At 38.4% G+C, this 71,556-nt stretch overlaps 4 protein-coding genes across 8 annotated transcripts in view; 1 reads left to right on the forward strand and 3 right to left on the reverse strand.

Moving 5' to 3' along the window:
- Positions 1–16,485: 16,485 nt before the first annotated feature.
- LOC136219795 (protein trichome birefringence-like 11) lies at positions 16,486–19,699 on the reverse strand. 2 transcript variants are annotated; one of them, XR_010684278.1, is made up of 5 exons: positions 18,919–19,699; positions 18,217–18,606; positions 17,592–17,750; positions 16,676–17,283; positions 16,486–16,581 (listed from the first exon to the last, which is right to left on the reverse strand). XR_010684278.1 is itself a non-coding variant. In XM_066007337.1 (4 exons), exons 1-4 carry the CDS (start codon positions 19,362–19,364, stop codon positions 16,920–16,922), a joined length of 1,359 nt encoding a protein of 452 aa, XP_065863409.1. In that variant the 5' UTR covers positions 19,365–19,699; the 3' UTR covers positions 16,516–16,919. The 2 variants fall into 2 exon arrangements, 1 of the variants encoding a protein (XP_065863409.1); XM_066007337.1 differs by having other exon boundaries at positions 16,516–17,283.
- A 10,522-nt stretch (positions 19,700–30,221) lies between these two features.
- LOC136219796 (ATP-dependent (S)-NAD(P)H-hydrate dehydratase) lies at positions 30,222–34,396 on the forward strand. 2 transcript variants are annotated; one of them, XM_066007338.1, is made up of 12 exons: positions 30,222–30,428; positions 30,526–30,790; positions 30,903–30,979; positions 31,078–31,187; positions 31,303–31,417; positions 32,043–32,105; positions 32,208–32,371; positions 32,611–32,672; positions 33,191–33,257; positions 33,831–33,890; positions 34,004–34,132; positions 34,222–34,396. In XM_066007338.1, the coding sequence occupies exons 2-12, from the start codon at positions 30,544–30,546 to the stop codon at positions 34,247–34,249; spliced, it is 1,122 nt and encodes a 373-aa protein (XP_065863410.1). In that variant the 5' UTR covers positions 30,222–30,428; positions 30,526–30,543; the 3' UTR covers positions 34,250–34,396. The 2 variants fall into 2 exon arrangements, with proteins under 2 accessions (XP_065863410.1, XP_065863411.1); XM_066007339.1 differs by having other exon boundaries at positions 30,234–30,428; positions 30,571–30,790.
- Positions 34,397–34,780: 384 nt separating this feature from the next.
- On the reverse strand, positions 34,781–36,610 carry LOC136219797 (nuclear transcription factor Y subunit C-9-like). Of its 3 annotated transcripts, none has more exons than XM_066007340.1 (3): positions 36,372–36,610; positions 35,901–35,955; positions 34,781–35,791 (listed from the first exon to the last, which is right to left on the reverse strand). In XM_066007340.1, the coding sequence occupies exon 3, from the start codon at positions 35,787–35,789 to the stop codon at positions 35,055–35,057; it is 735 nt and encodes a 244-aa protein (XP_065863412.1). In that variant the 5' UTR covers positions 35,790–35,791; positions 35,901–35,955; positions 36,372–36,610; the 3' UTR covers positions 34,781–35,054. The 3 variants fall into 3 exon arrangements, with proteins under 3 accessions (XP_065863412.1, XP_065863413.1, XP_065863414.1); XM_066007341.1 differs by having other exon boundaries at positions 34,781–35,807; XM_066007342.1 differs by lacking the exon at positions 35,901–35,955.
- Positions 36,611–71,339: 34,729 nt separating this feature from the next.
- The window catches only part of LOC136219799 (stem-specific protein TSJT1), a 4,051-nt gene continuing 3,834 nt past the window's right edge, over positions 71,340–71,556 (reverse strand). The window contains exon 5 of the mRNA XM_066007343.1: positions 71,340–71,556. This exon is cut by the window's right edge and continues 77 nt beyond it. The gene's annotated coding sequence lies outside the window, so the exon portion shown is untranslated.

Raw genomic sequence — 71,556 nt, forward strand, 5'->3', positions numbered from 1 at the left:
AACGAAGAAAGCCATTACCGATGTGTTGATCCAGTGCGAGTCGGCATTCGCCGCTCCAAATGAAGTGCTGAAGGGGATAAGCCCAGAAATAGCGACACATCATTTGAATGTGGACAAAAGTGCAACCCCAGTGCGACAGAAAAAGAGAGGACATTCTCCAGAGAGGCAGAAGGCGATTGAAAAAGCAGTGGCGGATTTGCTAAAATCAGATGCAATTCGAGAAGTCACCTATCCGGAGTGGCTAGCCAATGTGGTGCTAGTCAAAAAGCCAAATGGAACGTACAGAATGTGCGTAGACTTCAAAGATCTGAATAAAGCTTGTCCGAAGGATATGTATCCGCTACCTAACATTGATATATTGGTAGATGGGACTGCGGGATTTGAAGCTTTATCGTTCACCGATGTGAAATCCAGTTACCACCAGATACCAATGGAGAAGGCGGATGAGATCAAGACGTCATTCATAACTCATCAGGCAACTTATTGCTTCAAGGTGATTCCCTTTGGACTGAAAAATGCTGGAGCAACCTATCAACGGATGATGAACAAAATATTTTCAGACAAATCAGGCGAGAACTTCTCGATCTATGTAGATGACATGATCATTAAAAGCAAGAAGATGCAAGACCACCCGCAGGATATTAAAGAAATCCTGGAAGTGCTGATCAAATATGGCCTCAAATTGAACCCAGAGAAATGCACGTTTGGAGCAAGAGCAGGAAAGTTCCTGGGTTTCATTGTTAGTGGCAAGGGAGTTGAGGCGAATCCTGAGAAGGTTAAAGCAGTGATGGAGATGAAGACACCGAGGAATATAAGAGAAGTACAGCGACTCAATGGGCGGTTGGTGGCATTAGGGCGGTTCATATCATGCTCGGCTAGAAGATGTCTACCTTTCTACAATGCCATCAAAAAATCTAAGTCATTTGAATGGACACCAGATTGTCAAGAAGCATTCGAGGGGATAAAACGACTACTATGTTATCCGCCCTTAATGAGCAGGCCAGAGGATTGATGCGGCTTCTCGCGAAACCTCACTAAGGGATAAGTGTACCCCGTCGTTATCAAGTAATAAATTTCTGGTTTAAGTCCAGGTTATCGTCCACAGGATTTATTTCTGCAAGTATCAAGCTACTAAGTCTCGGATGTTATCTAGGCTTAGGGGGTTTTGAGTTTGGTTTTGTTAAATTAATCTACTCCTAGGTTGAATTGTGCTAATCCTAGCTAAATTATCTAATTCTAACTAAGTTATCTAATTCTAGCTAAGTTATTCTAAGCCTAACTAAATTACTCTACCCCTAATTGATCTTTCATTAATGAAACTATTCGAAGGAACATGGAATGATCGATAATAATTAAGATAGATTATCAAGTCTATTGAGTAAAACCTAATCCAAGTCACTTGTATTCAAGGCGATTAACCCTACTTACCCTCCTGAGGTTCCTAGCGCGTGATTCCCTAAGGCCGAAACTAGGTCTAAGGCTCAGTAAATTGGCGCTTAATCAACTAAGAGGTCGTCAATCTCCTAGGCTCTGACTAGGTCAGATTCAGCTCGCAATATGTGCCTACTAGATTTTGGGGCTTTTGAATGAGCTAAACCAATTGAATAAAGCGTAAGACAAGAATTAGACAATAAACATAGAACAAAACAAGAGCTAAATTATTATTAAAGGCGAGATGATTGTCACAAGATACAATAAGACAAGTTCGGCAACTGTATCAAAGAGTACAAACATAGAAAGATGAAAGAAGATACAAAAATCCCTTTCAGGGAACCTGTTTACTCTGCAGCCGGCGACTTGATCTTAAGGACGGACCTTGATAATTCCTCGGTAGAAAGCTTTGAAGGAGCTTCAATGGAGTTTGAGGAAGATGGAGAAGATGGAGAGGAATTACAAGGGGAAAGCTTAAATAATTTACAAAAACGAAAGATCTCTAATTTACAATTGGAAATTCCTATTTATAGACGCGTCTCGGGCCTCGTTTTGACCTAATTTCGTGTCCTTGTTGGTGTAGGAAGACGTGGGGCCGAACGTGGCTTTGTGGGGGCAGAATTGGTCTTTTTGACCAATTCCCGCAGGTCTGCTCGCCGAGCAGGAAAGGCTGCTCGCCGAGCAGAATTGCGACGAGCAGCCCCTGCTCGCCGAGCAGGCGCCTGGTGGCCTGCTCGGCGAGCAGAAATGGCCCGGGGGGCCCTGCTCACCGAGCGTTTTCGCCCGAAGCGCGCTCGATCCGTGCCGGATGACTTCCAAACCCTTTTTTGTCCGAACTTACACCTGCACACGCATAAAAACTCCAGAAAACATTAGTCCAAAAGCCGAATTGATCCGTCAATCGCTTATTTTGAGCAAAACGCTTCGTTTGGTGCGACTTTTGACGGACCAATTAGCTTCAAAAGATAACGGAATTCTAATATGCGTGTTATTTCGGCCGTATTTGCCTAAATTGATCACAAAACGAGCCTAAACGACGAAAAGTAAATAGAATGCTTCCAATTTCTAACTAACTCACACAAAAGCATTTAAATGCGAGAATTGCTCGCTTATTAGCCAAATAAACCTAAAAACCGTCCTAAAACCGTACCCAAAGATAGGGGTTTTTGACCCCTATCAAACCTCCTCGCACTTAAAACTTTACTTGTCCCCAAGTAAACTAAAAAACTAAACCCGCCATCACAAGCAAGCTAGAAAACTTCCCAGTTTGACTAGGTGCTTGACACAATTTCGAGCATCTGTAATTACATGCATTCGGAAATACAAAGTAGAGACACGATATCCAAAAGCCGCATTTCAATTACAATAGGTCATAGTTTTAAGTAAAAGGACACATGTTCAATTGAACGAGCTTGAGGGGATCGCTAAGTAAAACACCTCACCATAGGTAGTTCACTCATTCACACAATTTTGGTGGCTAAAGTGTTTACTCTCGGCTTATATTCTTGCTTAGGATTACGTTGATTTTGAACGTTCATCCGAGTTCCTCTACTATGCTATATGACTCCGATGATATCAAAAACAGCCTCTAATTGGGGTTGTAATGTGGTTAGAGGGTTAAAGGTACAACAAAGGTTAAGTGTTCTAGCGCTACAACAACAAAGTTTAAATGGCTTTAGCAAATATGAAGTGATTGAGCTTTTTATTCGTCCCTTATTGTTTTCTTTTTGGGATGTTTTCTTTGAGACGTTTTTGATTTTTCTAAGAACTGGGGAATGGAGTTCTTCCCTTTTGTTCGTCTCTTTTCTTTTCTTTTTCTTTTTCTGTTTTTCTTCTTCTCTTTTTTTTTCTTTTGGAATAGTGATGCTCATTCACTTCTTAGCCTTTTGGCTTGCTACTATAATGCCATAAACAACGATAAAGCGCTAGAGAAAAACAAAGGCTCAATTTGAGCTTTGCAAAAACAAAGGTTAAGTAGCGAACCAAGTTGTGGTTCGCAAAAACGGGTTAGAACGAAAGAAAAATCTACAAACTACAAAAATGTCGCCTCAAAGGGGCTTCTTAGAGTGGATGAAAAAGAAAAACAAGGTAAAGAAAAGGTTAATTCTAATGAGGCTGATTCATCATTTATCATCTCAAATCATTGCATGTAGGTTCAACACAGTATTAGGTGCAAAATCTGTAATCGTCCACAAGTCAAAGCATTCACACAAAAATGTCAAGAAAAAGAGCTTTTTGATGTTCGCTCTTAGGCTCAAATTCAGCTCACAATTCTTTGGGTTTCAATTTGTGTTTACTAGTTTTCCCCAAACTCAAGTTTAATATCACATGCCTTCAATTCTTAAGTTATCTACTTAAGTAATGATTTTAGCATTTCTTCAAAAGTAGGGTCTAAATGCAAACTGTAACTCATGCTTTTACAGATACAAGAGTTGTGTCCTACGCCTAAACTAGTTGTCATGCAATTTTAGATTCGGTTTTCATCCCTTAAAGACAAATAACGAAGTTTAGATTCGAAGGAGGTTCACGGTTTTAGGTCCTAAACATGCAAAAACATAATAAAACGCCAAAACGCAAACCTAAACTAGACACGACGCAACAAAAATTTAAAAATTTATACAATTTTTTTGTAAGTTTGTCTACCCCTCCTCCTCACACTTAAAATATGCAATAAGTTCCAACATTGCATTATAGATCATGAAATACGAGTGTAAAAAGTTAGGGTGGAGAAGACAACTTACTGATCGGCCGGGGGGTAAGGCCAAGGCATGTTGTAGCGCTCGCAGTAATCAGCCGCTACGTATTCAAGACCCGAAAGCCTTCGGTCCATATTCTGCTCAAAGTTGGTGAACCGTTGGTCCATCTGTTGAACAGTGTTAAAAGTCCGAAGGTTAAGATCCCGCATTTCTGCCATCATGGTGTTGATGGCTTGGAACTGGGCCTCCGTCCCCGACGCTTGGTGTTCCCTTTGGTCTCCTGCCGTTGCAGGTTCTTCTTCCTCAGGTTCTTTATCCCTTCTCTGTTGTGGAACTCGTGCTCTTTTTCTTCCTCCTCCGCTGGAGCTCGCTCCTCCAGTTGGGTTCCTGTTTAAAACTTCTTGAAAAGTAGATTTTCCCAAAAACTTGGAGTTTAGCAGAGTAGGATAAATAGCAATTTCGGGATTATCTAAGTTCTTGAATTGGCTCTCAAGCAGGTTGGTCACTAGATGCCCAAGGCCTAGGGAACCACGTTTTCTACTTGTTTGGCTCGAGAAGCCTTCAAATACGGCCTTGACAGTGTCCACGGGTTTGTGGTTGGCCACACACCATAATATGAGCAATTCCGTCTTTGAGACTTTATTGCTCTCGTTTTTGCCCAACAAGTTATGGGCCACAAACTTGTGGACGAGATTGAGAAGCGGTCTCTGATAGCGCCCGGGCTAGCAGTCTGGGAGTTAAAGCTTGATATGCCTGTGAGTTGCTCCCAAGCTATATCTTTTGTTAGAGGCAATTCAAAGTCTGAGATTGCCTCTGGGTGATTATAAACCCCCATTAAGGCTGCTAGTGTGGTAGCATCAATGCGGTAAGGTTTACCGTTTAACCTAAAGGAATGCTTCCCACCGCCCAAGGGTAGCTCCTTTTTCCAAGTTGTCAAGAATTCTATGGTGAAATTGTGATAAACCGGAGTCTGGGTTGTGGCTAGTCTATACCAGCCGTGGAATTTGAGGAGTTCATTGAAATCCTTCTTTAGACCTAGACTCGATAAATAGTTTTGATCGACAATTATATGTGTAGCAAGGTCTTGCTTGGAAAACCTATCATACAAAAGACCCTCACGCTCATCAATAAGGCCAAAGGGTGGATCATACTTAGCTTGGAGGCTTTCATCGAACTCGACCTCCGATTCGGCTTCATTCTCGACGACGATCTTAGCTTTTCCTTTCCGACACATATTTCCTGAGGAATAGACCAAAAATGGGAGAGTTAGAAAATATTCTCAAGCTTCAACATAAACCCCCAATAAATCATTCATAGGCATAATCATAGCTTTAGGCACTTAGGGACTAAATCATAAGCATTTGGTCTTCTAAGTGTTTTACCCGAAATTCACAAAATTCATGCAAAATTGGAGATACCCAATGACTAAAACACAAAAAGAATGCAATTCCCAACCTTTTTGACAAGTTTCTAACTATAAATTGAATAGTTGAACTTTGAGCTTAAATGGGGATTTTGCCCAAATTGAGCAATTTCTCCAAATATTCACAAATTAGGAATAAAAATCACACCCAAACTATAGATTAATCATTATGTTAACATAAATTGCAAGGAAATCAAGAATTTAGAAGCAAACAAGACATTAATTTGAGAAAAGGGGAAAGAACCCAAAACTTAGGTTTTCCTTAAATCTCAAAAATTATCACCCTAAGCTAAAATCTAGGCCTACAAACATGTTAGAAATCAAAAATAGGTAAAGATTCATACCTTATATCTTGAATTCGGGTTAGAATGAAGGATTTGGGGGGTTAGGTTTTGAAGAAGCAAAAGAGAAGGAGAAGAGAAGAATGAAAAGAAAAAAATTGTGATAAAAAGAAAAGAAAGAAGAGAGAAGGGAAGAAGAAGGTGGGGAAGGGGATGATGAGTCATCCCCCCCTTTTTTTGTTTTTGTTTTTTTTTTTCTTATTCTTTTTCTTTTCCTTCTTTCATATTTTTTTTTGGCTCGGGATTTTTAAAATCCCGAACAGCCCTTGTCGGCTGAGCCGGCTGGCTCGGCCGACCAACCCGGTGAGTTGGGCAGTGCCCAATTCGCCTAGGCTGGGCGAATTTTTTTTTTTTTTTTTTTGTTTTTATAGAGTGCGGGGGAACAAAGTTTGACAGTAAACACAAACGAGATCAAAATTTAATTAACCAAAAATAATAAAAGGAAATAAGAGCAAAAGATAAAAACGAGAAAAGAAAATGCAGAATCAAATTGTTCAAACTTTGGATTAAAACCGAGGGGAACCCGATTTCTCCCCCTTACTCAATCCTTTCTCAGGATCTTTGGATTCTTCTCCGTTATGCTCGGGAGAGAACCCTGTGGCCTTTCCTGCCTGTCCCTATTAATCTGAGCCACCTGATTGCTCAAGTCCTTGCAGAAGGCTTCGTTGTTGGCAAGCCTAGCTGAGATCTCCTTCAGAAGAGTGATCACTTCGTCAGATTCCTTAGGGTGTTGCATTGGCCCTTGATTTTACTGTTGGTATGGGGGCATGCCAAGCCCTTGCTCTCTATGCTCTTGAACAAATCCGTTAGGAGGTCGGAGCACATTCTGATTTGAATTCCCGTAAGAGAGGTTCGGGTGCTGAGGCCTCCTGTAGTTGCCATTGTTGTTGTAGGAGTTGTAGTTGTTGGGGTTACCGTTGTTGTAATTCTGATTGTATCTTGGTTGCCCCCCAACATAATTTACCATTTCCACCCCATCTCCAGCGAAAGGGCTACCTGCTTGACAATCCTTACCATTATGGTCACCGCCACAGTGCACACAGGTGGGAGGTCGGCTAAGCGTAGCCAACAGTACATCCATCTTCCTACTCAAATCTGCAACAACTGGATTTTGCTCCTGTTCTTCCACAGCAAATACCCGCTGCCTAGTGGGGCCGGCGAGCTTCTGTTCTTGCCACTGCACACTCTTTCTGGCCAGCTCATTGATCATGTCATATGCCTCTGTTGCTGTCTTTCTAAACAAATCTCCACCCGCTGCGGAGTCAACAATGGCTCTGTTGGTGGGTGTCAGTCCGTGATAGAAGACGCTCACTAATTGATGCTTGGGTATGTCATGATGAGGGCACATGCGTAGCATTTTCCTGAATCGAGTCCAAGATGTGTGGAGCGCCTCATGTTCAGGTTGGTGGAAGGATGTGATCTCACCCCTGAGCATTGCTGTTTTTGAGGGAGGGAAGTAGTAGGACAAGAATTCCTTCTCCAACCCTGACCATGTTGTGATTGAACCAGGCTCCAGTGTTCTCAGCCATTCCAAAGCTTGCCCCGTCAGAGAGAATGGAAAAAGTTTCAGTCTAGCAGCATCTTGGGGGACCCCGTTGGTCCTTGCAGTGTCTGCGCACATTAGGAAGCGATCCAGATGATCATTCGGGCTTTCATGTGCTTCTCCTCCAAACAATCCAGTCTGTTGGATCAAGTGAATTATACCAGACTTGATTTCGTATGTGTTTGCCGGAATGTTTGGAGCAGCAATGCCTGACAGATGCTGATGTCGGTGGGGTGCCAGGATCTCACTCATCAGACGAGTGTCGCTCTCTGGTCCGGTGTTCTCATTGTTCCGTTCATTGTCAGTCATCTTGACGGGCTCGATAGGCTCGATGATCTCATCTTGCTTCAGCTTTCCGATCTGTTTGCTCCTGCGAAGAGTACGTTCAAGTTCAGGGTTAAGAGGGACAACCGGTATTTTTGCTGATCTCGTAGGCATACGCTGAGAAAAGATAAATACAGAAATAAATGAAAGCTGAAAGAAAATCATACAAATCATACAGTTTTGTACAAGTATAAGAATGGTACAGATAAACATATACAGACACGTATAGGTGAAGTTGATAGCTACATATTCGTACAAACGAATATACACAAGCGTAAGTATAAATAAGGATGGCTATCATAAATGAGTATATATAAATAAGTGTATGCAAACAAATATAATCGGTATAGGTATGTAGTACAAAGAATCATGATTATAAACAAGTATATATGATATTAACAAGGAAAGTATTCACAAAGAGTGCCTAAACTAACAAGTTGGCCTTTGGTTCGATATTGCAGAAGAAATAAATCCCCGGCAACGGCGCCAAAAACTTGATGCGGCTTCTCACGAAACCTCACTAAGGGATAAGTGTACCCCGTCGTTATCAAGTAATAAATTTCTGGTTTAAGTCCAGGTTATCATCCACAGGATTTATTTCTGCAAGTATCAAGCTACTAAGTCTCGGATGTTATCTAGGCTTAGGGGGTTTTGAGTTTGGTTTTGTTAAATTAATCTACTCCTAGGTTGAATTGTGCTAATCCTAGCTAAATTATCTAATTCTAACTAAGTTATCTAATTCTAGCTAAGTTATTCTAAGCCTAACTAAATTACTCTACCCCTAATTGATCTTTCATTAATGAAACTATTCGAAGGAACATGGAATGATCGATAATAATTAAGATAGATTATCAAGTCTATTGAGTAAAACCTAATCCAAGTCACTTGTATTCAAGGCGATTAACCCTACTTACCCTCCTGAGGTTCCTAGCACGTGATTCCCTAAGGCCGAAACTAGGTCTAAGGCTCAGTAAATTGGCGCTTAATCAACTAAGAGGTCGTCAATCTCCTAGGCTCTGACTAGGTCAGATTCAGCTCGCAATATGTGCCTACTAGAGTTTGGGGCTTTTGAATGAGCTAAACCAATTGAATAAAGCGTAAGACAAGAATTAGACAATAAACATAGAACAAAACAAGAGCTAAATTATTATTAAAGGCGAGATGATTGTCACAAGATACAATAAGACAAGTTCGGCAACTGTATCAAAGAGTACAAACATAGAAAGATGAAAGAAGATACAAAAATCCCTTTCAGGGAACCTGTTTACTCTGCAGCCGGCGACTTGATCTTAAGGACGGACCTTGATAATTCCTCGGTAGAAAGCTTTGAAGGAGCTTCAATGGAGTTTGAGGAAGATGGAGAAGATGGAGAGGAATTACAAGGGGAAAGCTTAAATAATTTACAAAAACGAAAGATCTCTAATTTACAATTGGAAATTCCTATTTATAGACGCGTCTCGGGACTCGTTTTGACCTAATTTCGTGTCCTTGTTGGTGTAGGAAGACGTGGGGCCGAACGTGGCTTTGTGGGGGCAGAATTGGTCTTTTTGACCAATTCCCGCAGGTCTGCTCGCCGAGCAGGAAAGGCTGCTCGCCGAGCAGAATTGCGACGAGCAGCCCCTGCTCGCCGAGCAGGCGCCTGGTGGCCTGCTCGGCGAGCAGGCCTCTGGCGGCCTGCTCGGTGAGCAGGCCACCAGGGGCCTACTCGGCGAGCAGGCATAGCCTGCTCGGTGAGCAGAAATGGCCCGGGGGGCCCTGTTCGCCGAGCGTTTTCACCCGAAGCGCGCTCGATCCGTGCCGGATGACTTCCAAACCCTTTTTCGTCCGAACTTACACCTGCACACTCATAAAAACTCCAGAAAACATTAGTCCAAAAGCCGAATTGATCCGTCAATCGCTTATTTTGAGCAAAACGCTTCGTTTGGTGCGACTTTTGACGGACCAATTAGCTTCAAAAGATAACGGAATTCTAATATGCGTGTTATTTCGGCCGTATTTGCCTAAATTGATCACAAAACGAGCCTAAACGATGAAAAGTAAATAGAATGCTTCCAATTTCTAACTAACTCACACAAAAGCATTTAAATGCGAGAATTGCTCGCTTATTAGCCAAATAAACCTAAAAACCGTACCCAAAGATAGGGGTTTTTGACCCCTATCAAGGATGGAGAAGATTTATTTCTTTATGTATCCGTCACCAGCACGACGATATGCACCGTAATGGTACGGGAAGAGGAAGGGCAACAATATCCGGTGTACTACGTGAGTAAAGTCTTGAAGGACGCAGAACTTTGATATTCGAGGTTAGACAAAATGGCCCTCGCGTTGATAACCACGGCGGCTAGGTTAAAGCCATACTTTCAGGCGCATACTATCATTGTGAGAACTGGAATTCCAATGCGAAAGGTACTACAGAAACCTGACACATCCGGCCGATTAATGGAGTGGTCAATTCGCTTGGGAGAGTTCGATATTCGCTACGAAGGAAGACCAGCTCTAAAAAGTCAAGTACTTGCCGATTTCGTGAATGAGTTCACATGGGATGAAAACGAATGTCCAAAGGCACAAAAAGAAGAGTGGAGTATGTTCACAGATGGGGCATTATCCACAGATGGAGCTGGACTAGGAGTCGTCATCAAGGGTCCGGATGTTATTCACCTGTACTATGCGGCACGGTTAACATTCAAAACTACCAACAATGCCGCGGAGTATGAAGCAATGATATGCGGATTGAAGTTGCTTAATAAACTTATGCCGGAAAGAGTGGTAATCTACAACGACTCTAAACTTATGATAAATCAGATCACAAAAAATTATCTGGTGAAACAGGAGGATCTGGTCAAGTACCATCAGGTTGTCGGCAGATTGACGCAGGAGTTAACACATAAAGGAGTCGTCTGGGAGATGGTGCATGTTCCAAGAGGCCAGAACACAAAGGCTGATGAGTTGGCAAAGGCAGCAGCGAGTAGAGACCCATGGAGTCAGAAGGCATGTAATTTGGAAATAAGATCGTCACCAGCATTCGAAGCCGATCAGATTATGGTCATCGAAGAGCTAGAAGACGATGAAGATTGGCGGATGCCCATCCGCCACTATCTAGAACATGGAGATTTGCCGGTTGATAAAAGTTTAGCTAGAAAGCTACTCGGGCAGTCAGCAAGATACTCAATTCGGGATGGAACTTTATACCGAAAATCATATACATGTCCATGGTTGAAATGTATTAGCCGCAATGAAGGAGACTACGTGCTGTGAGAACTCCATGAAGGAATTTGTGGCGCACATGAAGCATCCGCGGCGTTGGCAAGAAAAGTCAAGTTGATGGGTTATTATTGGCCAAAGGTGGTGGAGGATTCCCAGAAGATGGTAGCGGAATGTCACAGCTGTCAAATCCATGCAAATGAAAAGCATGTTCCCGGAGCCGAACAAGTCACTATAATGACGGCGTGGCCATTCGCGACATGGGGAATCGATATAGTGGGTCCGTTCACAGACACAACAAAGAAAAGGAAGTACTTGATAGTCGCAGTTGACCACTTCAGCAAATGGGTAGAAGCGGAGGCAGTAACCGCTCAAACACCTGAGCGAATGCTCGAGTTCTTACGAGAGAACATTATCATGCGGTTTGGAATCCCACAAACGCTTATAACCGACAATGGCACCCAGTTCAACTGTGTCAAGTTCAAAGCATATTGCGAAAGCATGGGGATCAAGAATCATTTTTCTTCCGTAAATCATCCCCAGTCGAATGGTATGACAGAGGTTACCAACAGGGCCATGATTCAGGGAATCAAGAAGCGACTAGGTGATAAGAAAACAGGTTGGGCGGATGAGATACCTCATATGTTATGGGCATACAGAACCTCTGTAAAAGCAGCAACAGGCGAAAGACCTTTCTCACTGGTTTATGGAGCCGAAGCAGTCCTACCTGTTGAAATCAAGTCGCCTACAGATCGGGTAATTTATTACTGCGACACCTAAAATCCTATCAACATTAGAGATGCATTGGATTCTGTTGAAGAACGAAGGGAAAAAGCTTACATGCGAATGACAGTATATCGCAATAGAATCAAGAAGTATCATGACAGAAGCGTGCGAAAGGTGATAATCAATGAGAGCGACTTGGTCTTGAAAAAAGCAGATAAAATACAGTCCAGAGAAGGTAAAGGAAAATTAGGCGTCAACTGGATCGGGCCTTATAGGGTATCCAAGAAGTTGGGACCATCAACTTTTGAAATAGAAGAAATGGGCGGCAAAAAGCTCCCGCGCACCTGGAATCTAGAGAATCTACGCCTATATAAACAGGCCGAGTAGTTCAGGGAAATGACGAGTACTCTTTTTCCTTTTATGAGTTTTTTCCCACTGGGTTTTCTGATAAAAGGTTTTAATGAGGCTTTGATCCCACACAGTTTAGGTACCCATGTAACAAGAAGTCTTTTTTCTTTATCAATAAAGAGGTTCATTGGTTATAATTATTCAGTATGCTACGGCTGAATGCAGGTCCTTTTCAAACTGCTAATACAAACACATAAATGTGTTGCCTACAAAAGAAAGGCGGATGCATGATTACGCATCATTCGCAAAACCTTATGGTTAACCTTAAACACATAAATGTGTTGCCTACAAAAGAAAGGTGGATGCATGATTACGCATCATTCGCAAAACCTTATGGTTAACCTTATGATTATTTGAAAAATTATAAGGCATAAAATTAAGCGAATAAATGAGTACTCAAAAAATTGCAAAAAGGGTCTGGCCACCCTAATGAAAACAAAACTAACTACGAAAAATTACAAGTATGAAGTCGGCAAGAAGCAAGGGTCGCATACGAAAATAACTGGCATTAAAGCGAAGAAGAATAAAACAATAATTGCGCATATATGTAAAGCGGCGGCAAAGTCGCTCGGTTGATATATATACTGGCAGTTTGTTACATACAACAGTTCGGATATAAATAAAATTATACTACAGTTTCTTCTCCTTCGCCTCTATTGCCCCCTTCGCCTTCAGCGGTTCCTTCATCTTCTCCTATAGGGTGATCTGCTTCAAGCGAATCCCCAACAGTCAAATCAGTAACCGCATCAGAGCGAGGTACCTCTTGTTCAACGTGAGAAACATCTTGTGGTACCCCTCCTTCTACGTTCTGATTTGGGATCTCACAGCTAATTGGAGAGTCATGAAAACTCTGCCAATCTAGGAGAAGTACCTCATCCATATCGGCATCCTCGGCCTCCAACTTGTCCTATTTTTCAGCTAAATCCTTTTCAGGAATGGGAACCTTGGGGCGATTAAGTACATGATCTGGATGTCCATGCTCATAAGCCGCATGAATCCGCTCTCCATACCTATAGATGCGAGCACCATCTTCAGCGGTGATCTCCTCGGCCCTCCTCTTTTGCATCTCCAAAGCTTCCTTGGACGAATTCAGATCATCAATAACCTTCTGAAGCTCATCGGACTTAGCATGGAGGGATTTGAGAGCTTCCTCCTTCTCGCTGATGGCCTTCTGACAAGCACCTTCAAGGGCCTTTACTTTGCCTTCGACATCATCAAAAAGCGACTTCTGAGTCGCCAATTCAGTACCAAGGCTTTCCAGCTCTCTAGCTCATTCAGCATCCCTGCAGAGAGCACCCTCCGCGAAATTGATAATCTGCATATAGGACGATACGTGAATAAAAAAGAGCGAATGGAGACATGCATTTGAGGGATGGAACATGAGTAGAAAGCAATATACCTCTATAGCACGCTTCTCAATCCCCTCCATGGCAGTCGGAAGCGGCACCTGTTCGCGCACACGAGAAGCGGAGGGAAGTCGCCCAAGGACATTGCATATGGAAGAAACAATGTCCCTACATGAAAAGCTCACGGCTTTACCAAAGGTTCTGGTCCACCATCCGCTGATATCAGGAATCGGCTATGGATACACAAGGAGAAGGGTCAGGAGAACAGCGAAAACTGATAAGAGAAAATAAATAACGCAAGAAGAGCGAATAAATTATGATACCTCATGAAATGGGGTACCGCCCTTGGCTTTGGATGGAGTGGATGTAGATGTACCACCGACAGGCAAGGATACGGAGGTATTCTTCTTCCTAGGGCGAGAAGACTCCACATCCATATTACTCTTCCGCTTCCTATTTAAGGGAAGCTCCTCAGAAACAGAAGCGGGGCCCTGTGAAACGGAAGCAATTGTGGGGGAAGCCGCCTCAATAGAAGTCGCCCCCACAGGAGAATTTGCCCCTGCAACAGAAGTTGTTCCCGCCATCCGCTTCTTCCTTCTCGCCAGGGCTTTCGCTTCCCGATCTGCAGCGAGTTGAGATAAAGGATCACCCCTGCAAAGGGTTAAAAGAAATCATCAACTTGGAAATAAGTTAATAGTACCTTGTACAAAAACGCGATAAGGGATATAGACAACGCGATCTCCCTCGCGGTAGGCAATCGCTACTCGGCTTCTTAGCATATGGAATGCCTGATCATATGTCCATACAAAAGGAGGGGTACTCTTCAAGAACTTTATAATAGCGGATTCTTCCTGACTGGGGTAACCAAAGTTCAAACTCTTTACATTGGGTCGGCCCCAGCAGCGAAGAAAGTTTGGATTCCCTTCATGGAACTTAATGAAGAAATAGGACTTATCCCACTCACGGATTTTGTTCGACTTCTCATCAAAGCCGTAGTAACCGCTCTGTCGGATGAAAGTAAAATACTCCCCCGAACTCTTGAAATGATGAAGCTTAGAGAAAATCTTGAGCGAGAGGGGAACCTCCAGACAATCCGCTAGAAACTTATCTAGGGTTAAGTCGGCCCATCCATTAGGATGCAGTTGTCCAAGTGCGATTCCATAACCACCAAGGATGGAAGCAATCTCATCCGCCAGCGGATACGTGAAACCGCAGATAATCTGGGCGACAAAAATGGTAAAGTACCCCTTTGGGTAGTCGCCAGGCCCTCTATTTTCCCCGGGAATGCTTGTCTCCAGGCCTTGAAGCCAAGGATACTGCTCCCGCAAGTCGTCAATCGTCTCGCGGCAAACTAAGCTTCCGGACCTATCCTTTTTCGGTAATAAACGGGGAGTTGGGACAAGTGGTGGAATCAACTTCTTGGGGTCGAAACCTAGGCCCTCATCAGTTGTATTCGCCAAATGGAGAAAATCGGCGGGATGAGAGTCCGACCTAGGAGAGCTAGTTGAAACTTCATCAACCATCTCCTCGACCTCGTGAGACACCTCGCGATCGTAATGTTCGTCGAAAGGTGCGAAATCAAGTTCAGGGTTCGACATATCAGGGAGGGGAACGAACAGAAATAAGAAATAGTTGAACGAGCTACAAGTTACAGAAGGGGAAAACTTACATGTGAGAAAGAATACAGAGAGGAACGAACGCAAAGATGTTGACGCCGGAGAGGAAATGACGGAGAACGAAGGAACCACTTTCGAATTTTGAATATCCAGACAAAGACGAAGAGTTGCCTATAACATATGAAAAGACCCTAAAGGGCTCTTGCCAAACTAAGGGGGAGGCATGTGATGATCCGCGAAGCCAAACCGGGCCGAATCATAAACACGGGCCCAACCTATACTTAGGCCCATGGTTCAAGATCAAATGGGCTCCTAATAAAGGAAGCGGGTAAAGTGGATAACCGCCCCGAAATCCTAACAGGGCATTAAACCCCCACTCAAACAAACGAAACCACGTTGGTGGCCACGTAAGGGACGTGGCATAGAAAGAGTAACCGCCCTCGGCGGTTACCTAGAGATACTTATAAAAGAGACATGAAAGCAAATGGGGATGTAGGTTGACATTTTTCCCCTCAATACTATTATCAATCTACTAGCCTTCCACATAAAACTGACTTGATCGTCGGAGAGTTTTCCCGGAGATCCTGTCTCCGGTTTTGTTTCGCAGGTAACTACGACGAGGACCATCGAATTAAATCCGACAAGTTATCAACGCCTGATACACATGCGTGATTGTTGTAAACAGATGGATCCTTAAGTGGAGGCTCCACATGTTCCCTTTCCCCGAGTGTTGGTTCGGATCTCTTAAGTGCTCTGCGATGAGTTTATATTCGCCTGATATGAGTTAATAAAGGAATAGAATGGAAGAAGAAGAGACTAACTCGTCATATACTCTTTAAGTGGATCCTAATCTAATTTAAATTTTCTACATACGCTAGGATTCAAACTCGATATCTCTAACTTAAACGACTTGAGACCCTTAACCACTTCAAGTCAACCATAATAGGTTAACAAGATAATATTTTAATAAACATATTATTACCATAATTTAATAGTTTGACTACCAAAATAATAAGTTAACAGTCATTTGACTATTGATTAATAAATTGATCATATTGACAAGTACAATAATCATGGATTGATATTTAAGTCTAATAAGGTCCTTTCTACTTATTGTAAGACATGGACCACAAAATGAGGCCTCATCATATTGATGAAAATGCTTCAAATAAATTATTCCATTTAGATCCAAGGGAACAGTGCACTCAATATCTTTGAATAATCTCCCAAACTTCCTATTTTCTTATCCTATATTTTATTCATTTTTTTTTTAAATACGGATCTAGCCTAATGGGAATTCCAACCAGGTTGACATCCCGAAAAGGTAAAATATCAAATATATAAATGAAGAGATGAAAAAAGTATGAAACCAGTACAAAGAATGTTTTAAGAAAATCTAAATATATCCCTACCAAGGGCATTATCTCTAGCAAGAAGGGAGCAGAAGCCTGGAAGGGTATTACACATTTGTAAATCTGAAGCCAGACGTCCGTAATTAGCAAGAGCATCCGCCACTTGATTTTACACTGTATATATGATAAAAAAAAATGCTAATTACATTTCCTCCAAGAAATTACAAGATTGTAATTAATATATATATAAAATAAAAAAGAATCATACATTTTCTATTTTCTACAGTTGCCTATTTTTGTTCCAAAAACCTTCTCAATCTTTCAGCAGTTCTCCTGCTTTGATGAAGGGCAATAATCCAATTGTGAGTCTGATCTCTCTGTTAATAAAAATTTAGCGCCGCCTTTTCCGACGATTTTATGGAAACTATAACAGAATTTAATGTACATGTTTTTCTTTTGATCCCCTATCAGTTGTAACCATCTTCTGTGCTGGAGAATAAACAAGAGCTAAATCAAGACTGTGCTATGTATGAAGATAAGTTATACGTCTTTCGAGATTCATGCTTCAAGAACAGAGCGTAGAGGAGCTCATTCCATGAGTCAGGCACTCCAGGCAGGCACCAATGGCTGCAGTCTTGCCGACGTAACGATGCTGTGTGTGAGTGCATATAGTACAGAGACGAATGCCCGTCTTTTCGTTGCGCTGTCATATGAGTTATATTCAATATATCAAATTTTCTTGTCTGGTTTGAGTAAGCTGATAAAACATCAGTTGCTATTTTGTAATGAGTCCATATTTCTGATGGTACTAATGAGAATCCGAGCTCTGGCAAACTCTCAAAGTGACAGGTTCCCCCGGTTCTCCAATCTCCGCCTCTGCAGATTACAGGTTATTTAAATGAGAAGCGTAAAAGTTTCGGAAATAATCAATTGATCATCTAATGTCTAGTCCATTTCCCCCAACTCTCACTGTGTCTAACTTTTAAGCTCAAACAGTTGACAAACAAAATCATTTTTCATAAGGCTGTGCAAATAGGAACTCAAGGGAAAGGCCACGAATTCCGAATTTCAGCTGTTCTAGATGAACACCGGCACAAGTTAAGAACTCAGACAAGATTGAATTCACCACTATAATAAACTTCTTTAGCAGTCATGAAAATTTACTGTATGGTATAGAAACATACCTGAAATGCACAGGGGCGAATGTACGGAAGAAAACTTGGGTTTTGCTTGTATTCACTTCGTTCTGTATCCACCGAACCACTGTTTCGATGGACCTCTTGTACGCTTCTCCAACACTCATCTTGAATTTCACCTCTGACCCTTCTTGAAAGTAAGTACCTCTGAAAATTAAATTGGGAAGCTATAGTCAGTTAAATCTGAGAGAAATCAACTATAAGTATGAAGTTGTTCTGCAGTTTCTACCATATATATCTACTTACTGCAAAAGACTTGAACAAAAAGGCCACTGATTGAACAAAGACACAAATTTACAATCTGAATTAGAACGAAACGACGATCCATTTTTGTCGAATTTTCCATTTGAAAGAACACAAGCAATCCATCCACCAACACAAACTCAAAAATCAAAGGCATTCAAGTAGTAGCATTTTCACATGTTGAACTCACTAAACATTTGGCTTTCAAATTCTTTAATAGAATACGAACATCTTAATCGAAGGAGAAATCAGATCGAATTCAAACATTCACTCATGAATTGATTGAATTCAAGTATATTCCTCAAATGAAACAGTATAAGAAAACACAAAAATGGAAGTTCATTAGAAAAGGAAGGGTAAGTTTACTTACCCTCTAATGGTTTTCTCATGATTATACCAATGACCCATGTTGAGAACCACTATGTCAGCACTTCTCCATTTGCCAGAATTCCAATCCATTTTATCCAATTTCAGAGTCATTCTAACCTCTTTCGGAACACCAGCAGGCGGCCGACTCTGCAATACAAGAAACGGAGCCCTATAGTACTCCACAGTGCAGTTATAATCCTTAAATTTGAATACCAAAAACCCCTTATGTTTGGTAATTGGACTTCCATTCACTTCATAAATTGAATCCTTATTAGTAACAGCAGAAGATAGCATACACATAAGGGACTCCCATTGGTTTCTTCCAATTGAATCTCCAGCAAACACTACCCTTTTGTTTCGTAGCTTCTCCAACATCATTTTAGCATCAAATCTGTTCATACATAGAAGAATAAAACAGAAATTTCAGATAAATTAAAAATTAAAAACAGATATTGATTGGTTGTCATATATGGAATAAATTAAGAAAAGCTTAACGGTTACTCATCCAACAAACAGAAAAGTTCAAAACCCCCAAATTGATTGCTTGGAAATTCCAAAAAGTATCGTTTTTTTAATCATCAATGCTTTGCCTTGGCATCTCAAGTTTAATGGTGACAATTAATGAAACAAAAATCTTCAAATTTTCCTGCACTTTCCCATTAAACAAACAAAACCAAAGATGGAATAGGAGATTAATAAACACCTAGGCAAGTTGCAGAGCTTGGGTTGCCATCTCCACTTGGTGTAGAACAAGTCAGGCCTGCCATTTTCAGAGCACCTGAAGCCTTCATCCAAAAAGCTGCAATCTTTCGACTGGTACAACGGATAATTCTCATCCCAAACCCATTCGCCGTCAAACAAGTCACACCCATCACCCTTTTCACCCAAGAAATCGACTCTTCTATTTAAACCAGAGCCATTAAACTGCAGCCACATAAACCTCTGTGATTTACCAGGAACAGCATACCCTTTAGTGACCACAGCTCTTAAATGCAAGTAAAAGAAGCAGCAAATCACACAAACAGAAACCAAAAAGAATCCCAAGACCCCAACAGAGGGTTCAAAGAATCTATAACGCTTGAATTTCTTGAAAATTTCAAAGAATTGCAGAGCTTCATAGTCTTGCTGAGATTGGGGGCTCTTAGACATTTTAAGTAAAGAAACAATTTTGAAATCTGGGTACAGAGATTGAAAGGAAAACAGAATTGAGAGTAAAATATATATGGTGGAGTTGATTGAATTGTTTATAAACTTGTTTGCTTGGTAGGTCAGTTAAGAGAGTTCATGGGGGGGCTATGGGTGCTGAGGAAGCAAGGAAGCACTCATGACAGAGTAATCAATTACCAGTACTACCATAAAAGGGAGATTCTCTTTCCTCTGTGTTATCCGTTAATGGTACTTTACAGTTTATTTGAAAATAGGAGGAAGAGAAAGAGAGGTTTGCGGTTTTGGTGTTAGCGAAAAAAGTGTGCACTCAAATCCAGATACCTGACGATTGCTACTTGCTAAGCTCTTATAATAAGGGATTACAAGTGATTTGTTGTTTTAGGACTTGTAATTGAAGGTTAATTTGAACTTAAAAGAACTTCTAATGGTTTAAGTTAAGTATGGAATTCCATTCCTAATATATATAGAAAACCTTATAAGATAAATTATCTATGAAGTGTTTAATTAATTGGTCGAATTGATTATTGAGATGCAGAAGAAGACATTGTCTTCATTATATTAAAAATTAAAAATTAGTTTTGTGAGGTTTCAAAAAAAAAAAAAATTAGTTTTGTGAAATATTTACAAAGACTAATTGAGGGAGACACAAATATATATTTTAGAGGTCCATAATCATTTATATCTATTTTAAAATATTATTTTTAGTAATGTTAATCTTTTCTTTAAAAAAAATTTGTCAATTTTTTAAGTTTAAATATATTTTTAACATAAAAAAAAAGTGATGTTATTATACAAGCTAAAAATATATATATATATATATATATATTTTTTTTTTTTGTTGTGATAGTTTGTCTGATTTCTTAGTTCGAGACTGACCAGACACTTTTTAGGTGGATAAATTAAAACTTCCTACGTAAACAAGTATTCGAACTCGATATCTAATTTAAGCGACTTGAAGCCCTTTACTACTCAATCCCACCTTAATTGGTAAAAAAATTAGTTATTTAATTTATTAATAATAATTACAATAATGTTCATCTAGATCTTAAGTGATTAAATAAATTTGATAACTCATCCTTAGATATAAATTTATTAAGATCTTAGGATAAAGACTAACACTAATATATTATAAAATTGCTCTACGAAATTGAATCTCGTAATAAATCAATTGTGGAGTTTCTAAAGAATGGTCATCTTTTACAATTATCTGAGTTGCTATTATGATTTTTTTTATAAGTACCAGTTTAACAAAACGTAAAAATATATGATTTTTTTTTTTACTTTATCATACTTTGGAGCTGATTCGAAATGATTTTTTTTTTAATAAATACAAAGTTTTTTTCTATAAAAAACTCTAGATTATAAAATAATTAATTAATACATCATCACAAAATCTTTAATATTTTTTCTTAGAAAAATATATTTTTAATATTTAAAATTTAATTAAACAAAGGTCCATATTCGATTATTTCATATTTAATTTGGCATACTGATAACTATGAATTTCTTTTATTATCTATGACAAATTATAGTTGACTTTATAAAAATATAAAGAATTTTACCACAATTCTCTCAATATAACCAAATCATTGACATAGTTGAAGTACAATTATTGAATTATAGTTGAAGCATTAATTAAATAAGAGCATATTAGAAAAGGAAATAAATAAAAAAAGGAAAACGAAATAGAAAACTGGAAGAGATAGAAAGTGGGGCGAGTTAGAAGTGAGCCGTGGGTTAGTGATTTAACGAGTCACCCACTTTGCCTTTCATCTCGAATCAAATTCAAATCAAATTTACCAATATATATATATATATATATAGGTGTCCGCTATCCTCACTTCCTTTAAAAATAAAGTAAATTTATTTTGTTTCAATAACGAATAGTATTGCGACATGTGTCAAATTAATTTAAAATAAATTAAATTATATTAAAAGTTAACCTGTTATTACAGGTTACCACTAAATAGGGAAAATTAAAGTTACACAAGGTAGAATATAATTCTATCCACCAAACTACTTTACGGAAATTGACACTACTTTACGGAAAATCTAAAAAAACCTTTACAAATTTCCGTAACATTTCTATAATTTTCCGCAAATTAATTATTTTTTGTTAAATTATTAATAAAAAATAATTTTAATTATATCCACCAAACCACTTTACGAAAATTAACACTACTTTACGGAAAATCTAAAAAACCTTTACAAATTTCTGTAACATTTCTATAATTTTCCGTAAATTAATTATTTTTTGTTAAATTATTAATAAAAAAATAATTTTAATTATATCCACCAAACCACTTTACGAAAATTAACACTACTTTACGAAAAATCTATAAAACCTTTACAAATTTCTGTAACATTTATATAATTCTACGAAAATTAATTATTTTTGGTAAATTATTAATAAAAAATAATTTTAATTCTATCCACCAAACCACTTTATGAAAATTGACACTACTTTACGGAAAATCTATAAAACCTTTACAAATTTCTGTAACATTTGTATAATTCTACGAAAATTAATTATTTTTGATAAATTATTAATAAAAAATAATTTTAATTCTATTCACCAAACAACTTTACGTAAATTGACACTACTTTACGGAAAATCTATAAAACATTTACAAATTTCCGTAACATTTCTATAATTTTATGTAAATTAATTATTTTTTGTTAAATTATTAATAAAAAAATAATTTTAATTCTATCCACCAAATCACTTTACGAAAATTGACACTACTTTACGGAAAATCTATAAAACATTTACAAATTTCCGTAACATTTTTATAATTTTACGTAACTGACCCCCGAATTTAGATTTGTGATAATTTATCCCCCACCTTGCTTATTTTAAAGGGTTAAGGTGCAAAAATACCCCTAACTTTTTAGATTAGGAGCAATTTTACCCCTAACGTCTAAAATGGTGCAATTTTACCCTAACCTTAGAAGCCAGGAGCAATTTTACCCCTAACGTTAATAAATTGGATTAATTTCAGACACTATTATAAAACACATATATTTTTATTTCTTATTCTGCACCAATTGTATAACAATTCGTTTTTAAAAAAGAGATTTCATATTTTTTATAATTTAATAATAGAATTGGAGATTAATATTTATAAATTCGGTGATTTTTTTGATTTTTTTTGTCTAGTTCGTACAAAAAGACAGTATATTTCTTTATTTTTTTTCACATCCCAACATATGCTTGAGATCTGTTACTGATAAAATGATGCACATGTAAAATATAAATGACAAAATTCATGATCGAGAAGACAGTTTGATCAATTATTTCTCAAATTGAACCAATTTATCAATGTTAGGGGTAAAATTGCTCCTGGCTTCTAATGTTAAGGGTAAAATTGCACCATTTTAGACGTTAGGGGTAAAATTGATCCTGGCCCAAAACGTTAGGGGTATTTTTGCACCTTAATCCCATTTTAAACAAATAACTCATCAAATTGCTCAAGTGGAATAAATAACTCCTCAAGTTGCTTATTTAGAACAAATAACTCCTAAACCCTGAAAAACATTCAACATAATATTACATCAGAAATAAAAGATTTCAAAATATCGGTTGCTACATCTAACTAATCTACTGATACATTAACGAAAGCGCAAAAAAAACTTCCGAAAATTTAATTTACGTAAAATTGTTCAAATGTTATGGAAATTTGTAAAGATTTTATGGATTTTACGTCAAGTGTTGCAATTACTTAAAATAGTTTAGTGGATAGAATTAAAATTATTTTTATTAATATTTTATGAAAAAATAATTGCTTTACGTAAAATTGTACTAATGTACAGAAATTTGTAAAGGTTTTATAGATTTTCCGTAAAGTAGTGTCAATTTTCATAAAGTGGTTTGGTGGATAGAATTAAAATTATTTTTGATTAATAATTTAACAAAAAATAATTAATTTACGTAAAATTATAGAAATGTTACGGAAATTTGTAAAGGTTTTATAGATTTTCCGTAAAGTAGTATCAATTTACGTAAATGGTTTGGTGGATAGAATTAAAATTATTTTTTATTAATAATTTATAAAAATAATTATTTTACGTAAAATTATACAAATATTATGGAAATTTGTAAAGATTTTATAGATTTTCGGTAAAGTAGTGTCAATTTACGTAAAGTGGTTTGGTGGATAGAATTAAAATTATTTTTTTATTAATAATTTAACAAAAAATAATTAATTTACGGAAAATTATAGAAATGTTACGGAAATTTGTAAAGGTTTTTTAGATTTTCCGTAAAGTAGTGTTAATTTTCATAAAGTGGTTTGGTGGATATAATTAAAATTATTTTTTATTAATAATTTAACAAAAAATAATTAATTTACGGAAAATTATAGAAATATTACGGAAATTTGTAAAGGTTTTTTAGATTTTCCGTAAAGTAGTGTCAATTTCCGTAAAGTAGTTTGGTGGATAGAATTATATTCTACCTTGTGTAACTTTACGGAAAAATTGATGCGTGACAACCCAAGAATCCCGAAAATGGATGATTACGAGTTGGAAAAATTGGACGATTTTGTATTTTTCGGCAAAAATTTGAAATTCTAAAAATAATTGATGAGTTACAACCCCAGAACTCCGGAAATGGATGATTATTCATTACAAAAAATTGGATGAATTTGCAATTTTCGACTATAATTAAAAATTAAGACTTGACATAATTATAAATAGTTTTCCAAATGTGAATTTATATGTAAATTTCTCATAAAATTAAGTAGAGGTAAATTTGATCAATTAAAATTAGTAACATGGTTACGGAAACGCAACAAATATTGATGGCCTATTTCTTAATAGGGATAGGTCCATTCATAAGTTAATTGATTATTTACATTTTCTAATTTAAATTTTATTCTAAAATATATAATTAAATTGATTTGGAAAATTTTAAGAAAACTATAGTTTTCTAGCATATAAATTTTTTTTTGTTAACTATACTAATTAAGGTTGACTTGAATGATGAACGGTTTTATGTTGCTTAAGTTAAATTTCGAATCCTAGCGTACACAACAAGTTTTAATTGAGAAATGATTCACTTAAAGAGTGTTCGACGATCATCGAACCAACAAATCGGATAAGCTATCCAATTGTTTTTAAAAAGCATGAAACATCTTCAATTCGTCATTTTAATGCCAAGAAATTTGACATTAAATTTTACTATACACCCGTCCAATCAAATCATGCAACTCGTACATGTTTATTTCTTAATGTCAATCATCTCCTATAAAATTGCTATTCATTCCTTTTTTGGTCAAGTTATTATACACACAGTGTATAGTAAAATTTTCTTATGCCTCAGGTAAGGCGTATATTAATTCCATATAGTTTGTCTTTTTCAATTTTATATTATCCTAGAAAAACCGTAGCGCTATATTATCCTAGAAAAACCCTAGCGCTGCTCTCGCCTCTCTTTCTCTCTTTTCTCCTCACCATTTTTGCCTCTCATTTGATCTGTCATCTCCTCGCTAACTTAGATTTGCCATTTCCTCACTATCTAGCAGTAGTATCATTTGATATAGTCCCTTTCCACCAATGTTGTAACCCTCAATCCTCCGTCTTACTTGGCTGCTTCATTTTCCTTCTTTGCTGACGTGAAACTTCAGATTGTTACTATCTACTTTGAGGAGGTTACTTCTCCCTCCTACCATTGATTTGGTTTCCTTATTTTTTTCTTTATTTGTAAATTTTATTTTATTTAGAGTTTATATATTTTGCCGGATCTCTTAATCCTTATGAACTACATCTATTCTTTATAATATTTTCATTTATGCCATTTTCAAATTTAGTAAGAGCGGAAACGGTAGATCTTGTCCGTAAATCACTAAATTTACGTGGTTGTAAAAGAAAGATCTTAGATTTGAATGTTCGGAAAAAGGTAAATGATAAAGATAGGATTGCAAATGTTTCTCTCCGGAATTGGATTTACGAGGATCTCAGAAGGTCCATTATCATGATATTGTAATCAATTAGTAACTTATAAAACTAATCAAAGTTTTTAAAAAATAAATAAAAGCAGACTCTACGTAATCTTGAAGGTGCTATGGATTGCTCTTTTGACTCCAATTTCAATGGTTTAATGGCATTATGAGAAAGAAGGTGCCATTGGGTTATTATTATAAATTATAATGGTGTTGTTATTATTCCGATTTTGACATAGACATGTCGATAACTTAGAAATGATATTCCTTAATTATCATCTCCACATCAACTGCAATATACTATTTTAGCTTGTCTAAATTATTACACAATTATTAGGCAGCTTAACTTACTGTATATAGTAAGTCGCGAAGCTGGGACCGAAAATTTGGGAGCTCGATTATATGTAGAAAAAAATGAATAACGACACGAGATTTTAATTTGTATTGAAAATGTATTTATATAGGTTTAATGTATATTTATACTTTTAAACTTAGCAAGTTTTACCTATTGGCACCCTGAACTTTTTAAATAACCCATCACACATTTATAGTTGGCTTTAAAAACCTATCACACACTTACAGTTGGCATTAAAACCTATCACACACCTAAAGTTGGCTCATTCAGACATATTTCACACAAAATCGTTGATCTGTCATCTTTGATAGACGAGGTTGCATTTGAGTGTTATAGAAAAAAGAAAAGCGTATTAGTTCGTTCTGTATGTTACCTCATATGTCAAAGATGACAGATCAATGATTATGTGTGCATGATGTCCGAATGAGTCAACTTTAAGTGTGTGATAGGTTTTTAATGTCAACTATAGGTGTGTAATAGGTTTTTAAAGCCAATTATAAGTGTATAATAGGTTATTTAAAAAGTTTAAGGTGTCAATAGACAAAACTTGCCAAGTTTAATGGTATAAATATACATTAAACCTACTACAGAAGATAGTAATCCTGCGTAGTTTATTAGTCATTATCATGTTTGATTGTATGTTATAATTTTATTATAATGGATTGAAAAATCCATGAACTGAATAACGGTACAGTACAGTTCATGTAAAGAATAGATAAAACTGTTTAGTATGGAGAAAATGTTGTTAAAAAAATTAATAATTACAAGCCAAACATTACCTTTCTTAAAATATGTAAGCAAGAAAGATATAGGAGGATCCAAACACATCACATGACATGTTTGATGCGTTGAAAACTGAAAGTCATTTTCATAATGGGATTAAAAAGAAATTAAGGGAGAAGAATGTGCAATAGGTTTTTGGTTGGACACTTTTTTGTCTTCAAATCCCAATATAGCACGTTTAGCTTAGGTGTATCAAATTCTGATTTGATTGACAACAAAGCAACACGAGTCATCGATCATATTGCAAAACCTCGTAACAACGAAACAAACAACTACTTGCTTGTATAAATCTATCAATACTGCCTAACATACTAGGAAAGTCAAGCTGCTCAGCAGATACCATTAACCTTGCAATATCATTATCATTAGGTCGTCTCGAGTATTCATTGCTAAATACTTCATCGACTCATTTCACAAATCTTCGAAGAGTCTCTATTGCTGTCCTTTCGCCGATTCTAAAATAATCATCCACATCATCCGTAGGTGTACCATATGCAAGCATTCTCATTGCAGCAGTTATTTTTTTTTAAGTGATGATAAGCCAAGAACTCCTACAACATTAGCTTTTTGAACAAAATATCAATCATGTGTGCTTCCATAGTTGTTTGGGTTCCTGGAAATAATGAGTGACGCATTCAAAACCTCTTATGAAAAAATGACTCGGGATATGTAGGATTGTTGAAGAAATAATCGCGAAAAAGTCTATCATGACCTTCGACTCTATTATGATCAATTATGCGATGATGCATTACTAATCCACCATGGTATGTTTCATGATTTTGACACCCACGTCGATAGCGTTCCACAATAGCTATAGCAATATTCGTTTGTTGTTTCATCTTGTTCCTCTTCCACATCAAGCATTTCAATCATTATTCGTATGTTGTTAGACATGTCAACTTGTATTAGAATGACTCAAATTAGAGAAGTGATAGTTTAATTGTTTCACCATATATACCATCTATTTATAAAATAAAAATATAGCCGTTGTAATATTGACCGTTAAAATATAGCCGTTAGAATAAAACATTTAAAAATAATCTAATTAAATTTTTATAAATAAAATAATAAATAGAGAGTGAGATAACTAGTAGTGTTGGAGCATACACATATCAAGAAAGTTAAATTTAACTTTATAATATTTTGGAGAGCCATTTAACTAGTGATATTGGAGATGCTCTAACAACACACTTTGTCTATCAGTCTTTTTAAACATGTTCAAGAGGCGACTGATGTATTAAGCTTAGGAAATATTAAGAATTTACCGAACCAATATGTGATTAACATTGATCTATTTCTAAAAACACATTTATTTTGGAAAAAGAGTTTCCAAATTCTAAAAAATATGAATTCCCAAATTTCTATAGTTTTTGGTGCAACATTAATTTGCAGTTCTTCAGCTGCGTACAGTAATAACAATGAAATAGATAAGAATACAAAAGCCAATAAAAAAAAGTTAATAATGTGGGTAGAAGCAACTGTTGATATTAACCAAAACTGGTCTACTTCTCCTACCAGACAGACACACAACCCTCCTCTCATTCTCTCAAGTTCCTCTAATAAATCTCTTTGTTCAAATGAAAAAATAGAAGTGAGATGGATAAATGAAGTAGAAGCTAAACATTCGCCAGTTAACAAATCCATAAATAGATGGATTTGGATGGAAATTTCAGAGTAAGCTCTGAATTCCTCCCCTACACTATCTAGGGGGAAAACAACATTTGCCAGTGATGAAACATCATCATAAGCTTCATTTTCCGGGGATCTAAAACCTCATGCTTAAATTCAGAACTTGCGTTACTTTCACTCAAGAAAATAGATTCATCAAAATCCAAAAGCAGTAGATTCAAAATTCTGCAGTATAACTGCACTTCCTAATAACAAATTCAAAGCTTGTAGCATTTAGGCATTATGAAACTGATAGGATAAGAACATGAACATTAGATTCTACACAGTTCCATGCATCATGCTGGTGAAACCAAACAAGAGAACCTTTTCATGGCCGTGGGAAGAGCTAATGCATACATGGTATTAACAGACTAAATTTTCCTAAATAAACTCTAAAATGTCTGTTGTAATCTAAGTAGTCTCCACAGTCCATAGTTATTAAAGGTGTAAGGCACGCTAAATCATGACAATATTCTCAATCAGAAATTCTAACATGCAATAAACCCCATATTCTAAAGTTGAAGTGTTCAACTAAATAGTAAATTCTAAGTAGACACTGGTTGCTACCTCTCATCAAGAGTCTCCAAATCACGAATCATCAATCATCACCATCACTCTTATCTCCAACATCATCAAATTCTTCTTTCTCTCCCTCTTTTACCTTTCCTGTTATCTGCTTCTCTCTCTCTTCTTTTTCTCATCGTGGTGTCTGTGTTTCTTGAACGTCCGTCTTTTTTTGTGTGTGTGTGTTTATTTGAATACTAGATGTGTCTAATCCAAAGGTGAAGATTAAACATGTATCTATCTCTTTTAAACCCTAAAAAAAACGCATGTGACACTTATAACCACAGCTAGGCACACCTTGACAGCGCCCACCTTTGGGGTGCAAAGGCGCTCAGCTTAGTGCCTTGTGTGCCTGGAGGAGCGCCCTTCAACAAACATAATATGCAAGAAAGGCATGAGTTTCCTGTAGTAATGGAGAAGAAGAGGAAAAGCAACGAAGCAGCAAATCGAAAAGAGAAAAGAGAAAACCTAATGACCAGAATAACAGAATCAACAGATTGCAAACCATGACTACCATTGTGAATCAAGTGACAAAAAGCACAAGACCCAAAATCAGCAAAAAAAACATCAATCAAACTAGACTAATCAACTACTGAATCCATTAAGCATCCTTAATTAGGATCAAACATCATCTGCAGCAAAAAATCCTTGCGCTCAATAACTGGGAAACCAAAAAAAGCCCTTACCCTTGCAGGATCTTGAGTTAGGAAACTGTAGGCAGTGTATCGTAAGTGTCTCTCGACTCCAATCTTCACAAGCTCTGCATAAACTTCCCTCTCTGTGTAAATCCGTTGCCTAGATCTCTCAATAATACTATTACCCTCTTTGATTGCCTCTGTTACATCATTAACTGCCTCTTTTATGCTCTCGAATTTCCTCTCCCATGTCCTCGCCTTCCGTTTCCTGTCTTTCTTTGATATTACACAGTCATTGCAATTTGATTCATAATACGCACGAAGAATATAGATAGCATAGGCAACATAACACACAGCTTGAGCCACAGCCATTCTTCGCCTTCTATCCCACAGTTCCCACCAAATTCCTTCTTCCTCGTCTTCCCTATCGATCTATCACAAAAAAGAAAAGAAAAACTCGGTTAAAAACTTCAAATCAAGCTTCGATCCTAAGTAAGTTTTATGAAGATACATAAATTAGTTCAACATATGAAATTAGATTGAACGATTGCGTTGAAATGAAGATGAAGCAAACCTGGAAGTCGCTGGTCATTGCTTAGGGTATCTTCTGTATCGATAGCTTCTTGCTGTTGACGATGGAGTTCTGCTTTTTCGAGAAAGGGCTTCAAACTGATCTGAAAGGTTAGATATCCGAAAGCTATGGCGCTAATTACCACAATGCCTGATCTTATCGCATTCGCCCTACTCTGTCGATTCATTATCTTCCTCTTCTCTGTCCTGTGCAGCGACGCAACCCCCTCCTAACCTAGAAATCGCCCATCCGACCCACCATTTAGAAAGGGTCATCCTTTTTTTTTCTCTCTCATCATTTTCAATTTACAACGGCACCGTTTTAAAACCTTTGACTTTGTCCGATTCGGTGCTGACCAAAGATCTGCCATCAGGCTCACAAATCCAACGGCAGAAAAATATGAAGAAAAAACGTACTCATCAACAACAAAACCATTTGCTGGTCTTTTCGATTTCTAATATCCAAAGGCCAAATTCATCGTCCTAATTGCCAGTTTCCTTAAATCCAGTGGGCATTTTTCATACAAAGGTAAGTCTTATAGAAATCTTTTTAAGTATGTTTGTTTTCAATCTGTAATTCAGTGATTTCCAATTTCCAAAGTACTGTTCTTTTTCTTATTTACAAGGTTTTTAGTGGGTTGGTGATGTTAATTAAACATGGCATGAATCAGCTATCTTCGCTAAACAGTTCAAGAAATTGGTCTCTAGCAGCTTCTTCGGCTGTTTTAAGAAGGCAGCAATTCTTAATAAGGTCTCTTGGAGCTGGAGGAGTTAGCAGCAGAATGCAAGAATCAAACCCTTTGGGTGGTATGAATTCGGAGGTTGATGCCCTCAATATTTTGAGGGCAATTACTCCAACTCTTGACCCTGCTAAACATAAAGGCCAGGCAGGTTAGTCTCATGAAAGTTGCCACCTTTAGCTAAAACATTTCTTCCCTGTATAATGATAATTCTGGAATGAACAATGTGGAATTGTGGATTGCTGTTTTTGTATGCTTTTCAGGGAAAATTGCTGTTATTGGTGGATGTAGGGAGTATACTGGTGCTCCTTATTTTGCTGCTATTTCAGCATTGAAAATTGTTAGTATTTGATCTCCTTTTTCCTTGTTGTTTGTTACTAATTCCTCAATTTCATAATTCGTACTCATTGAACATGTTTCTTTTATTTCCATTGCCAGGGAGCGGATTTGTCCCATGTTTTTTGTACCAAAGATGCTGCTCCTGTTATCAAAAGCTATAGTCCTGAGTTGATTGTGCATCCTATACTGGAAGAATCTTATAGCATCCGGTATCAAAATTATTTCCAAAGAAAGAAAGATACTGTTTACTTATTCATTGTGATATAAATAAACCTTCTTGCCAAGCAGAATGCTTATTTGTTGTGGGAATAAACTTGTTTTCAGGGATGGGGATGAAAACCACATATCAGCGAAAGTAGTCGGCGAGGTTGATAAGTGGATGGAGAGATTTGATTGTCTTGTGGTTGGCCCTGGTCTTGGAAGGGATCCGTTTCTTCTGGTGTGCATCTCTTGGGATACTTTCAAATTTGTATATAGATCATAGTTGAATAGGTTATATATAATAACTTCTCAATCTCCGAGTTTCACAAGTCAATGATTGATGTTGAAATGCTATGTTTTAGTTATATATATGTGTGTGCGCGTGTGTGTTTGTGTCCTTTCATGTGTGGAAAAATATTGAACATGAGATGAATGTTGAAGTGTTTAATGGTTTTCTTTCCATATTCATCTCCAACTTTCTGAGAAGGGCATGCATCTAGTATCTTGATTCTCTTGCTAGGCCTGAAATGTGCCATGTATATGTGAACAATATGTAGGCATGATTAAGCATAATAATTTGATATTAGTTTCTTCTTTTTAAATGGTAATGGGGCAACTTATGTTCCAAGAACACATTTGGTAACTTCATGTGTTAATTATATTTCTCAGTTCTCCATAAATTTTTCTCTTGGAGAACTCAAGTACTTCATGCTTTCTTCAACTTAATGCTAAACTGTTTCAGTCTTTACACCTAGAAAGTTCTTTTGCATGCCTCACCTGCATTTTTGTGCACTCAACCTTATCAATTTCAGTTCATCACATTTACTGCCCTGAACACTTCCATAATTGCTTGTCATCCACAGGGCTGTGTAAGTGAAATAATGAAGCGTGCAAGACAATCAAATGTTCCAATTGTTGTAGATGGGGTATGTGATAAGTAATCATCTACTATTTGATATTTGTAAGTTCATATGTTGCTTATCCATGCCCCCTTTTTACAATGAAGCATTGACCTGTGTTATTCCCAGGATGGACTCTTTCTTGTAACGAACAGTCTCGAACTTGTTAGTGGTTATCCCTTGGCTGTGTTGACGCCCAATGTGAATGAATTCAAGCGCCTGGTTCAAAAAGTTCTGAATTGTGAAGTAAATGATGAAGATGCTCATGAACAATTACTTACTCTTGCCAAAAGGTGAATTTTTTAGTTTGAGTTTTTTGAAATTTAGCTGAATGTTTCTCAAGCACTTGATATCTGTAGATCATCTAGCTCTATTAATGTACTCAACAGTTCGCAGTTACAAAACTCTATTTACATGCTCTGCATTTAGCACCCTTGTTGGATCATATTATGCAACAGTACTACAGTACTTTCCTTATCTTTCAATTCTAGATTGTATTGACTTCTGATGAATAGTATCTCAATTGATTAAGGATTGGTGGTGTAACCATTTTAAGAAAAGGGAAGTCTGACCTCATCACCGATGGTGAAATAGGTATGCAAATAAATAATAGGCCTTATACATTCTAACCATTTGTACTTATTAAAAAAAATCCCCCCCCCCCTCTTATAGTTTCAAAACGTCCTATTTATATTCTAAACTTGCTTAAAGTGACCCATTGGCTCTCTGAACTTTCTTAAAATGCCTTTTTGGCCCTCTGAACTTGCTTAAAAGTTCTATTAGCTTTCTGAATTTACTTAAAGTGTACGCATTGTAACTTCATCAAAATCTTCATTTGCTCTGCAACGTGGATTGTAGGGGTCCTTGTAAGCAAGTTCAGGGGTCAAAGGTCACTTCAAGAAAGTTCACAGAGCCCATAGATCACTTTAAGCAAGTTCAAAGGGTAAATAAGACGTTTCCAAATAGAGAGAAGCAGCTGAATTTTCTGGACAAAATGTATTCGTCCTAAATAATATGATTATCAGATAAAGTTGAAATCAAATTAATTACAGTCTTTTAGTGGCTTAAAGAACCACTATATGTTTGATACTAATGATTGATAAATTATGCAGTCAAATCAGTGTGCATCTACGGTTCACCTAGGCGTTGCGGGGGCCAGGGTGACATTCTTTCTGGGAGGTAATTGATTGTACCACTTTTCTTGTCGCTTAAAGTATTCAAACAACCATTCCAGATGTTAGATTTCCATTGCATTATCTGAAGATAGCATTTTTTATTCATAACTTTGAAAATAAAATAAAGTATGTGTTGTGTAGGATTAAGTATAGAAAAAAAAATTGTGATTTGGCTAATTTGTAATTAGATGAATTTGATATTTTCAAAGAAATACCATATGCTTTACACTCTTAAAAGAAGAAGAATTTAACTAACGTGGTTTCAATTAGTTTCAGTAAGTTTAGGCGGGGATTGGCATGTAATAAATTCATCATACCATGTAAACAAAAGTTAAACAACGTGTCACATCAATAGCAAACACTTGACTATACGCCGAGTGTCACGTTAGACAAAGATGCTATTTAAAAAAAATTATGGCTTAGGATGTGCCACATGACGCATACTGGCTGCCACGTACCTGCCATCAGGCGTAAAAATCAGACATATATGGTATGATGCTTAGTTTAATGACTTTAACGATCATAGATGCATTTCACCCCTTAAATATATCTATCTATACTTGTTTCTTGGCCATAGTGTTGCGGTATTTCTAGCTTGGGCACGCCAACATATCTTAGCTTCTGAAGGGAATTTAAGGTATGAAGTAATTCTCTACTATCTAATATCTATCACAGTCTTTATCCGAATTGATACCTGAAGTTCACTGTATGGCAAATAGATCCTTAATCTGAGGTTTGAAATTGGTGCAGTATCAGAAATCCAACAATGTTGGGGTGTATTGCTGGGTCGGCTTTGTTGAGGAAGGCTGCTTCACTTGCTTTTGAGAAGAAGAAAAGATCAACTCTCACTGGTGATATCATTGAGTGCTTAGGAAGGAGGTAATCAAATTACTCTTATAGGCTTAGAGATGGTTTTCCATTGTAATACCAGAGAATCTAATCTAAGTATTCTCGTTTATGTCCTGCAGTTTGGAGGATATATGTCCAGTGCTTTGATGTTTTTGAAGATTCTGCATCTCCATCTAATGCTCCAAAGGGTTGTTTTTGTAATAGTATGTCCATAAAAAATATTTGTGTTTGTCTCCTGATCTATTATTATCTGACATTGATCCTGACGTGTAGTAATCAATCACATTTAATTCCTGATAGATAGCAATCAATCACATTTAGTCCAATGTAGATGAAAATTAGCGCCTGGGATGATTGTTAATCAGATGTTCTCCAAAGTTGTAGAACTAGAAAAACAAGTAGTTTTTTAGCATAAAATACTATATGCAAATTGAGGCAAGCGAAATATCATAGAAGTTGGATTGTGATTAGCAATCATCAAACACAAATAGTTAATAGCTATCTTTATATTATACGCTAATTTCCATTTAAATCGGATCAAATGTGATTGAAAATATACGTCGGATCAATGCCTTATCCCACAAAATAATAGGTCATGAATCATGATGCAAACATTTCTAATAGGTTAGTCCATAGTGTTTTAAGCCCATGAATGTCCTTTGAGAAGAGAAAACAAACTAAAACGACAAGTCGTGCAGTTTATATTGAAAGATTGTAATCAACTTGTTTATTGAGTTTTTGGTATGAGAAAGTTGAAATACATATACATATACCTGCAGTTTGACTAAAACGACAAGCTGAAAACTATAGAACCAAGCTGAATGCATGTTATGACTTCTTCCACAAAACACTGAGAAACCTACCTTCCAACTTCAGAACTGAAACTAGTATGTTACACCGCCTTCTGCTTCCGCTTCCGGTTCTAACTACAGTGACTGATCACTCTGCTTGATCAAGAGTCTGCAGGTGGGTGCTGTGGCCACATTGGCTGTGCAACATAAGGGCGAGAATGTTGTCCGTAAAGAGCTTGATCCACCGCAGGCCTACCTATAGTCGTGCCCGGAGGAGCTACCTGCGGCGGCATATAATAGTAAGGGATAGTTTCCGGAGGGCCTCCGGCTGGAAGACTTCCTCTTGATACAGATGCTAGCACTTCATCTCTTATGTCCTCCCTCGGCACTATATCGACTAGAAAGTCGAAGATATCAGTCCTTGTAATTGCAGCAGCAATGTCATTCTTCTGGAGTGTCCTCCTTTTGTTCTCCTCAGTGTGATTCCAGGACCGTAATGTCAATTCGAGAATGAACATCTCGCAGGCCCTGGCGAATATGACCGGAGCTTCAGCAGATATCATCCTTACATCCTCATCTGCCTTCATGATCTTCTTAATCCGAGCCAACGGGAGGCTGTGGTTCTTGAAATCGGAAGTCTGTTCGATATCTTGGTACTGATTAGCCCAGAAATTCTGGAGTTGTTGCTGGAGTTGCTGGTGCATTTGCTGATAAGCAAGTTGGTGCTGTGCAAGCTGAGCTTGAGATGCAGGGACTCCAGCTGCCTGAGGTGGAGATTGAAGTGGTGGTCCGGTCGGGGAAGGTCCCATCATGTGGTTAGGCTGATATGAAGATATGCCATATGAAACAGGAACTCCACTGCCTGGAGAAGGTTGTTTATGCCCTTGATGATCCATATCTATGTTACACGGAAACTGAAACAGACACCAGGAAAAACCTTATTTCTAAAAAAAAAAAAGGAAACGGAAACGGATACGAAAACAAAAACAAAAACTATAGATCCATACTGTTTTGGCTGGGCTTGGAAGAAACTGTTTAAGCCACCGCTTGAATAGCAATTTGCTGACAAACATTCAGATACATACAAGTGAACAAAATTTCAAACTGCTTCCGAATTCCTAAACGTTTTCTATTACAACGCACATAAAAGGCCAACAATCTTAATCTAGTAACAAACAAAACCACAACATCATCTCACATGGGGCAAAATGCCATAATTTGCAGTCGCACATTCAAACAGATTTGGGGAGTTTTTGCATGTGGTTCTTCATAGAAACTAAAAATCCTCTAAAATTCATTAAAATTAAGCAAAGCAAGCAAAAAGAAAGAAACTATGAAATTGACAGATTAAAGTTAAACATGGGAATACGATCTTCTAAGAGAAACAAAACAACAAAGATTCTCATGTCCAGAATATGAAAATAGAATCAGAAATTGCTACCTTTCAACTTAAATAGAACATAAGCAGAAATAAATACCAGAGGTTGTGGAGTATGTTGTTGTTTCTCGATCTTGTTCAAACTTCAAAATCAATGAGAATTAGGGAGATAAAGTTTCAATCTTTATAAGGAAGATTAGACTAGTATGAATTGTTTGGGAATTGGAAAGTGATAAAATAATAATGAAAAGGAAAGAATTAAGATGGAAGTGGAGAAGAGAGGAATTGATGTATGTTGTGTTGTTGGTGTAATCTCAACCTAGTCTGAGACTGACTCCACTATTGAAAAAGCCAGTTTGATAATTGATACCTCGCCTTCTGCTACTATTACTACTACTTTCTCTTTGACCTTTCTGACTTTTGTGCCCTTTTTATCCTACGGAATTTACAATTTTATGCTACTATCAAATTATCCATCCTAATTTTGATTTATGGAAACTCAATAAATTGACTTACTTTATTTATTGCCTAATTTTTTTTTGTTTTTTTGGTCTGGTAATCGAGCTACATAGTAAACAGAGAAGTATTCAATAGTAGATAATTAGGATAATTATCTCAAAGATTTCTTTGCTTTTAAAGAAAATTCAATTAATGGGAGTCAATTGGACAAGAAATTAACTGTACACTAAAAAATAAAACTCGTAAGTGAAATGGCTTTGCAAACGCATAAGCCAAACTATTAATTTGTCGCCTGGTAAAAACAGATTAACGGAAAGAGAATTCGTTATTATTGAGAAATAATAACAAGAACCATGCATTGATTAATGATATACGCATATTCGGTACAAATAGCAGCAGAAGAGTGTAAAGCATCGCTAACGACCGTTGCATCAGTTTCAAAAATTACACGATGGAAACCTTGAGACACTATATACTCATAGCTTAAAGAATAGCGAGGGATTTGTCGTCATGAACATCTAATAGACCGTTTGATGAAGTTGTCTGTGCCGCAAAACAAATGACCATCAGAATCTCACACCATTGCCCCAACTCTAGATAAGTGATTTAAAAAAAAAAAAACTCGAAGTGTTTGTATTGCATTTCATCGTCAATCGGAGGTTTGTGCCACAAATCACAAGTTTTAGAACGCGGAGAAGGATGCTACAGAGCACACTTAAGTTGTTGAGCCTTTATCTATTCACAAAGACAATTCGTGCGAAGAAATATAATCTATTTAGGCGGGATGACCAAAGTCTTCCATAACTTTCCATTCTGAGCATGCCATGAACCTGCCATTGATGTCTTTTAAAGAAGAGCACAACATAGTAAAGGAAAGTTCAACAAAATTGTTCACCACCCGAGATTTCACATCCAGTGACGTCAAAAGTTCAAAAAAAGGGAAGAAGTCATACAAAGTCATTACAACTTGAAACAACAAAGGGAATGAAGAAATCATACTTACATCACATTTACGATGAAAGGCAACTCTCATCATCACATATATTTCCTTATGGTTAAAAAGCTCCACGTCATCCGGAAGTGTCCTAAATATTTCGCTACCGCAAGAATGCTTAGGGAGATATCATCTCCATAAGTTTGATTCCACAACTATTCATAGGAAAAGGGTTATTATATTTCCAATCAAGTTTGAGAATTCAGGAGCAAACAGATACTTACATTCAGGCGGTCATACGTGATGTAAGCTTTGAGTTCCACTACAGTCAGTGAGGGAGGATGTGAGCTTGGACCTTGCTCTAACTTAGCAGTCTTTTTCTTCGATTGTTCAAGTTTATAAATTCACATACACTTCATCACATGTTCCCCCTGAGGAGTAAATTGTATTTTAGGAACTTGTCGTCGTTTTCCCGAAAGAGAAGAAGAATCAGAGAAAGGGATTTTAAGTCTTTAAAGACATGTGATTCTTTCTTTTTGATGCGTATTTTACGTATATATGTATGTGAAGGCAAGTGCATCTTAATCGTGTGTCAAATAATAAAGTGAAAGTAGAGTATCATTCCCACGAGGATGGCGATTATAAGTACTAATCTTTTTGCTTACTATCTATTATTTAAACAATTGAAAGGTAGAGTTTGTTGGATAACCAAGGTTAAGACTTAATTAACAAGTGAAATGAAAACTAGACAAATTAAGTGAAGAATTACTTATAGTGGAAGAAACTAAGATTTTTAGCTTCACTTAACCTCTTTGCTTGACGATTTTTCTTATTAACTAATAGATTCTCGAGATTGGCTCTAAAATCTCGATTTACTATTTTACCTTAGTTTGAATAAAGTAATTAATCTAGAGAAACATTAGGTTTTATTAATCTAAACCTTTTTAAACTACTTTACCTTATCCGGCTAAAGTGATTACTTAAGATTCAAGAAACCCGCTCGAGTAATTAGTTTCAAACTTTCGATTAATTACTTCACTTTGGTCTGGCTCAAGTAATTAATTCAAAGAAGCATTAAGTTTTCTTAGTTCCAAACCTTCGATTTATTACTTCACTTTGGTCCGGCTCAATTAATAAATCTAAGAATTGTGATAAGATTCATGAAAAACCAATAAGCCACACTAAATGGTCATTAGGTCCAACTTATGAGTTTCGATTAATCAATTTAATCATGGTCCATATAAACAATTAATTATATTTGAGTTGGAATTTGGGCCATCTCCAACAAGCATTAAGAATCACAAGTTAGTTCTTAAAAGGATAAACATAGCTTAATTAGGTTAAACGTAATTACCACATAATTAAGGTTAAGATCCTCTTTTAGCCTTAGTTAAGGGGGTTTAGCCCATGATTAGATTAAAACACATCTTCGAAATATAGATAATGGAGTTCATAGTAATAAAAAAGATTAAAGTTTAGAAGATATCTGATGACACGCGGAGAAATTCTGATTAACTTCCGTCCCTGTGGGGGCGTCGTTGGGTTCGACGGGGGGAAGCTCCGATGCCAAAGTCAGTAAGAAAGAACAAGAGGGCAAACTGAATTGACAAAGGGTAAGAGTGAATGTGTACCTTGATAGCCTGAGACGTAGGCTATATATAGCTAGAAACTAGTAACTTTCAGTAACTAGAAAGTCTCCATCAATGTTCCATTAATGGCGGTTACAAGTTACCTTTAAGCCGGCGGTTAGCCAATTGATAGCTCATTAATGGTCTTTATGGTCGGGTCGTAAAAGCCGTTCTAATGGCGAATGAGTGTTCAAAGAGATTCGCCTCATCGGTTCGCTGGCGGGTCTCTTTTGATGGGACCTTGGTGATCCGCCAGTCGGATCTCTTTGGAGGATCAATACGCGGCGTTCTTTAGGTGAATATCCCTTTTGGTCCTCGGGATAATATCTCAATGTTATCAGAAGCCCCCCCAAAGTTCCCTTAAAGTCCTTTAGGGCTTTTGAGCTTCTGCGCGCCGTCATGACTACCTGCATTAATGAGCACTCTGTTCGATGCCAATCGCAGAGTGACACGTGTAATGGGCGCACTGTCCAAGGAAAGAGAAGACGCCTTCTTCTTCCTTCTCTTTCTCTCTCTTCCCCATTTCGTCTTCATTTACTTTTTCGTTGCTCGAAGCTTTTTCTGGGAGTTTCAGAGTTCCTTCAAAGCTTTCGCTTACATGTAAGTTCATCTTTTCCCATTCTATTTTTTCTGAATGTTTAGGAGTTCTTCTTCCTCTTCTGAATCTACGTCCGAGCTATTTGATTTAACCTCATCTTCCGAACCCATTTTTAGCTGGACTTCTTCTTCCTCAGAGAATTCCTCTTCTTCTGAGGATTCCGTTAGTTGTAATTTAGCTGAGTTGCGTGACTCGGCGTGTAATAAACGTCGAACTCGTTCCGGCGAGGTTCAAAACCATCCCGTCGTCATTACCCGCTGTATTCCGGCCACCGGTTTTAGGTCATACTTAGGGATGGAGGCTTCTTCGTCAGTTCCTCCTAGGAAAAAGAGACCTCGTGCCCAGTCCACCTCATCCCGTATGAGCTCTGCGGATCTAGCGAGCCTGGCGGATCGCTTTCCGTGGATTAAAAATTATGAAACTCAACTGGCGGATGCCCATTAGCGACCAGCCTGTCCGCCACGCGGATATCTATCCGTGTATTGTAGTCATGTAGAGAGGGGATTTCGTCTACCTCTCCCAAAGATGATGGCAGATATCCTTGCTTATTTTGATATCACCGCCTGTCAGTTGCACCCTAATGGCTGGTTAGATCTGGCTCTGGATTGCTACTTAGCTTCAAATCTAGGTATAGTGTGTACACCTTGCGTCTTCCGAACCTTTCATAAACCCTCTAAACGAAAGTCTGAGTCGTTTCTTACCTTTGCCAAATTTGGAGTTTATTCGCCATTTAGTGGCAAGATGTCGAATGTCCACTCTTGGGACGAGAGGTGCTTTTATGTGAAGATCAAGGAGAATGTGCCGTTAGGCTTTCCATCATATTGGAATGCCAGACCTCTACACATGGCGGGTGACATACGAATAATGACGGATAGCGATGAGGCTGTGGCGGATCTCATGAAGAGTGTTAAGGCGAATGCTTGGACATACGCCGATGCTTTAGACTTTATGATGAACGACATTCCCTTGATTCGTCGAGATGGAGACAAGTTCACTTACTCCAAGATTGCTCAATTTGATCAAGGTAACTTTAATTTTCTTTAAACCTTGATTATTTGATTGTTCTTCTTGGACAGGGGTGTATCTAAGGCCAATCACGCTCTTGTAGAGATGCGTAAGAAGATGAAGGAGGAGGAGGCCCGTAGGAAGGCGCAGGCGATGGAGCCTCAAAAGAATGTAGGAAAACGTGTTACGGATCCAGCAATTGATCCGCCGCAGAAGAAGAAGAGATACAATGCTCCGGCCGGGCAAAAGTTGATGGCCGATGCATTGAGATCCGCCATACCTTCGTCGAACAAGGAACAAGTAAATTGCTCTACTTGTTTTTCCTTTCTACATTTTAATTTTAGGTTTTGACCTGGTGATTATGGTGTAGATGGCGAGACCTGATTTGGGCGGTTATTGGGCCACTAAATATGGAGATGAGGGATCCCTGGAGAATGAGTCGGTAATTAACGATCTGGATGAAGCTCTTGGGCAATTAGGCAGGGTTCGAGAGAGTCAAACTCTAATCTCAGGAGCTGCCAACATCCAACTTGGGAAAAAGGAGCTTTTGTCCGTAAGTGCTTTCTCAACCATACGTTTGATTTTTAGGCAATTTCTTTTGGGGATAAATATCGACTAAGCTTTTATTTGCTTTCGTAGGCGTATACTCGCTTACGAGTTGCAGAGGCTGAGCTTCTTCAAGGGGTGGCGGATAAGGCCACCATAGAAAGGTTGGAAAAAGAAGCTGCAGAGGCGAAGGCGAATGCCGAATCAGCTCTTGCTCTTAAAGATGCTGAATCCGCCCGCAAGGATGCTGAGATTCGACAGTTGAGGGAGAAGATTGAAGCGGATGCTAAGGAGCATGAAGAAGCCTTAGCGGATGCCGAATTTATGGCTGGAGAGCAAGCCTTCTTCTATGGTGAATGGCTTATGGCGTACTTCTAATTGGAATATCCTGAGATCGATTTTACGGATCCGGAATTCGCTGTTCCCGATCCGAATGTAGTTGTTAAATATCGTGAAACTCCAAATGTCAAGGACTACATTCGGGATCGTGTTCGGGAATGGATGAAGGGGCCTGTTGAAGAAAGCAAACCTGCCACCAACGTCCAGCTAGCGGATCTCGAGGAAGTGCCTCTGAAATCTGGTGAGGAGCTGATAACCGATGGCACCTTTCTTCCTGGGGAAACACCTTTCGTGGAAAAGGAAGTCTCCTTAGCGGGCGTATCCGAGGCTGTCGAGAAGGAAGCTTCTCAAGTAGGTGCTTCTCAAGCAGGTGCTTCTGGCGAGAAGAATGTTAAGGAGGATGCTCCTATGGTTACTTGATGTTGTATTTTGATTGTAAAACTTTTTTAAGTACAATTTGTTTAATCCTTATGGTAGCTATTTATTTTACCTTTACGTTTGCGTAAGTAGATATATAAGCATCTAGGATTTATTTTGGAGTAGGTGGCCAGCCATACTCCATTGTGCGAACCTTTGTGAAGGTTTGAAGCTGTTTTATTCCCTTAGAGGAAGTAAAGCTGCCTTCAGGGATCATCTTGCGACCTATCTTTGAGGTGAAGTGATTTGCCTAGAGGACTTTGTGGACCCCTCTTCGGGAAGGGAGTAAGAGAGTGTAAAGACCTTGCGTCCAAGGATCGTTTTAACTCTATCTCGAATGGGGATCCTCTAGAGATAGATCCGCCCATGAGATTTGTTCTCCTATCTTTGAGGAGAAAAAGTAGCTATGAGATAGCAGTACTTTTTTAATGTGGAGAGCGTTGGATGCCCCCCTTCTTTTTAAGACTGGAATATTGATATTGCTGCAATAAAAACTTTAAAAAGAACATAGATAATAGAACAATTGATGTTTATTGATAGGAGATATGCTTTATTACAGCAAGCAGGTCTTACATGTGAGCCTCGTTAAAACCTTTAATAAGAAAAACCACATGGGAAAAAAGCTTACTAAAGGAAAAAGAGTACTCAAGACCGTATGTACACTTTATTTTCTGACAAAATATTTGCGGAGATTTTGGAGGTTCCACGTGCGTGGCAAGGTGTTCCCCTCCATGTCTTGAATCTTAAATGTGGCGAACCCAATCTTGTCCACTATTTGGTATGGACCCGCCCAGGTGAGCCCTAGCTTGCCCTTCCCTTCTCGAGACTGGATTTTGTCGGCTTTGCGGAGCACGAGATCTCCCACATTCAATTCTACAAGTTTGGCATTTTTGTCATGATATGCGGCGATCCGCTGCTTGTATGCCGCCATACGTACATAAGCCTTGTCTCTTCGATCTTCCACTTGATCAAGACTTTCTTTTAATCTGCGGCTGTTGTCCTCCTCGCAATAGAATGCAACTCTATCACTTGGGACCAGTATTTCAACTGGGATTACAGCTTCCACACCATGAGAGAGGGTGAATGGTGTTTCTCCTGTGGCCGTTCTAGGAGTGGTGCGATACGCCCATAAGACGCTCGTCAACTGATCCGCCCACTTCTTATCATGCCCCCCAATCTCTTCTTTATTCCTTTTACGATCGTCCGATTCGTAACTTCAGTCATACCGTTGGATTGAGGATAATAAACGGAGGCGAATCTGTTCAAAATACCCAATTTCTCACAGAAAGTTTTGAACTCGTCGCAGTTGAACTGCGTTCCATTATCAGTGATGATTGTGTGAGGTACGCCATATCTTCCCACGATATTGTCTTTAACAAATTCCACCATTCGTTCAGCAGTGATGGAGGAGACAACTTCGGCTTCTACCCACTTGGTGAAGTGATCTACTGCCACTACCACATACCTTCTTTGTCTACGAGTAGGAGGAAATGGTCCAACGATATCAATTCCCCAGAGGGCAAAGGGTCGCCCTTCAATGATGGGCCTCTGGAGATGTTTGGCAGTGTGTGATTCATTCACATGAATCTGACAACTATGGTAAGATTCCACCAATTTTTGTGCATCAAGCTCGGCAGTGGGCCAATAAAATCCTGCTAACCTGGATTTCTTTAAGATGGAGGCGGATGCCTCATGGGCCCCATATGATCCCTCGTGCAGCTCCTTGAGGACTTGTTGTCCCTCTTCTGGTAGAATACATTTTAACCAAGGATGGCTAAAAGACTTTTTGTAGAGGCAATCGTTGATTATGGAGAAATAGGCCGCTTTCCTGATGATCCGCTGAGCCTCCTCTTTATCGATGGGTAGAGCTCCATCTGACAAATACTGGCGAATGACTGTCCGCCAATCATCCTCTACTGTTGTGAGTAGGGATACTTCTTCGGAGGCGAAGGCCGGAGCAGCTTTAACCTCAAATGGACATTGCGGATCTATCCAGTTCTCTTCGCTGGAAGCCATTTTTGCTAGGTGATCTGCTTCGGTGTTTGATCCTCAGGGCACATGGATCAATTCCCATTTAGTTTCTTTAGCTTCGAGGTGATCCAGCAATTTTTTAACCTCGGCCACGTATTTGGCCAAAACATCATCCTTTACCTCGTAATTTTTGATCACTTGATTGACCATCAACTTGGAGTCACTATAGATCACGATCCGCTCGGGAGTGATTTCTTTTAGCAGGCGCAACCCCAATATTAGAGCCTCATATTCCGCGGCATTGTTAGTTTCATGGAAATCCAACTTTGCTGCGTACCGTAGTTTTATGTATTGGGGGCCCTTGATCACGATACCTATACCAGCTCCATCTGCTAAGGAAGCTCCATCCGTGTACATCGTCCACTCCTCTACTGGAGATTTAGGGAGATTCACCCCTTCTTCGGTGAATTCATTCACAAAGTCTGCCAAGACCTGACTCTTCAAGGTGGACCTGCTCTCATATCGCACATCAAACTCTCCCAGGTGAATTGCCCATTCCATCAATCTCCCCGAAGTGTCCGGCTTTTGCAATACTTTTCTCATAGGTATATTTGTGCGAACTATGATAGTGTGGGCCTGGAAGTATGGCCTAAGGTAGATTTCCGTGGTGACCACGGCCAGAGCCATTTTATCAAGTTTAGAATACCTGGTTTCAGCATCCTTCAATACTTTGCTCACGTAATAGATTGGATACTGCTGGCCATCCTCTTCTCTTATCATGACTGTGCATACAGCTTTATCTGTGACCGAGACATACATGTAGAGATTCTCACCTTTTAGGGGTCGGCTCATCATGGGCGGTTCTGAGAGAAACCGTTTAATTCCTTCGAAAGCCTTTTCACAGTCCTCATTCCACTCGAATGCCTTTTGCTTCTTGATGACTTCATAAAAGGGCTGACACCTACGAGCTGAACAGGAGATAAACCTGCCCAAGGCCACGATTCGTCCGTTAAGGCGTTGCACTTCCCTGATGTTTCGTGGTGCTTGCATTTCCAGAACAGCCTTAACCTTGTCAGGATTCGGGCTCACTCCTTTCTCGCTAATCATGAATCCCAAGAACTTTCCATATGTCGCACCAAAGGTACATTTTTCCGGATTCAGCTTAATATTGTGGCGTCGGAGTACGACCAGTACCTCCCTTACATCATCTGCATGTTTTTCCACAGTGGTGCTTTTGATGATCATATCATCCATATAGACAGAATAGTTATCACCTTTGCTTTCCGCGAATATTTTGTTCATCATCCGTTGATAGGTGGCACCTACATTCTTAAGCCCAAAGGGCATGACCTTGAAGCAATAAGTGGCTTGGTGAGTCACGAACGAGGTCTTGATTCTATCTGAAGGCTCCATGGGGATTTGATGATAACTCGACTTTACGTCTGTAAAGGAGTACATAGCATGTCCGGCGGTTCCATCTACGAGTATGTCAATACAGGGCAAAGGATAGATGTCTTTGGGACAAGCCTTGTTGAGATCCCATAAAGTCAATACACATGCGGTAGGATCCGCCTGCCTTTTTCACCAGAACGACGTTCGCCAACCATTGTGTATAAAGTACCTCTTCAATGGCGTCCGCCCGTTGGAGCTTGGTGATCTCTTCCTCTATCACCTTCTGCCTTTCAAGGCCATGATTTCTCTATTTCTGAGCTACGGGAACTGCGTCTTTATCAATGTTAAGTTTGTGAGTGATCACGTCTGGACTGATCCCTGGGAGGATCTTATCTTTCCATGCAAAGACGTCTTCCACTTCATGGAGAACCTTAGTTATTGCGTCTTTAACTTCACCTTTGAGCCCTTTAGCCATTCGCACCTGCTTCTCATCCGCCATGAGGTACATTTCTATCTCGCCCAAGGCCATTGTGACGAGCTCCTCTTCGTCTTCGTCTTTAGATTGGGGGCGAATCATTAGTGATGCGGAATACATCTCCTGAGCCACCTTTTGGCTCCCTCTGATCATTACACCTCCCTTGGCCGTGGGGATGTAAAGAGTTAAGTGGCGTATGGAGATAAGGGCTGCTGCTTCGGAGATAAAGGGCCGTCCGAGGATAATATTGTAGGCCAACTGACCATCCAAGATAGAAAATTCCAGATCGCCTTTCCAGACCTGATCCTTGTCTGCTAACTCACAATCCAATGTTACCTGGCCTTTTGTCTGGACGGTATGTCCTGTCACTCCCAGGATATCCACTACGGTTGGTTCTACTTGGATTGGATCAACCATGAGTTTAGCGAAAGCTCCTCTTGTGATGACATTACACGAGCTCCCAGTATCGATCATCACTCTTTTCATCTCCCAGCCTTCAACCATCATAGTAATGACCAAAACATCTTCATGAGGAGAGATCTCTGGACCTACGTCTGCAAAGGGGCGATTCAACGATGCCTTGTCAAGAGCAGTGGTCTTTGCCTTTTTCAGTACTGGTTGGTACCCAGGTCCGCCTGCTATGACATTGATGGTCCCCTTTCCTTTCTTCTTTGGGTCATCTCTGGGTCTATCACCATCTCCCTTCTTGCCATCATTTTGGATGAACCGATCCAATTTGCCCCTCTCAATGAGACGCTCTATTTCCCGAGCTAACTCCCAGTATGCATCTGTGTCGTGACCATTTTTCCTGTGATATTTACAATAATTTTTAGGATTTTTACCAGTGTTGGTGTACTCCCCCCCTTTTGGTTCGGGGTATGAAATGCTCCGTTTGTGTTGACTGTTCTCGATCCACATAAGCACTTCACTTTTAGAAGCATTGAGAGGTGTGAAGGAAGTGACAAATGCCGATTTGTTCTTAGAACCCCTTCGCCGGCTTCTAGAGGAGGAATCCTGGTGCTTGTCCTTTTCTCTATCCCGATGGCGAGATTCACTTTTGTCTCTTTTAGGCGGAGATGATGATTCACGGCGAATGTCATCGACCTCCATAAAGTCTTTGCAGCGCTCCATCAATTCTGCCATGCTGCTGGGCTTCTTTCGAATTAGATCCTCTTGTAAACTCTTACAAGTGGTGTTTTTTACCAGAGATTCCACTGCCATGGAGATATCCACATCAACAATTTGTATACACAATTTGTTGAAAGAGTTTACATACTCTCGAAGGGATTCGTTTGCCTTCTGCTTTAATTCAAAAAGCTTCATTGACTTGACCACTGGAGGGATACAGCCGGCGAATTTAGCATAAAATTCTCTGCTTAGTTGGTCCCAACTGTCTATCGAGCCGGGAGGTAGAGATTGGAACCAGCCATAAGCGGGACCTCCAAACGTGGTGACAAACATTTTGCATAGCACTGGTTCAGTTGCATGGTTGAGGCGAAGCAGTATTCGGTACTTTCTGACGTGGGCTTCTAGGTTGTCAACACCTGTGTATATAGGGAGATTAGGTATTTTAAAATGCCTATCCGTTTCCTCTGCCTCGATCAAAGCCGTGAAGGGCGAATCTCTATTGGCGAATGGGTTATGCCTGGCATTCTCCTCATTCATGCGGAGCACCGCAGCTCGAACTCTGTCGTCAAAATTCTCCAGACCCGCTCTTGGGCGGCCCCTCCGTGGAGATCTGCTTGGAGAAGATGAAGAGCTGGATCCTGAAGACGGATCCGAGGGTGATCGTCTGCCCCCGCCTCCACATCCGCCTCCGTTTCCACGTCCACCTCCGTTTCCACATCCACCTCCTCCTCCACCTCCACCTCCACCTCCTCCACCCTGTCCGCCTGAGGGAGCTTGACCGTTACCCCCTCCAGAGCCTCCTGAAGGAATGTGCCCATCACTCCCTTGGTGTGGTGGTGGCGGTGGCCCATTTGTACGTGGTGTCTCCACGGGCCTTTTGCTCTGTCTACGTCCAGTAGACGGGGGTGATCTGCCTTTGCGGGAGGATCTCGGTCTGCGGGGCGAAGGTGATTCGGACCGCCTACTTTTCTCTTTTCTACGCTTTTTGTGTTTTCGCCCTTCTGATCCACCCAAGGAGAGATTCGACCGTGGTCGCCTTGGGATATCTGATCCGCCTAGATTGATCCCATGGCCTACAGATCCGCCAGGAAGAGGCTGATTGCTCCTTTGACTTCCTCCTGCGCCAGCAGGGAATAATTCTCGATTGATCGGTCGTTCTCCAAACGCCGCCGTGGTAGTTACCATGGATTCTATATTGTGAGCTTGGAGAAATGAAGAATTGAGGGCGTTTGGTCCTAGAGTCACCTGGGGCCAAGAAGATATCGTAGATGTGGGCGCCATGCTCTAAAACAGAGGAATGGTCATGAATGACCGTAGGCGATTACCTGTCTCAGAGCCAAACTTCTCTCCTATTGCTTCTGCACACATGTTGATGAAAGCATCCGGGGGCATACTACTTTCAGCTTGCGTTGTGGGAGCATTTGAATCAGCGCGCCCAGCACTAGTTACTGGTTGACTCAATGGTGTTATTAATGGTGTTTCAACCCCTGAGGAGGGGTTCTGCTCTTCGTTTGTCATATTTTTTCTAACGTGAATGGAAACCCTTTATTTGATTAAGGATTCCACGATCACCGCACCAATTGATGACACGCAGAGAAATTCTGATTAACTTCCATCCCTGTGGGGGCGTCGTTGGGTTCGACGGGGGGAAGCTCCGATGCCAAATTCAGTAAGGAAGAACAAGAGGGCAAACTGAATTGACAAAGGGTAAGAGTGAATGTGTACCTTGATAGCCTGAGACGTAGGCTATATATAACTAGAAACTAGTAACTTTCAGTAACTAGAAAGTCTCCATCAATGTTCCATTAATGGCGGTTACAAGTTACCTTTAAGCCGGCGGTTAGCCAATTGATAGCTCATTAATGGTCTTTATGGTCGGGTCGTAAAAGCCGTTCTAATGGCGAATGAGTGTTCAAGGAGATTCGCCTCATCGGTTCGCTGGCGGGTCTCTTTTGATGGGACCTTGGTGATCCGCCAGTCGGATCTTTTTGGAGGATCAATACGCGGCGTTCTTTAGGTGAATATCCCTTTTGGTTCTCGGGATAATATCTCAATGTTATCAATATCGTAATAACGATTGCCGAGCAAACCTCTTCGGTGACTTGAAACTTACTTTTATTGGATGAACTTGTGCACAAACAACAACTTGAGAACAATAACAACAACAATTACACAGAAATTACAAGTGATTCTTGAAGAGAAGAATCAACAAACTAATATGAAAGGGGAAAGAATTAAGCATAAGCTTGGTGTGTCTTCAAATGGCTCCCAATGTCTCATTTTATAGTAAAATGGCACATATGCTTCCAAATATCAAGTCTTTTTATGTCCCCCAACCCCCTAATCTTCCAAATTCAGCTTTAAAGAGGGTGGTGGAAGGCTTTTACAATTTAAGAGTTGAAAATATGTGAAGGTGGAAAAGCAGTCTTAGGTTTCAACATGTACATCAACTTAGGACAATATTTTGAGCCTGTTAGACTTCGAATTTGGAGATGATCATTATTAGTGATTTGTTCATCTATCTCTTAGCTTTCCAACTCATTTTGAATCGCCTCAATTCGAATTCGTATAAGAGAGTTACGATTAAAATACAGAACTATGTCAAATATGCCCTTTAATATGAACAAATCACTTTCCACCGACAACTCCCACCTCGACAAGGTTCTCTTGCACCTCGACAAGGTGCAGGGATTAAAGTGAATAAACTTCACTAAATCCCCAACTCTATGAGGTTGGGATGCACCTCGACGAGGTGCAAGGACTAAAGTGAAAAAATGTGTTTTCGGCTCCGTTTTGCTTCTGAAACTTCGTTTTAAGTCCTGACTTTGATCATTTATGATGAAACCTTGTGAAAATGCCTAAAAACACACAAACAAAGATCTAGATACGTAAAATAATGAAAATATACAAAAACTATCATTAAAATTTATCAAAATGTTACGAAAAAAGTAGTAATTAAGTACGAAAAATGCTATAAATTACGACGATATCACTTTTCATCTCGAGTGAAAGCCTCCGTTTTAATCCATTCTTTGGTGTCAAAAATATCAGAATCATTTGAGCTCGAGTTTTCTAGAAGAGGGTTAGTTGGAGCAAAAGATTGGACATCTATTCTCATAGCCAAAGATGAAGGAAAGAAGGAATTAGCTAGTGAGTACTTTAGTCTAAACTTTTTCGATCATGTTTTTAGTAGTAGCCTTATGTTTTGGAGATGAACTAGTCGTGATTACAAGAGGTTCTTTTAGAAAAGGCTCAACAGGTAATCCAGTACAGAGAAGGTCTCCTGGAAAATAGGTCATCTCGCTCTTGCCTTTAGAAGAACCGAACCTTCGAGAACTAGTACAGAAATGACCTGTAGCCACGGCCGCTTACCGTCATTAGCCACAGTTGTGCGTGTAAGGGTGCAATTTGAGTGTTCCAACGGTTTCCTAAATTATTGTGTACCACAAGCTTGGGTATACTTGAGAGGGTTTTATTTTTTTGTATTCCCATTAATATTATTAGTTGTGTTATTTTTGGTACCTCATGGTTTTTCCCTTACAAAAGGGTTTCCATTTAAAATCTGTGTCTCTCCTTATTACTTTATTTCTATCGTTATAATTTATTATTGCTCTATTTTATTTATACACATCTAGTTAAGAATTTAATCTAGCACATGCTAACCATCCAAAAAATATAATACAAAATAATATGATCATGCTCATAAAATTATTACATTAAATTTTTTGAAGATTAGGATTAATTTAAGATTAATGTGACAATTGACACCACATGACCAAGAAGCTAGGAATTGTTAGGTTATTATGCAAATGATTGATTTTGACAAGGATTGACTTATTCTTACTAACAATGATAAGATAAAAAGGTAAAAGGTAGAGATTAGAGAAGGTAATTGCTTAATTAGCGGTTGAGTTGAATTGCTTGTGATAGGCTGTGGATTGAATTTTATTTTATTTTGGGTGGAAAGTTAGAGGGTGGGGAGGCAATGGCATCTTCTTAATTAATTTGTTTTCAGTGGGTGAGCTGTCACTTATTGAAAAAGAAAAGGACTTTATTGAATTTCTAACATTTATACTAGTCATGTTTCAATTGCTCCATTATTAAAAAAATTTAGTTAATTTATAGGTTTAGTAAGATTAATTGAATATATTCATTAAATTGAGTAATAAATTTCAATATATAGCAGAGTTTAAAAAGAAAAACCATAAGCCAATAAATATTTCTTGATATATAAATGAAATTAATTAGAGATTGACACTAAAAAATATATATAGTAAATTTAAAAACTAATTAATTGTAATTAATTGCAGTAATTTCTTCAAAAACAATTAATTGCAGTAATAAAATATAAGAGTGGTTAACTATTTAATTAGTAATTTAAAAATGAAAATTTGTCTATATTGTTGTACACCAAAAGAATTGCCTCTACTGTTCGAAAAAAGTATTACCTTTATATGTATAAAATTTACTATTTTCTATTTCTAATTTTGAAAAAAAAATCTTAAAATTTTGACATATTAATTAATGATACGATATAGAATCGCTATGATGATTGAGAGAACTTCTGAGATAAGATAGAAAAAGGATTAAGGCGGAACGGTTGACCGACGAACTCATTTTAATGCTTAAGTTAATAGAGTATAGGATTGGAGTATTAAACAATTGAGAGTAAATTACAATAAATGTGTATGTAACTTTACTACAAAGCCACATACTATTTATAAAAGTCAATGGGTAAACCTGTAGTCGGTGTCGATATATTTACCTTAGATTCTTTTGATGAGAGATGTTAGCTTCCCATCAGTGGACATGTTTTAGGCAGTTAGTGACATACATGAATTAGAATTCTCTAATCCTAGGCTTTAATTAAGGGTTCTCATTGAGGGATGTTTATTCATGTTTGTTGATCCCTTGTGAGGAGGTAATATTAGTTCCAAAGGGTTTAAGCTTTTATAAATTTTCTCACTTGGCATGCACAACTTTATTAAGTATAGAGGCAAGATAATTAATATTAGAGGCTAGTTCAAAATAAACAGAGGAGGCTGTTTAAGAGAGCAGTTCTGATCTTAATTATTATCTTTGAGTTTGTTGTTTAGTTGGACAGAGCTTCTGTTTAAGATATGTGATGCTTAATGAATAGTAATACAACCAAGGCAATTATGCAATTATAGGAGATCAGATATAGAGCATAAATAATCATAAGCAATAGTTAGAGTTTAGGAAATAGTTATTCAGCAGATTTATACTGGTTTGGCCTCTAGCCTACGTCCAGTCCTCAGAGTACTTTTTTTCTGAACTTTAATCCACTAAAGCACTCTTTCACGGGTAGAGCACAAACATTTATACAAATAGATAGAGCCTCTGTAAAGTACTTTCCTCTAGGGGCGAATCCAGGATTTCTCCTCCATGGGGGCAAACAATACGACTAAAATCATTTTTATCCAAAAAATAATAATTATAGAAAACCAGAGATCAAAGCTCAAGTTCAAGTAAAATAATAGCAGAAATATCAAATCAAAATTCAAGTATGAGCAAAAAATTACCAAAACAGAGAGGCAAAGATCAGAGATGGAGTGCCGGACCAATAATTCAACTATAGAGGTATTGGCTGCTGATTTTGATTTAATCTTAGTTAGGATTAGGGATTTCAATTTAGGCTTAAGAAGAAAGATGAATTGAGGAAGAAGAACTAAAGAGATTAAAGAAAGTAAGAGAGACCGATAATTTGTTTTAGGACCTACAATTTAGTTTTACATTTAAATATTTACTTTTTATTTTTTTATTTTTGTTGTAAACAAAAGGACGTAGTTTTAATTAAATAAAACGACGCCGTTTTGCTTTAAAACAGAATTAAAAAATAAAAAATAAAATATTAAATTTTTTTGATGAAAAAAGAAAATATTAAATTTAAAACTATTCTTCATCCTCAATTATAGAACCATTAAAACCTAAACCTCCACTGGTGAAGAGGGGCAAAGCTCTTAAACTTCAAAATTAATACCTGGATTTAAAAAAAGAAATACAAATGTTAGTGGGGGCAACTGCCCCCAGTGCCCCCATACTAGATTCACCTCTGCCTTCCTTTACAATCTCTCAACTATCTATACTTTTATTGCTTGCTTATGACCGAAGCAAACAACAGAGCTTCTGGAATAATATTATGAACAAAAGAAGTTCTATTTAAAGAAACAATGAAGATCTAAACAATATTTTTGGACGAACACAAATATGAATAATGACTTGTGTATTTGAATGTTGATCTAGCTCTTTTGAAGATTTTGATCTCACTTGATAGCTTGTGAATTTCGTCAACTTGAAATGGAGTTTGTGGCATGGTATTTATGGGAGGGGCTGACAAGAGATTTGTTTGAATTTGAAATAGTTGTTCTGAGTAAACGGAGCCTGCCACGTCAGCTTCTGACATCCTTTGTCCTTTAGGCAAAAAGTTCTGCTGCAGGTCTAGAGGCTCTTCTGTCTTGAGATGTGGTTTTCTGTAACCTTTTCGTCTGTGGTTGTGACAGAGGTACGTTGAGGGGGCATTGCCTACTTCTTGTCAGGCCTTGGTAACACGTGTACTCTATAGTACTTCGCCAGCTGTCCGTCCATTTTGTTTGTGGGCTTCTGAATTGTTAGGGCCTCTGGATAATGCTTTTAGGCTTCTCTTTTTATCAAGCCCATTTCTTTTGCTTGCACTTGATTTTATTAAATTACTCAATGAAAAAGTTAGTGGCTAATAAATTGAATTTAGACTTAAGATTTCATAATTAATTTATTTTCGGGTTCTGATTAAATTATTTTTGTCAGAATAAAAAACTATTGGAAAATTGTGTTTTAATAATGTTTAGTTTGATTTGATGGTCTCCGTCACTCCGGAAGTCCCTGTTAGTTTAAGACCAGAACATGTGTATCCTAATATGTATTCGTGTAACATCAGATGTCCCCTCCTTTGGTTCTCGAAGACTTCAGTTGCTGTATTTTCTTTATGGGGACTTACTATAACTCTTGAGGAATGGTTTGACATTTCGTAGATACTTAATTACTTGAACGTTCCATTTGGAAGGATCTGGGATTTGATGTGTGACACGTGATCTGTTATCTTCTAAGTAGGTGGTAAGTCGTGTCATGTGGCCTCAAAACAATGACATTCCTAGTAGGTGCACAGTCCTCCTTGTAGGCATCATTTTCATCATTTACTTAACTCCACTTGATGATCCACATATGCTAGGCGTTTAACCTATACGAAATTAAGTGGAAAGGCATTTGTGAGTTTCAAGGAGCGCTGACACTAGAGGGCTTCTATTGAAGGTGGCACTTCATCCTTTTGAGAAACTCTATAAAAGGAGACCCAAATTGGCGGATTTCTTTTTTGAATCCTGTATTTCTCTCTGAACTTCTAAGCATCCACCATTCTTCTTTCCTAGTTAATGAGTACAAAATGTGTATATTATTTTTAGCAACTTTGGGCATAAAAAGAACAATAATACAACATATCGTTTTAATCATATACACTTTTTGTATAGATTGCTTGTAACAAAGCAGTTGCCTGTTCGGTAGCAGAATCCACACGGTGAACAAGCAGGAAAGGAGCACTGAAAGAGTAGAACAAGGGCGAGAGCAAGAATCTGTTGGGTGCAACATGTACCCGGAACTTTCTCTATTACAATTTTGTCTTTCCTCATTCAATCATGAGTGAGTAAATTAATTAGCAGGTATACAACTGTGCAGGAACAGGTAAAGGGGTAGGTTTACTTCCCTCTAAATTCGTTAAGTACAATTAGCTTGGCTATTCAGTGAGTAATTAATGTTAAATAGGATTAGTTAACCTATTTATTTAGTTGAGCAATTACGATGAGACTCTCTTTGCAAAGCTGCACTTTCATTGAACACATTTAATTATGAAACGGGTACGTAATTGATTAAACGTTAAGGGTTTTAATTGTTCAATTTAAATGCTTTCATGTTCTTAAGGCTTAAAGATATATTAATCTCAATGAGACTTATTTTGATTGTTTTTCAAGAACGTTGGGAACAAGGGACACCTGACTCAAACGATTTTCGTGAAAGATACCTTAAGCCAAAGTTGTTTCTACTTAATGAACAAAAAGTGAAGTGCATGTTCACTATCATTTCTGTGTATGTTGTATGCCTATTTTGTCCAAATCTGAAATCAACTTTCCTTTCAACTTGCTTTATTGTTTTGTTTTGTCAAATCAAATGCCAAGTCAACTTAAGCGATCGGTTACTCTTTAAACTTGATTGTGCTCGACTTGTTAAGTATTTATATTCGCTTGTTTTATCCTCGTGGAGACGATATCTTACTTATCACTTTATTACTTGTACCTAGTGCACTTGCTAGTGTTCACATTATAGGACAACACTAGTTTTTTCCTTTTTCCTGTATGAAAGTTTTTTTTATTGGCCTTGGATTTTTTAAGGCTTTGTTGGTAAAACATAAGCTTGATACGAGCTTTAAAGCACGCTCCAATGTGGCTAGAATCATAGAAGAAACTAGCCAGGATTAAACTATTTAGTTATCAGTAACCATATTTCCATTCTTCAAAAAGAGTTGGGAAACACTAAAGTCGAGCTTACCGAGTCTCACACTATTGAAGTGCGGGCTAAATAGAATGAGGCTAAATATTTTAAGAAACGCATACTAGCCATTACTGATATACCAAAGAAGGTGAAGGATGTGGTGGATGTTGAGCAGACAGTGAGGGACAGAGACAACATCATCCGAGCGAACCAGAACATCCTCACGAAGAAAGATGATGAAATTCGCGATCTCCATATTGCGAATGGACATGTTGGATGGATGAATCTCCTTACCGTTGCTGGGGGTTTTATATGAGGCAAGTACGCTTGGTATGGTTTACATTTATAGACAAAATCTTATGCATCTTACATCATTTTAGGCCAGTATAAACCTTGTAACTGAGCTTTTCTTACCAAGGTATCTGTTCCTTCGTGGCTGCCAAAAATGCCCTCGAGAATTTTCTCTAGATTTAATTTGGCATCTAATGAAGCCAACACATTTGAGCCACATATGGGCGAAGGACCTCCGGTAGAGGGTGTCATTTACTACTACATACTGACCTAATTTTTCGAATGATTTTGATATTTTCATTCTTATCCTTCGGAGGAGATTTGTTGTTAAGTAAGAAAAGATGGTGTAGAACCATTCATTTCTTAAGTCTATGTCAATTACGTCAACCTTATGGATGCTTGATTTTTCTATGACCTTGATACGGTAGGGATATATTCATGATCCTTATGGATTGATGAAACTTTGGCCAATCGAACCGTTTCAATTCTCTTTTTTGGGAGTGCATTTGATCTATCTTCCTTCCTTTTGCTTTGAAGTCGAGAAATGTCTTGTTAGAGCCATATTTTTCTTTATTAATTGGCTATTTAGCCTCGTAGTTTCTTGAGAGTTGGCTGGCCACTAACTTTGATTCACTTTTGAGGACTACTCTATATAGCTGTATGATGTTGAGGATTATAGTCCCTTGAAGCATGGCTTCATATTCTGCTACATTATTGGATGTGGAGAAGCAAAAAGCCACAACATACTAGAGGGTGATTACGTTAATATCCCTTAATGTAAACCCTAATTTCAGCTCTATCCTTACTAGAACTCCTATCAATAACTACCTCCAAAAAATTCGGTGCTTTTGAACCTCTGACACATATTTAGGGATTTCGGTTATAAAGTCCACCATCACTTGAGCTTTAAAGACTTTCTAAGGCTTGAACTTGACATCAAACTCTATTAGTCGCAATCCAAAAGTTTAGAGTTTCTCCATACTCATAAACCATGTAGTTGAGATCTTGCATATAGTTTTACTGAAATCTATTAGTCGCAATCCGAAAGTTTAGGGTTAAGTCTATGGTCATCCCATTTAATGAAATATTTAGCCTATTGCATTAAATCCAATAAAGTTTAGGGTTGTCGCGTGGTTGATTATTGGGATAGAGCATCGCACTAGTAGTTCTTTGCCATAACATCCACACTGAGGTTGCGGATCTAGATTACTATTTTATAGAATTGCTCCACCTGTTCATAAAGGGTTTCTCCATACTCATGAACCAGGTAGTTGAGATCTTACATATAGTTTTACTTTCGGGGATAGAGGTGATATAGTGTTGAGAAAATTCATTCCATCTGATTGAAAGTCTGAATGGATCCGACGGGTAGGTTCTCATACTAGTAGGATCCTACATCCTTTAGAGTAGTTGCGAAGAGGCGGCACTTAATGACGTTAGTGGTCTTAGTAGTTTCCAATGTCCTTTTTAAGTTCTTAACATAGGTCGTTGGATCACAAATTCCACTATAATTCTTTAAGGGTGTGTATTTGAACCCTCGAGGCATCGTTTCTTGCAAGTTGCGTGCATAGAGTGGGGAACTAGTATCTGTGACTTTTATCTTTCGAGGATCCATGTTTTTTCCTCTTGAGAGCACTTCTCAACTTCATTCGGATAAGCTCTGATGTTGATTGTTTTTCACCTCCCCATAACTATCTTTGCTATCAGAAGATGTGCCTTTGATGCCTTAGTCGTCGACCTCTATAGGATGTTGGCATGAGTTTCTTTCCCTACTGATAACTTTCCTAAGATCTTACAGAGTTTTTTAATGCCTTATTTTTACTCTGCAAGAATTCTGATTCGTCCAGGTCTCTTCGAGTTTTGCGTTTTCACGTTGGGAATCTTGATGCGTCCGGACATTTTGCGATTTATGATAGTCCGGAGGAAAGTTGAATTCTTTGTCCTGCCTCCTTTGATATAATGCAAAGTTAGATCTGGCCTTATCTTTCCATGTCAGGTATGGGGGAAGTGATCTGCCCCATAGAAATCCTTCGAGTTGCTCTCGCTACAGGAGGAAGAGAGCGTCGAGAGTGATTATTCTAGCTCCTGCGGTTCCCTATTTTTCTCTAGCCCTCCTCTATTTGTCCCTTCTCCGATATTATGGCAACATATTTCTCCTCCAAGGATGATTGTGATGGTGTGTTACCCGTTATAATAAGCGATAGAGTCTTGGCTTTTGCCCAATTTAATAGTTTCTTCAGAAGCATCCAACTTCACGTTTCGTTGCTACGTTTTCTTTAGTAGCATGTTGCACCGTGCTAACATTGTAAAGCTGTTGTAGTTATACGATCCATGCATTCTATGTTGGACTAACTCGAGGGATCCTAAGTATTTCTCGACGCGTCTATCGAGGTCGGGGTGATATGGAGGAGACCTAATGAATTTTCATTAGCGGTGAGTGGTGTTCTAGGTTCCTGGGTACGTAGTAAGAACGACAGATTTGTTAACTTTTCTAGATGAGCCATGGTCGTTTATTTGTTTTAGTCTACGCTCACCGCACCAATTTGATACAATAAAATCTGTGTGATGTTGCTCCGTTGCTTGAGAGGACTTCTTCGATGCTTGAGTTAAGACAAAAAGGATCAAGGCGAGACCGTTGACCCCACTCTGATGCCTAAGTTAGCAAATTATAGGATTGGAGCACTAAGCAATTGAGAATAAATTGCAATAGATGTGTGTATAGACCTTGAGTATGAAATCAAATTCTGTTTATAGGGAGCTAAGAAATAAAATTGGTTGTTGGTGTCGATGTTTACCTTATATTCCTTAGAAAACATGTGTTAGCTTCCCACTGGTTGACGTAATTTAAGTAGTTAGAGATATATGTGAATTAGGATTTCCTAATCTTATGTGTGAATTGAAGGTTCTAATCGTGAGGAGGATTCAGAGTGTATCTTATTGATCCACATACTTTTAAGAATAGATTTTTTTATTTAGCTTGACCTAACGGACTTACTCAATTAGAAAGTCTCTGTTAGCTTAAGACTAGTACGAATGCAACTTGATATCAATTATCATGCCTACTAATTTATGTAAAACAATAAAAAGAGCCTTCAAAATGAAGAACCAAATGGATATTTAATTACTTTTGTCCCTTCAATGAGTTTTATAATTATTCGGTATAAACATTTTTATAGTTAAATTTTTGCGTTGTAGGCAAAACGTAATTCTTTTTTTCTTCACTTATAATTTTAAAAGCAAATATTAAATTTTTTTAGGGATACGGAATCAATAAATCAATGAATTAAATCGAAATAAAGAGTGTTTCTGTAACCAAAGCGGAGCAGTAAAGACGATAAACTCGCTAGCATTGGAAAGGGCATGTCGTGCAACGGCATGGACACCTCTATTCGCTAGGTGTGGAACAAACGACACTTTGAAATCGTACCTTAAACCTAAAATGACTTTACAATTTTGAATAATTGAACTAAAATCCGACATATCGGAATCCAAATAATAAATGCTATTAACTACTGAAAGAGAATCCGCCTCAGAGATAACGTTTATGCAAGTCTTTCATGCGTCATTATCTTTTTTGAATTGATATTGTATCCTTTATTTGGGTTATTGATGCGTGCCGTCTAGTGGTGTAAATATGAAATGTATATTATGATAAGTGCGTTACGACTATGGATGTGATCTTTCTAAATGCTCTATATTTACTAGACGTCACTACTTAGGGGAAAGTGTACCCCGTCGTATCAAGTAATAATCCGGTTAAGACCGGGTATCGAATCCACAGGATTTATAGCTGCAAGTATTAAACGACTCGGTTTTATACGTTATTTAAACGGTGAATACTTTGAGGTTGATATGGGGACCAACTACAAACTATTCCTAACTACGGGTGAGGCGAATTTATATAACAAAACTCTATGAAGTGATGTGGATGCGATAAGTTATAACTATGACAAATAACGACTTCTAATGTTTATACGGTTGATGGTTTGCTCTTGCAAAGACGACTACGTGTAGTGTAACCGACCCGTGAAGTACTTAGACTACGTGGTTCCTAGTCAATACGTGTCTAATGCTTGGGACCAGAAATTAGGGCCCGTAAGTTCCGTGGCTTGTCAATTCCTACGGTTTCCAGTTTGTCACTTCCGGTAAGGCAACACCTATATGAATCCCTAAAGATAGCCTGAATGGCGTCGGAAATCGCGTTCTCCTACACAATAATCAATTATGAATATCAAAACAAGTAGCAAACATCAACACATATATAGAAAATAAGATTATGAATCATAGATTATAAATATGAAGAATGTAAATATGAATTACAACCAAGCCTAGTACATAGGATGAGTTCAAGCTAATTAGCAAGTGAAAAGGGAAGAATCCACCCTCGGAACTAGCTAACCGGACTCAAAGCCGTCTCTTAGGACTTGGATGGTGGAGCTTTCGAGCTTGGTGCACGGAAATGGAGCGGAACTTTGATGGAATACCGGAATCAACGAACAAGCTCTCAAGGTGGAAGAGTTTGGCTATATAAAGTCTAAAGCAAAATCTAAAACTACAAATGACAAGAATTACAAGGTGTCTAAGATATGTATGGTGTATGTGATGTATATGATGTATATGATGTCCCAAATGAGTGCTAGTCACTCTTATTTATACACATCAAGCTAGGGGTATAATTGTAATTCCACAAGGTGCAAGCATGGAGGAACATGCTTTTGTGCAGAAATCCCATAATACGCCTCGCGTAGGGTGTGGAACGCCCCGCATGTTTGCCCATTCCGTCAGAAATCTCCTGCATGTGGACCAATTCCAGATCTTGTTGTCTCAAACACGCCCCGCGTAGACTGGGATGTGCCTCGCGTGTTTGAGTTTCTGAGTTTTTATTGCTTGAATTGGGTCCTTTACGCCGTGCGTAGCTGAAGCACGCCTCGCGTAAATGTGTCTCTGATCTTTTTGCATTGAAGAACTTCCTTACACGCCCCGCGTGTAAGGTGGTACGTCCAGCGTATGGATAGTTGACTCGGGGAGACCATGCAGTCTGACTTTCAGGATTAGGCTAATCATTTCTGACATATGTTCCACGCCCCGCGTATGGTGGTACACGCCTCGCGTGTTGATGACTAGATCCCACGTGGTGCCTGCGGATAAGTCAATTATTTCTGATCCAATGTTTCACGCCTCGCGTGAGGAGTGATGCACCTCGCGTGTATGGGTGGATTTTCACTTCTTGCTCGTACCTGAAATACAATTCTCGGGAGCCGAGTTAGCTTGACATTTTATTTACTAATATTAATTAAAAATACGGAAAATTAACCGAAAGTACGGTATTTATTTTTATTTCGTTATTTTATTAAAACACTCTATTTTTGTAATTAAACTTATTTATTTCTTCTAAAATTAACCCGTAAATCACGCTAAAAGATAGGGGTAAAATACCCCTATCAAACCTCCTCGGACTTTAAAGTTTTACTTGTCCTCAAGTAAAAGAAATCGAAAGACAAGGGATTTAGATTATTAAGAAACAAACCGTCGGTTGGTTTTACCAAGTGCGTGATTTCAAAGTTAAAGTTTTATGCAAAGTTTTCGGTAAACACCTACGTAAACAATCGAGTGACCAAAACTTATTTGAAACCTCCATGATCAAAATTAATAGGCAATATTAACGGGGGTTGATTATCTTTTGAGAACCCGATAGTACCTCACCAAGGGATTTCACTCTTACGCTCAAATTTTGGTGGGTCGGTGTTTTTGCACTCTCCTTTGCACTTACTCGAAGTCACTTTGAGTTTGCATTTTCATCCGGGTTTTTCCTCTTATGTTATGGTTTAGGCAATATTAAAAACGAACCCGGAGGGGGGTTGTAATGTGGGTGGCTTTTTAGTGGTTAGTTTTTGGAAACTCGAGTTTAAACACCTTTTTGATGATCGCACCGAGTTTTTATTTTGGCCTTGGCGAGTTCATAAGATATAACTCGAAATTGCTCGGGTGGAGCTTGAGAATGCCTTTTGCTCTTTATTGTGTTTTTCTTTTTCTTTTTGTTTTGGGGGCGACACAAAAACGATTTCGAAAGCTTATGGTGCTTACTTATCAAGGCCTTGGCTTATTTCGGGTGCGATTTGATTTTGTTGGTATTTACACAAGAGGAAAAAGAGGGTTAATTGTTAAAAGGGTATTGACAAAAAAAAGTCGGTTAGTAGGCTCAAGGGGGTTTCCTAGAGGTTGATAAAAACGAGAAAAATAAATTAAGAAAAGAATTAGACTAAGTGGGCTCGTTTTATCATCTATTGCCATTTTAACCAAAATAGGTGTACTTAACCCGGTATTAGGTGCAAACTCTATGAGTCGAGTGAAGTCAAAGCTCTCGAAAAATTGTGAAAGAAATAGAGTTCTCGTACGAACTCCTTTAGGCTCAAAATTACCTCACAAAATTTCGGGTTCAAATTGTGTACTATCGAGTCTTCGCTAAACTTTCAAACATCCCGTTTTTATTGCCTTTTTAAATTTCATTATGGAGATGACATGTGGGTTAGGACTCGATGCTTTTGTTTAGTATAAACCTAGGCTTTGCATAAATTCTAGAACTTCAAAATTAAGACTAAAATTTCTTACTAAAACCGATCCTTTGTGTTCCGTCTTTTTATTTTAAGGACAAATAACCGAATTTTTATTTTATTTCCGATGGAGGTAGTGTGTCGGAAAAAATTTCAGAATCGATAAATTAGTTCAATTATTTTGTTGTTTATTTGATTTTTATTTATTTTTGTTTTTGTTAGTGCAAAACAAACTGAAAGTGCGGGGTTGCACGGCCCTCCGCGTTATTAAAATGACGTCTATTCCAAGGACATCGCAAAAGAAGAGAAAAACAAAAACAAAAATAGACATGAAATTAAAAATTGGGCCCTTCAAAGGTTTGGTCCTACGCGAGGCGTGTCCCAGGGGGCGCCCCGCGTAGGAGGTGTGTTTTGAGCTCTTTTTGGACAGAGACTCAAATAAGCGGGGCGCAAGAAGAGGGGCGCCCCACGTGTTTGAGTTTCTGAGCATTTTATACATGAAAAAGGGTGATCACGCGGGGCGTAAAAGGGAGTACGCCTTGCGTGAATGTTATTTATGGCATAGAAATTGTGAAAAATAAACACAAAACATAAATGAAAACCATAAATATATTAAAGAAACTTAGGGGAGTACATTAAAAACATAAAAATCTAACGAAGACAACAACGGAAATACCTAAAACGAAACAAATATGAAAGAAAAAGAAAATACACAACATAATAAAACAAATGAAAACGATGGTTGAGGCGGAGGAGGATTTCCGTGGATGTTGAAGTAGGAGGCGAAGGAGTTTGTGAGGGCGTCAAAGCGAGCATCGAGGTGAGCCCGATCCTCACGTTGTTGCGCCTCGATGGAGTTGAAGCGGGTGATGAAGGTGGAGTGGTCCATGAGGCGATTAGCCTCAAGGGTGTCAAAACGGGTGTTGAAGGTGGCGAATTGGGAATCGTAATGGGCGCGATCGGCACGTTGGTGGCCCTCCAAAGCGTCCAACCGAGCATATATGGAATTGAAGTCGTGGTTGGGCGGAGGACTAAAATTTAGGCCCATATCCGAATCCGAACCCTCCTCCTCGTGTGAGTGAGCCACCCTCGAGGTTTCACCCGGGCCCGAGGTGGAGCGCCTAAGGGATTTGAAGGCATTTTTCTCCAAGGGCCGAGGCTCAAGACTTGGGAGGCGATCAAGGGCAGCCTCGCCAAGAGCGGAGGTGGCGAAGAGAGTGATGAGATGTCCCAACCCGATCTTGCCACACTTTCGGATGGAAATGTGGTGGAGTTGGATGGCCACGAGATAGGAAAGGTTGTAGGCGCGGTTGTTGGCACAACAATAGAGCGTCAAGAGTTCGTCCTTGTTGACCTTGGTGGACTCCGACTTCTCCGAAAAGTAGAAGGAGATGAAGCGGTGGAGAAGTTGGAGGATCGGATCACGGATGAGAGATGGGCGGAGGTTGGAGACATCGTAATCCTCGGACTCGTTGATGGAGGTCCAAAAATCACGAGCGGAAACACCCTCGGGCCAATGGGAGATGCCATCCTCCGCTTGTTTAGTGAAGTGATTGCGGAGCCATTGGGTGTCAATGGTGAAGGGGTGGTTGTGAAGGCGGAAGTTTGAAGAGGGCGGCACCGGGGACGTTGTTAGAGGTGAGGGTGGTGTAGAACTCCAAAACCAAGGAGGGGTAAATGTGTGGCCGTGCACGAAAGTGATCGAGCCAAAAGAGGGCACGGAGGCGCTCCACGAAAGCCCCGCCAAGGTCGAAGTGGTCAAGAGTGCTCCGCTCAATGTATGGGAGCTCCATAAAATGGACGGCGGAAAGTGTTTGGTAGTTTTGGGCTTCCTCTTCGGTGAGGAGATGGAAAGGAGCCCGATATTGTCGTGTGAGTGGTGGTGTCTCCTTCCGTTCGGGTGATGGTGGTCGTTCATTTTGGTTATGGGCGGAACGGGAAGAATGGGCCCGAGTGGACCGTGGGGGACGCATGTCGGCGGTTTGTTTTCGCCTAACCATGGTGGCAGTGGGTAGTGGGTGATTTAGAAAGAGTAGGAGAAGAGTTGGGGGAGTAGGAGCGAGTTGTGAGGAAGAGAAAGAAAAGGAGAAGGGGGAGTATTTATAGGAGAGGGATGGGAATCCAAGTAAAACTCGAATTCCCAGGGGGGTACGCAAGGCGTGAAGGGGCCACGCTACGCGTACCCCACCTCCTGACCGTTATTATTTACAAAAGCGGTAAGTTACGCGAGGCGTGAAAGGGGGTACGCCTCGCGTATTACAGCTCCTGTCCCTTTTTGGTGGAGAAAAGGGGAAGGACGCGGGGCGTGCACGGGGGTACGCCCTGCGTAGAAGGCAGAAGTTGAAGAATTTTTTTCGGTTTTGAGTAGTTTTTGAATTTTTATGGTCTTCAATTAATGTTTTTATTATTTGTTAGTTCTTTTTAATATTTTTATGTTTTTAAGTTGTAATTAAGAATGTAGTTAAGATAGAATTTATTATGGAGGGAAGTTGAAGAGATTAAAATTTGAAAAGGTGGGATGTGATTGGAGAGAGGAAGAGGTGGAGTGGAGAAGTGGGAAAGATTTTTGGGGAAGGAGAGAGTGATGGGAAAGGTTGGGGAAAGAGAAAGCTGCCATGGGGAGTTGTGATTCACAGCTCCCCGAGGACACGCGAGGCGTGCCCTAGGGCACGTCCCGCGTGTCCCCCCCACGTGGCATTTATTTAAAAAGGGGGTTAATTGTCACAGGTTACGTGAGGCTTGGTAGGAGAGGCGCCCCGCGTAACGTGTCTTTTATTAAGAGAAATGGGTCAGAAACGCAAATGCGCGGGGCGTACTGGGTTGTACGTCCCGCGTGTTTAAGAATTTTTGGATTATCAATGGGATTTGTTTTTCTTTTAATTTATGAAAAATGGGAAGAATAAAAATAAAAACAAAAATAAAAATGAAAATAATGAAAACATGAAAGGGTAAATAAAGAAATAAAAACAAGTCTATGATACATATACACAATGGGTTCGAGAAGTTCAAACCAATGCTACGTTTAGAGTCGAAGTAGCTCGACTTTCTCATGCGGCGGCTCAACGCAAGTTGTCCGAGTTGGATCTTGACGGGTCCGAACCTCCACTATTCATGAGCATTATCGCCTGTCCGGATTCCCGATTTTTGCCCCGCGGATTTTGTTCGGTGTTCGCCGGGAGGGTTCCTAATGGCCTTTCTTGTTGCTGACGGTTCAGATGGGCTACTTGGCGGCTAAGATCCCTGCAAAACACCTCGCTATCGGAAAGACGGGTTAATATATCCTTCAACAAAGACGTGACCGATTGGCCATGTACATTGTCGGGAGGTGGAGCGTTCCGATTACCGGGCATGGAACGAGAGGGCAACTTCGAGATCGGGTATGCAATAAAAAGAATAAAATATAATATCAACAAGAAAGAATGAAGTTAGTGGTGTAAATATAATATCAACAAGAAAGAATGAAGTTAGTGGTGTAATATACAAAAAGAATGCTTAAACTAACAATAAAACGTTTTTGTCTAATATTGCAAGAAATTATAAATCCCCGGCAACGGCGCCAAAAACTTGATACGTGCCGTCTAGTGGTGTAAATATGAAATGTATATTATGATAAGTGCGTTACGACTATGGATGTGATCTTTCTAAATGCTCTATATTTACTAGACGTCACTACTTAGGGGCAAGTGTACCCCGTCGTATCAAGTAATAATCCGGTTAAGACCGGGTATCGAATCCACGGGATTTATAGCTGCAAGTATTAAATGACTCGGTTTTATACGTTATTTAAGCGGTGAATACTTTGAGGTTGATATGGGGACCAACTACAAACTACTCCTAACTATGGGTGAGGCGAATTTATATAACAAAACTCTATGAAGTGATGTGGATGCGATAAGTTATAACTATGAAAAATAACGACTTCTAATGTTTATACGGTTGATGGTTTGCTCTTGCAAAGACGACTACGTGTAGTGTAACCGACCCGTGAAGTACTTAGACTACGTGGTTCCTAGTCAATGCGTGTCTAATGCTTGGGACTAGAAATTAGGGCCCGTAAGTTCCGTGGCTTGTCAATTCCTACGGTTTCCAGTTTGTCACTTCCGGTAAGGCAACACCTATATGAATCCCTAAAGATAGCCCAAATAGAGTCGGAAATCGCGTTCTCCTACATAATAATCAATTATGAATATCAAAACAAGTAGCAAACATCAATACATATATAGAAAATAAGATTATGAATCATAGATTATAAATATGAAGAATGTAAATATGAATTACAACCAAGTCTAGTACATAGGATGAGTTCAAGCTAATTAGCAAGTGAAAAAGGAAGAATCCACCCTCGGAACTAGCTAACCGGACTCAAAGCCGTTTCTTAGGACTTGGATGGTGGAGCTTTCGAGCTTGGTGCACGGAAATGGAGCGGAACTTTGATGGAATGCCGGAATCAACGAACAAGCTCTCAAGGTGGAAGAGTTTGGCTATATAAAGCCTAAAACAAAATCTAAAACTACAAATGACAAGAATTACAAGGTGTCTAAGATATGTATGGTGTATATGATGTATATGATGTCCCAAATGAGTGCTAGTCACTCTTATTTATACACATCAAGCTAGGGATAAAATTGTAATTCCACAAGGTGCAAGCATGGAGGAACATGATTTTATGCAGAAATCCCATAATACGCCTCGCGTAGGGTGTGGAATGCCCCGCGTGTTTGCCCATTCCGTCAGAAATCTCCTGCATGTGGACCAATTCCAGATCATGTTGTCTCAAACACGCCCCGTGTAGACTGGGATGCGCCTCGCGTGTTTGAGTTTCTGAGTTTTTATTGCTTGAATTGGGTCCTTTACGCCGTGCGTAGCTGAAGCACGCCCCGCGTAAATGTGTCTCTGAGCTTTTTGCATTGAAGAACTTCCTTACACGCCCCGCGTGTAAGGTGGTACGTCCCGCGTATGGATAGTTGACTCGGGGAGACCATGCAGTCTGACTTTCAGGATTAGGCTAATCATGGTGGTACACGCCTCGTGTGTTGATGCCTAGATCCCACGTGGTGCCTGCGGATAAGTCAATTATTTCTGATCCAATGTTTCACGCCTCGCGTGAGGAGTGATGCGCCTCGCGTGTATGGGTGGATTTTCACTTCTTGCTCGTACCTGAAATACAATTCTCGGAAGCCGAGTTAGCTTGACATTTTATTTACTAATATTAATCAAAAATACGGAAAATTAACCGAAAGTACGTTATTTATTTTTATTTCGTTATTTTATTAAAACATTCTATTTTTGTAATTAAACTTATTTATTTCTTCTAAAATTAACCCGTAAATCACACTAAAAGATGGAGTAAAATATCCCTATCAGTTATGTGGCAAGATGTCATTCTCAGAATTTAACATAAAATATTGGGTTTCCTTTACATTTATTGTTTTGAAATGATGTGGAATGAGCATGCCATAATATGCATTTCAGTTAAAGAAATTTGTAATTTTGCCACGTTATTCTTTATTATATTTAGATTTTCCTCTCGCAGCCAAGAAATTTCAAGGCAAAACACCCAGGATTTGCGGATTCATATGGCAACAAACAATAATAAGTTGATGTTTTATATTTTTGTGGTTTGTATTTATAAATATTTTACCTTATTAAAATAGTTGTGTAAGAATCCTTATATATACACAATTGATTAAAAAAATATATAAGATAAATACATACCACATAAAAGATAAAAAAAATTTGGTTCGTAAGAGGGTATCCACTGCCGACAACCGTGACTATTCCATTTCACAAATGGTTTGCACCTCTATGGGTGGGACTGCTGGTCACGGACATTCTTTCCATTTCCAAAGGTGATGATCAAACCATAAACCTTTGGTTAAGGGAGGAGAAACCTTTATCACTCTACCAAAAGATAAACTATTAAAACTAAGTTTTTAACAATTTTTTTTATAAAATAAGTTTGGCAAAAAGCATCATTAGGCTCTTGATCTTTCATTTTTTGGTTCATTAAGCCTTTGATCTTTTATTTTGATACATTAAGCCTCTGATCATTTATATTTGGTCTCATTAAACCCTTGATGACCAAATCAGTAAGTTGTGAACATCTAATTATGTTAAAAATACGTTATTGACTTCATCTTTATTTGAAATTATTAAAAAAATATATTTTTTACAGTTTGGATTAAGATTTTTATAGTTTTCCTATAGCCACATGACATCCAAAACAGCTTTCAAACAGGGGAAAAAATACAAATTTCGAATGTAGGTACAATTAATAACAGTCTATTAACCAAATTTTATGTTCAAATTTACTTTTTATGGTCTTCAATGGCTTAATGAGACAAAAAATAAATGATCAGAGACTTAATGTATCCAAATAAAGGATGAAGGGTTTAATGAACCAAAAAATGAAAGATCATAGACCTAATGATGCATTTTGCCAATAAGTTTTTAACATTTTAAGAGTGAACATACACTAAAAGTTGATGCATCCGTGTAAATATTTATTTAAAAAATATGTGAATTTTTTTTTTATAGTAGTGCATACATCATTTTATAGATAACAAAACATCAAGTACAACAAGAAAAATAAGAAATAAAACCTACTACAAAATCCATAAAGGTAAAAAAACGACTACAAAGAGCAAAATAAACCATTAAAGGTATAGATAAAACAAACAATAGATGAAATATATACTTCATCAAATACCAAATTTGCAGAAAAACACATGTAATCCCATCTTCAGCATTTAAACTCTTCTGAATCTTGGGATCTAAGTCTTTTCTTTTGCAATCATGTAGATATAGTGATTTACGTATAAGATCTACCATTTCTGCTCTTGCTAAAATTGAAAAAAGTTATCAATGAAAAGATAACAAACAACAGATGCAATTCAAGCGGAATAAGAGATTTGGTAAAATACATGCAATTCAACTATAATTTATTGAACAAAAAAGAAGAAAAATAAAACAACAGAACGGTATAAGGAGGAAAAAGGAAGACAGTCTTCCTTCTTCCTCCTCAAATAGAAGACTGCAACTTGAAAAAGAAGAAAAATCCAATAATAGAAGATTAATGGATGAATTTGGTGAAGAATTGATGAAAATTGAAGAGAATGGGATGAAGCAGTTTGAGAAGTTTCTTAAAAAAATATATCTAAATTGAAACTTATAAAATATCGTAAGTTAAAGGAGTTGCAGCAAATAAGCGAAAAACTGTCAATTCTTTTCTTTTTTTTCTTTTTCTTTCCTTTTTTTCATTCTTTCTTTTCACACCGGGTTATATTTCTATATTTCTTTTTATTACTTTTTTAGTCTCTGTTAATATATTTCATCAGAACTCTTTATCTGTTTCATTGTATATGCTCTCTATTATTATGTAGTTTATGTTTTTTTCGGATTTAGCAAGAGCGGAAATTGTTTTATCTTGTTCGTGGATCAATAAATCTACATGGTTGCAAAAAAAAAAAAACTCAGATCTGAATGTTCGGAATGGTCTAAGGGATGAAGTTTGGATTGCGGATGTCTTTCTACAGATTTGGATTTACGAGAAATATATTGTTGTTTTGTGTTTTTTTATGTCTTTTATAGGTTCTTTTTGCTCTTTGTAGTCATTTTAATCCCTTCATGGATATTGTATTTGGTTTAGTCTGTAATCATGTGAGATTTTATTCCTTACATTTTGCTTGCTGTAATTCTTCTTTTTTTCATCTAATGAAATTACAAGCATTTTTCTATAAAAAAATAATAAAAAGGAAAAACTAGTGTATTTATACAAATATTTAATACAAAAAGTTTAATTTACATAAAAAAAAAATCCTATAGTTTTTTTAATAGTTTGTGAAGCTTTCTGGGCTTTGATTGTAAGATTTCCATGTGGACGATGCAAGGCCTAATTGCAGGAAAGCCCATAACATATTTTCATGCAAACTTTGTCCATCCTTTACTCCTACAACTATAAATGTTGTCCTTTTCTCTTCCCTTCTTTTGTTGAATTTAAGATTGCATTATTTTACATGTGAAGATTAAATATACTCTTCCCTAATAATCATAGTTCTAAATTTGTATTATTGAAAATATAGTTGGATTGAGGCAGGATCCACCCACAATTAATATGCATCGTGTTAAATTATATGGTAATTAGATTTTTTTTTTTCTTAAACAAGCCCAGAAATTTCATTGAATTGAATCAGTAAACAAGACATCAGAAAGAAAGGAGGGTGGAGAGTCCCACTCTCCATAAACAGACTTTCGATGCCGTGGACTGCTAAATTCGCTAAGCAACCGAATTTAAATCTCTAAGCAAATAATGACAGTCCAATATAATAGCAGAAAGGTAAGAACAACCAGCAATTTGATCGTTAACAGTCAGACTTGATACCCACATGTGCAAATTTTGAAGCTTCAACCAACTAAATGCTTCCTTGATAAAGAAGGCCTCAGCTAAGAACGAGTCTACCATCCCATCGATGCAATTACCAAGATGAGTCCGAATAGCAAACCCATGCGAACAATAGTTCTTGGAGATGAACACCCTCTAAATTATTTTGACATAGAATATACGTGACCAGTTATATGAGACTGCAATTCAATGTCTCCCGAAGCAATACTCGTAAGTGATCTTCCCCGATTTACTATGTGCCGAGACGTTTTTCTCCTTCAATACTATATTATGTAATTAATTGCAAAATTGTCCCTGATTAATTATTAATTAAGGGTGAAAAAATTATCAATTGATGTGAAATTGATTCAAGTAGTGGGTGAAATATCCATAGATGGATGTGACATGATGAACAAAGATAAGGCAAGCAAAGGGGGGATTTTTTTATTTGAAGTCAAGCTGAAAATTAAAGAGAAGGATTACAAACCATGATTATATACATACAGGAGAAACACACAGAGCTACTGCAAAACTAACCTACAGAGAAAGACAGACAAGTTTCAACTACATTTCACATTCAAACTATTCCACCAAACACCTCTTAATCACATGGCTCTCCTTCATAGCCTGACTGCA

This window comes from Euphorbia lathyris, chromosome 2 (assembly GCF_963576675.1).
Source record: "Euphorbia lathyris chromosome 2, ddEupLath1.1, whole genome shotgun sequence".
NCBI lineage: Eukaryota > Viridiplantae > Streptophyta > Magnoliopsida > Malpighiales > Euphorbiaceae > Euphorbia > Euphorbia lathyris.

What these genes read in the sequence shown, in the direction of transcription:
- LOC136219796 (XM_066007338.1), top strand. Translation starts at nt 30,544, where the DNA reads ATGTTAATTAAACATGGCATGAATCAGCTATCTTCGCTAAACAGTTCA. An exon ending in TAAACATAAAGGCCAGGCAG is followed by an intron (nt 30,791 to 30,902) that starts GTTAGTCTCATG and finishes TATGCTTTTCAG; the next exon opens with GGAAAATTGCTGTTATTGGT. An exon ending in GCTTCTGAAGGGAATTTAAG is followed by an intron (nt 33,891 to 34,003) that starts GTATGAAGTAAT and finishes AAATTGGTGCAG; the next exon opens with TATCAGAAATCCAACAATGT.
- LOC136219797 (XM_066007342.1), bottom strand. Translation starts at nt 35,789, where the DNA reads ATGGATCATCAAGGGCATAAACAACCTTCTCCAGGCAGTGGAGTTCCT.
- LOC136219795 (XM_066007337.1), bottom strand. Translation starts at nt 19,364, where the DNA reads ATGTCTAAGAGCCCCCAATCTCAGCAAGACTATGAAGCTCTGCAATTC. An exon ending in AAGCTCTGCAACTTGCCTAG is followed by an intron (nt 18,607 to 18,918) that starts GTGTTTATTAAT and finishes ATGTATGAACAG; the next exon opens with ATTTGATGCTAAAATGATGT. An exon ending in TTCGCCCCTGTGCATTTCAG is followed by an intron (nt 17,284 to 17,591) that starts GTATGTTTCTAT and finishes TGTAATCTGCAG; the next exon opens with AGGCGGAGATTGGAGAACCG.